Here is a 71,658-nt window from a genome sequence, read left to right on the forward strand (position 1 = left end):
TTTTCCTTTTGTTTCTTGGAGAAACAGCAGGAGGAGGAGATTGTGCCGACGTAGTACCCTCGGAGGCAGCCTCCTTTTCAGAGGAACCCGCAGATTTTCGAGAATCCACGGGTTCATTTACAAAAGAGGGGGCGTCTTGGTTGTCATCGGTGAGGATAGTCCTTTCCTCGACTTCTCCACCTTCGGGAAGGGGAGGGAGCGAGACGAGGTTTGGATGGTTCTGTAAAGAAAAATAGAGGAGGATGTAAAAAGTCGGCAAGGAAAAAATAAAGATAGTAAACCAGTAGCAAATCAAGCGAAGAAGCTAACCTTGGGAAGTGGATTGGTGGCGCTGAATGGTTTTACGCGGCAAGAAGAAGGGACAGGATCTTTTTTGCTGAGAGACGAGATTTTCCGGACAGGTTTTTCCAAATCCTTGACCTCTAAATCCGTCGACAACCGATCAACGTCCGTGGCGCCAGAATATTTCCAGAGAGGGTGTTTGCGAGCCTGAAGAGGCTGCACTCTGGTCCTTAGAAAATAAGCTGTGATTTGGATGCCTGATAATTCTTTGCCGCGGGTATTTTGCAACTCGTGGATACGAGCTATCAGGGCTTCAGTCGCCGATCTTTCTTCTTCGGTGGCCTCTGCGTCCCAGGAGCGGCGGCGAAGAATTCTCTCGGCACCATCAAAAGGAGGGATGTTGTCTTCAGCACATCCGTCGTTTTCTTCCTGAATGTACAGCCACTTCTTGCGCCATCCTTGAACTGAGTCAGGAAGCTTGACATCGAAGTAGTCGATAGTGGGGCAAACAGAAATTACAACGCCGCCTATATTATAGGCGACGTTTGTAGAGCCATTACGTCGACAAAAGAAAATGCGCTTCCATAGCGCCCAGTTAGGCTGGACGCCAAGGAAGGCTTCGCAGAGGGTGATGAAGATGGAAATATGGAGGATAGAATTGGGGGTCAAGTGGTGAAGCTGCAAACCGTAAATGAAAAGGAGTCCACGGAGAAAAGGATGAATGGGGGCGGAAAGACCGCGGATGAGATGGTCGATGAAACTTACCCGGTACCCCATTGGAGGGGTTGGGTAGCTCTCCTCATGAGGAAAGCGCAGTGCATTGGGCTTCTTGTTGAGCCCTAGCTTCTTGAGGAGGTTGATGTCCTGAGCGGAAAGCTTGGATCTTTCCCACTCCGCGGTTCCCAGATCCGTGGCGGCCATGGAGGATTCCGGTGTGCTGTGTCTGGTCAAGCGGCGTGGAGGCATTCACAATGGCGCAGAAGTGCAGAGCTCAGAGAATGGGGGGAGCGCAGGAGGATTCGCAGAAGGGTGTACAGCAATGGCGCAAGCGGAAGTGTTTAACGAAGAAGAAGGGGATCTTATATAGAGGGGCGGCGAAACGGCGGACCGTTCGATGGAAAAATTGTGCAGCAGATGATAGCCACGTAGGAGCAAGGGTAAAACAGTATTTTACAGTGGAGGAGTTATGGTACGTGTGCCGGAAAAAGCGGAGAACGTGTGTCCCCCACTCTCACGACGTGTCAACGTGGTGAAAACAATGGACCCACAAGGCAGAAAAAAATGCGACTGATAACAGCGATGAAATAACTTTGACAAAGATAGAAATTACGACAAGAAAAATACAAGAGGATTGACGACAGGAGAAGTTATTGAATACTTCGGGAGCTTTTGATCAAATACAAGTTTTTGCCCAAATGCTCGGGGGCTACTTCGAAAAAATAAAATATTGAGTATGTCAATTGCGGGAGCCTATGATCAAACGCAAGCTTTTGTTCATAGCCTCGGGGGCTACTCCCATCGGGAGCGCTGTTCGCGCACCCGAGAGATAAAAAGAAGATAATATTGAGAAAAGAATGACAAAATAGCGACAAGGTGCACTAGAATGTTGAGCCTACAACCAAGCACAAGTCCTTGGCTGTAGCCTCGGGGGCTACTCCCATCGGGAACGCTGTTCGCGTGCCCGATGAAAATTATCAAGAAGAAAAAGAAGAAAGAAGGAGCATATTTCGAGTTATAAAGATAACTCTACATATACTCCCATCGGGAGAGCAACACAAGTCAGAAATTGACTCGATAAAATGTGCTATTCCAGCAGCCGAATAAGCACTCGACAATATATTCTCAGAACGCCAAAAGCTGCGATTAAATTCTGAATGCCGCAAAACATTGCGAAGGTAAGACCCCAGATCCGTTCTGTGCGGCGTGGCATCGCCGAAGACTGCGCTCTGCTACTTTTTTCCACATCAACAGATGTGCAGAAATATCCCAGCGGACGCGCTGTGGACTCGATAAAAATGACTGGGACTCGACAGAATGGTAAGACCTTAAGCGGCACCTGTCGAAGTTTACACCAGTATCACCGAGATCATGTCCAGGGACGTGATCTTGAAGTAGGTTTTTGCGGATTGCCACTAGAGCAGTTAACTAGTACCTGATCCGTCAGATGAACTAGCCCCAATTACCGTTATCCCTGTACAATATAGAAATTCATGTAAAGAAATATGGACAAGTTAAAGTTGTCGAGTAAAAATAAACAGGGGAGATTTTCCCTGACTCTACGATTCAAGCAAAATCTGGGGGGCTACTGACATAGGCATCCCCAATGGGCCTGCCAAAGATAGTACCCGGGGTTTACTGAAGGCCCAATACCCGAAGAATAAGAAGACTCGGAAGCCCAAAGATGTTGTTAAGGAAAGCTAGAGTTGTAATAAGAAGTGTTGTATGTAATCTTGCGGGACGAGTTAGAAACCTCCCCGGACTCTGTAACTTGTACAATACGAATCCCTCGGCTCCGCCTCATATGTAAGGGGGGGGGGGGTCGAGGGACGAGAAAGATCATCGAATCATTGTTGAGAAAACCCTAGTTTTATTTCGTCGAGTATTATTCGGCTGATAACCTTCGAGATCTACTTGCCCTCTACATTACACGAAACCCTAGTCTACTATTCGTAGGCATTGACAAGTTAATACCTTGTCAGCACCCCAGGGTGGCACCCCACAGGCTGGCACGGCCAGCAAGGGGGGCGCGCCACCCTGGCGTGTGGACCCCCTTTACCCCACCACTTCATCTCTTCCTCCCACTCTCTTCTCTCTCCCGAAAAAATCAATACCAGCTTTCTCTCACTCGTGTTTCTGCTCAAGAACTCGAGATTTCTCGATCTCTTTGCTCAGCCCAGATTTCTGTCTAAAATTTGGCACATTTGCTCCTTGGTATGTGACTCCTCCGATGATCCAAGTAGAATTTTGTTTGGTTGAGTATATCTTGAATATTTTGCTGCTGTAGGTAACATGTTTAGTGAGCTTGCATGCTTGTTCTATGATGAAAAAACTAGTTTTGATGCATGATTAGTACTCTAGAAAGTTCCTATAGTAGTTTCCCTCAATTATATGTCACCAAATCAAATTTTATATTGATTGTTGAAAAATTTCAGAAAATGGAGTGGACTAGACATCAACTAAACCAACAAGAATTGGAAGTGCAACAAGTCATGAGAGTTCACCGGGAAGAGGGAGTGTACCCCTCTTACTACCCATGCACTGACTTCATGAGAAGTGCAGGAATCTTGGGAGATGTTCAGAATCTAATTTCTCGTGCAGGGTTGGATGATTTTGTTGATGATGAACCATGCCAATATGCCAAATTGACTATGTCTGTAGTGCAGGACTTTGAATTCAATTGGTCTCAATCTAACCCCATGGTTCGGTACAAAATCTATAACAAAACTGTCAACTTGCCTTTCAGTGATTTTTGTGCAGCCATTAGAGTGCCGCAATGGGGATCGTGCGAGAAGATGAGGGGATCGCCGCAAGAGCTCTTGAATCTCTACAAGATGATTTGTCATGGAAGAAGCTTCTCAGAGGATAGTGGTAAAATTAGTAGCATTCAACTCCCAGCTATACGCTACTTTGCCTACTTCATTATTAAATGCGTTCTTGCTAGAAGGAATGGAAGTAAGCTATCTATTCAGGATTTAGCCTTTCTAGCTGCTGCATTACAAGGTGATAGGACTTATAATTTGGGAGCTTTGATAGCATATAGACTTGCTACTAACCGTGAGAAGGGAGGAATTTGTGGAGGTCTCATCGCCTCCCGTTTATTAGCTATGCATGGAGTAGAACCTCACCATCTTGATATTCCGCTCTCCATAGAGAAACTTGACATAGTCTCCATGATTAAACATGAATTTGTTTCTGATTCATCTAACTTGAGTAACCTGTCTTACAAGATAACATTTTATAAGAAAACTTGGAGAAAAACTAAGAAAACTGAAAAACTAGTAGGATTGCCTGCGCCTGTTCTATTTAACCTTGATTCCAGGGAGGAATGGTCAGTCACAGAAGATGAACTGAATGTATACTTGGAGGGAGATGGCCAGCATGCAAGAGACGGCACGGAGGAGGCCGAGGAACCCCTCGACTCATCCGATGCATCAAGTTCTTCGCATCAACATTTTGGGCATGTGGAGCCTTCATCCTTTCCTTCTGCACCGGGACCTTATTATGACTACGCCATGTACGATCCACCGGCGTGGAACCCTGACCCTCGCTGGGATTGATCTCCACTTAGGCCAAAAGCCTAAGCTTGGGGGGAGGTATATCGGCATCACTCATTCTTTGCATATTATGGTTGCTGGATACTTGTATATACTTGTTTAGTTTCTTTAAGTGGTTTTCTAATGAGAGGGAGATGATATTTGGGGAAGTGCTGCCTGAAAACAGATTCTGGACTGTCACCATAAAAATTCTCAAAAACAGCCAGAGCGTTATTTTGCGAAGCCAATTTTTGTGCATGTTCCCCAGGTTGTTATCTAACTTTCATTAGTTGAACATTTTTCGATTTGAGCAGCGGAAGAATTTTTTAAAAATCGATTACTGTACTGCTGTCAAGTTTGACGAATTCCTGCTGCTTTGTGTTTATGTGACTTTTCTAGTTTTCATTTTCTTGTTTTTGCTTTGTTTCTTTCCTAAAACACAAAAAGACCAAAAATATTTCTGTTGTTTCTCTTCACCATTTGCTTATTTTGGTTTCTTTCTTTTATTTTGCTTTATTTGCTATCGTTGGTTTGCTATAAGAAAATCCAAAAAGATTTCACTGTGTTTGCTTGTTTCCTTTTGTTCTTGTTTCCAATTCGAAAACACCAAAAATATTTGTTGTTCTTCTTTGGTTTTGTACAGTTCACTATGGAGTTCAATGGTATTCGGTGGCTGGAGCGTGGTTTTCATTCCATATTATTCAAGCTACACAAGTGAAAGGCAATAATGACGATCTACGACAATTCGACTGTGGTGAGAGGCTGGTATGAACTCTATTTGTTTTCATTTTTGTACATATACTCATCCATGTGAGCATGCTTAGTTGGTTCATGTGAGGTAGATGTCATTTAAAGAAAGTCTAGTAGTTCATGATCTCTCATGATTAGCACCAATTTATTAATATGAGTAGCATGTCATAGATATTTGCTTGCATTGTTTTATTCATAAATAGATATGACATTGTGGTATCCTCCTCTGAATAATTCACTTGAATCGACTTGGCACATGCTCACGCATGCATATGACTGAACAAAAGTCAACTAAGCCTCGATGATTTAATTTGCTTCAGAGTTCTTGTATCACTTTTATGCCTCAGTTAATTTATTTTGCCGCAAGCATGATTATGATAGTTACTGCTCTCTTGATTGTCGCTCCCCAGTCTATTGCTAGCCTTCACTTGTACTGAGCGGGAACGCTGCTCGTGCCTCCAAACCCCTGAAAACCAAGTTGTTCCAAAGTGTCCACCATAAATACCTATGCATGGCATTTCAAACCATTCCAAGTAAATTCTCATGCGCTACCTTTAAAACCTTCAAAATGCTTCTCAATTTGTGTAATGTTTTATAGCTCATGAGGAAGTATGTGGTGTTTATCTTTCAACCTTGTCATTTACTCTTGACGGAATTTCATAAGGACTAGTGGCACATCCGCTTATCCAATAATTTTGCAAAAAGAGCTGGGAACGGGGTTCCCAGCCCCGATTAATCAAACTTCATTAATAATTCTCTTGACATGTTTTGCTCTGATTCATCAGTAAGCAACTTAATTTTGCAAATAGACACTCCTCCATGGTATGAGATTGATGGAAGGCACCCGAGGATTCGGTTAGCCATGGCTTGTGTAAGCAAAGGTTGGGGGGAGTGTCACCCATAATAAAACTAAAATACGTGTGTAAACAAAAGAGAAGAGGGATGATCTACCTTGCTGGTAGAAATAACGTCCTTCATGGGAGCCGCTCTTGAAAGTCTGGTTGGCGAGGTAGTTGGTGTACCCATTACCATTCATTGACAACAACAAACACCTCTCAAAATAATTTTACTCCTGTTTTAAAAAATGAAAAGCTCTAGCGCATGTTAATCCCTGCTTCCCTCTGCGAAGGGTCAATCTTTTACTTTTATGTTGTGTCTCCATCCTTTCTTTGAGCACTTTCTTGAGAGCACAACTGTCATTCTTAGTATAACATGCTTGTCTCAAAATATGATTGATTGTGGTATAACTTTGATGTTTTTATCTTTGACAATCTCTATTTCTAGTCTTTCTATGAACTTTAGAGGTACCTGAGCATTTATGTTTTGCTATTCAAATACAGGCAAGCGAGATACCACTTTATCATACCCTTCTATGAACATTGCAATCTTGCTTATAGACATGATTCATGATGCTTATTATTAATTGTTGGTACTTTTCCATGATTGACATAGCTATTAGATGATCTTATTTGCATGTATCTTATTATGAACTGCCTAAGTGTTAGCCATATCATGAGAATATATACATCATATGAATAAATGTGTTCGTGAAAGTTCTTTTATCGCGTCAGTTGTTAACTGAATTGCTTGAGGACAAGCAATAAGCTAAGCTTGGGGGGAGTTGATACGTCCAAAACGTATCTACTTTCCCGAACACTTTTGCTATTGTTTTGCCTCTAATTTGTGTATTTTGGATGCAACTAACACGGATTAACGCTGTTTTCAGCAGAACTGTTCTGGTGTCTCGTTTTTGTGCAGAAATCCAACTTTCAGGAAAATCCTCGGAAATTATGCGAAAGGTCCTATTTTTCCAGAAGACTGACGGAGCCAGAAGGGCAAGCCAGGTGGAGGCCCGAGGGCCCCACACCCTAGGACGGCGCGGCCTAGGAGGGGGGCGCGCGGCCCTAGCGTGTGGCCCCCTCGGCCGGCCTCCGACGCCCTCCTTTGGACTACTTAACGCATTCGACCTAAAAACGCACGGGGAGAAGTCGAAGTCGCCAGAAACCCTCCAGAACGCCGCCACATCGCGAAACTCTATCTCGGGGACCAGAAGTCTCTGTTCTGGCACTCCGCCGGGACGGGGAATTGGAGGAGATCATCGCCGCCATCACCACCAACGCCTCTCCATCGACCAGCAATGTTTCCCCCATCCATGTGTGAGTAATTCCCCCGCTGTAGGTTGAAGGGGATGGTAGGGATTGGATGAGATTGGTCATGTAATAGCATAAGATTGTTAGGGCATAGTGCCTAGTGTCCGTAATTGGTACTTTGATGATATTGTTGCAACTTGTTATGCTTAATGCTTGTCACTAGGGCCCGAGTGCCATGATCTCAGATCTGAACATGTTATTATTTCATCATGATATGCATTGTTTTATGATCTTACCTGCAAGTTGTATACACATGTCGCTGTCCGGAACCAAAGGCCCCGAAGTGACGAAATCGGGACAACCGGAGGGGATGGCGGTGACGTGAGGATCACATGTGTTCACGGAGTGTTAATGCTTTGCTCCGGTACTCTATTAAAAGGAGTACCTTAATATCCAGTAGATTCCCTAGAGGCCCGGCTGCCACCGGCTGGTAGGACAAAAGATGTTGTGCAAGTTTCTCATTGCGAGCACGTACGACTAAATATGGAACACATGCCTATGGATTGCTTTGTACTTGGACACCGTTTTATTATTATCTGCAAATGCCCTGCTTTGATTGTTACATGAGTTTCTCTCATCCATGCAACGCCCGTCATCCATCCCTGTGCCTACATTATTTTAATCCTGCTGTTTACTATAATCACTACTGCTGTCTTTGTTACACTGCTGCTGATATTTCACCACTGCTACTGCTATAAAACTGTTACTACTGATAAACTCTTGCGAGCAAGTCTGTTTCCAGGTGTAGCTGAATTGACAACTCCGCTGTTAAGGCTTTCAAGTATTCTTTGTCTCCCCTTGTGTCGAATCAATAAATTGGGTTTTACTTCCCTCGAAGACTGTTGCGATCCCCTATACTTGTGGGTCATCAGGATGGTCTTCAGCTCCTGAGCTGGAGCGGTTGGTTGAGTAGCGTAGTACTGGCAACCTCGGCAGGTTTTGACTATCTTATCAACATCTTCTTTAGTTGTGAGCCAATAAAACCCTAATCGAAAGGCTTTTACGACGAGAGATTTGGAAGCGGCGTGATGCCCGCAATCACCTGCATGAATCTCTCTGAGGATCTCAATGCCATCTTGATTTGAGACGCATTTCAGAAATACCCCATTTGCGCTTCGCTTGTAGAGTTGTCCATCAACTATTGTGTAGGATCTTGCTCGTCTGATGATTTGCCGTCCGAGGGTTTCGTCTTCCGGCAATTTATTCCGGACCATAAGGTAGTCCAGGAAAGGCTGGGTCCAAGCCAGAGTGATTACCATCACCTCTCTGGCCGGAGAAACTGCCACTTTTGGGTTTTGCGGATTAGTGCCCTTCACCGAGGGTATTCGTAGATGCTCAAGGAAAATTCCGGGTGGAATGGGTTTCCTGCCGGATCCGAGCTTGGTTAGCATATCTGCCGCTGTGTTGTCATCTCTCCTGACATACTTGACTTCGTATCCGAGGAAGCACTTGGCGATCTCCTCGACTTCGTCTCTGTAAGCCGCCATGACGGAGTTTCTGGCGTTCCAGGTTCCGGCTACTTGTTGTGCCACCAGGTCGGAATCTCCGCAACATATGATGTGCTTGATCCCAATCTCCTTAGCGATGCGCAGACCATGTAGTAGAGCCTCGTATTCCGCCATGTTGTTTGTAGCTTCGAAGTGAATCTTCAGAATGTACTGCAGTTCTTCTCCGGTGGGGGACTTCAGGGTGACTCCAGCTCCTGAACCTTGATGTTGCTTGGATCCGTCAAAGTGCATGACCCATGTATCTGGTTCCGGCTCGAGCGTTGTCTCCGGAGCTTCTGTCCAATCTGCGACGAAATCTGCCAGAATTTGGGATTTAACCGCAGTTCTAGCTTTGTAGTCGATGTCGAAGGCGGAAAACTCAATGCCCCACTTTGCTATGCGTCCTGTTGCGTCAGCGTTGTGAAGAATCGTGGACAGTGGAGCTTTGCTCACGACCGTCATGGGGTGCTCTTGAAAGTACTGTCTAAGCATCCTGCTTCCCAAGAACACACCATAGGCTAACTTCTGGAAGTGAGGGTATCTTTCCTTGGAATCCATTAAAACTTTGCTAACGTAGTAGACTGGTCTTTGGACTCCGTATTCATGGCCTTCTTCCTTGCGTTCCACCACGATGATGAGGCTGACGACCTTGTTGGAAGCTGCCAGGTAGAGGAGCATAGGCTCTGACTCTGCTGGAGCTGCGAGAATAGGAGGGGAGGTAAGTATTTCCTTCAACCCTCGAAGTGCTACATCAGTTTGCGTCGTCCCAGACAAATTGGTCTGTTTTTCTTCAGTAGCTTATACAGAGGTAGTGCCTTCTCGCCAAGACGGCTTACGAACCTACTGATTATTGCAACACAACCAGTTAGCCATTGCACATCTTTGAGACAAGTTGGCCTTTTGATGCACAGGATTGCCTTGATTTTTTCTGGGTTAACTTCAATGCCTCTATGAGAGACAATGAAGCCAAGGAGTTTTCCGGCTGGCACGCCAAAGACGCACTTCAGCGGATTCAACATCATCTTGTATCGTCGAAGATTCTCAAAGGTTTATGTGAGGTCGCTGATCAAGTCAGGACCTTTCCGGGTCATGACCGCGATGTCATCGATGTAGGCGTGTACATTCCGGCCAATCTGGTCCTTCAAGCACCGCTGCATCGTACACTGGTAAGTTGCTCCTGCATTTTCAAACCAAAGGGCATGGTAACATAGCAGTAAGTACCGAAAGGTGTGATGAAAGAGGTCGCCTTTTGGTCGGACTTCTTCATCCGGATCTGATGGTACCCGGAATATGCGTCAAGAAAACACAGAAGTTCCGCCCCCGCCGTCGAATCAATGACTTGGTCAATGCTCGGCAAGGGGAACGGATCCTTTGGACAGTGCTTATTCAAGCCGAAGTAATCGATGCCCATTCTTAGTATTTCAGAATTCTTTTTGGGTACAAGGACGGGATTTGCGACCCAACCAGTATGGATAATTTTACTACAAAACCTGCCTCTAGTAACTTTGCTAGTTCCGTCCCAATGGCGCGGAGCTTCTTATCTCCAAAGCGTCTCATAGCTTGCTTCACCGGTTTGGCTCACGGATTTATGTTGAGGTAGTGCTCGGTGAGTTCCCTTGGTACTCCGGACATGTCAGAAGGTTGCCATGCGAAGATATCCATGTTAGCGCGAGCGCGCTTTCCTATTTGGGGTCCATGTTGGCTCTGACTGACACCTGCTTGGAGCTGTCGCCTTTCTTGAGGTCGACTTTCTTGGTGTCTATCGCGGCCCCGAACGAGTCATTCTGCTCTGAGATTTGCCTTTTGGTGGTTTGCATCTCTGAAGGATCCACCGCGGCTCTGTAACCTTGCAGCTCTATGGCAGAGATCACAGATTCTGCGAAAGCTGCTTCACCAAGCTCGCACTCATGAGCTTTGTTGTAGTTTCCGGACACAGTGATCATGCCGTTGGGACCCGGAATCTTGAGCTTGTTGTAGATGTAGCACGCCCTTGCGTGAAACTTGTGGTAGGTGGGCCTGCCGAAGATGACGTGGTAGGAGCTTTTGAAAGGCATGATCTCAAACGTGATCATCTCTTCGCGGAAATTCTTAACATCGCCGAAGGCCACGGGAAGTCTGATGCTGCCTAAGGAGTTTGCTTTTTTACCCGGAACCACGCCGTGGAACTCGACGTTGCTGTGCTTCAACTGTTCCTTGGTTAACTGCATTTTCTCCAGAATCTCCAAGTACATGATGTTCAAGCTGGCTCCGCCATCCATGAGGCACTTGGAGAAGTCATACCCGTCGATGCGGGGACTCACAACTAAAGCGTAGCACTCCTTCGGAATTATGGTGGGATGATCCGACCTATCAAACGTACACGAAGTTTCCGACCACCTGACATACTGCGGCACAGCCGGAACTGTGGCATTCAGGATCTTGAGAGTTGACTTGTTGGCGCGGACTGTTGGTGTTCCGAGGAAAGTGTGGTACGCACCAGCACTCTTTTTTCCAAAGGGGTTGGTCTTATTAGCTGCGGGGGCCTCTTTGGCATCCGGCGAAGCGTCATCCTCGTCCATCGCCTCGGAACTGTCCTCGTCCTTTTCCTTGTTCTTGCCCTTGCCTCCTTTGCCGCGAGGGCGGTGCTTCCGGGCTCGCTTGTATCCTGCTTCCGGGTCAGTCTTGAGATCGTTGAGCCACTTGCAGTTGCGATTGGTGTGGGAGGACTTCCCTGTAGCCGGATCTATGTGGGCTAGGCATGGCATATCTCTGTACTCCTCATAAGTTTGGGGAGCGTGGGTTCCGGCAGCCGTGACCTCGTCAGCGCGCTGCTGGCCCCTGCCGGCTCCGTCTCCGCGACCGCGGCCTCTTCCGCCTCCTTGACCTCCGCGTTGGAATGCCATGGCCACCATGTCGGATCCGGCGGGCTTCTGGTCGTCAGATGGAATTTTCCGCTTGTTGCTGCTATTGCCGCCGTTGTTGCGGTTTTTCTTCTGTTGGTGTAGGGGTATAGCTGTAGCGGCCAGTTCTCCTCCTGCGTCGTCATCAACGGCGGAGTGAGTACTTGCAATGCTGATCATGTAGTCCAAAGTTAGTTTGTTTTCGTTGATCAGGCAAGTGAGCTTGTGCCGAAGCAATCCTCCTCTCTGCAGTCCACCGATAAAAGCGTGCATAGCAGTGCGATCGTCGACGTTCTCGCACTCGTTTCTGGTTGACAGCCATCGGGTGAGGAAAGTGCACGATGTTTCTCCTTTCTTCTGGATGCATGCCTGCAGGTCGCTTGTTGTGGCAGGTCTCTTGTAGGTGCCTCTGAAGTGCTTTTTGAAAGCAATCTTCATGTCAAACCAACAAAAGATGGAGTTCGACGGGAGGTCGCTAAGCCAAATACGAGCTGGACCAATAAGGTACAACTGGAGCATGCGGCAGGCGATTCTCTGATTTCCTCCAGCGAAGCTTACTGCATTGAAGTAATCCTTGATCCAGGTGTCGGGTCTCTCAGTGCCATCATAATGCTTCAGATTTCCGGGTAACTTAAGATTCAGTCCCTTTGGGTAAGGCTCCTCCCGGATCATCCTACCAAAACACTTTGGACCGATGTACTCGGATATGTACTCGTTGAGGCGATCATTCGCGTCGCGCGGACCGTTCTGCGGAGATTTTGAGCGCGAGCGAGATCTCCGGCCTCCGCCTCCACCACTGGGTGTGGGGAAGGAGATCTGTGAGGGGGCCTGTGAGATTTCTTGCTTCCGCCTTCAGATTCTCCTCGCCCTTCCTTATGCTGACTCCGGCTGCGGTGGCTACCTTCTCCATGATGGCGATCGCTGCCGCTGTTCCGGCTTTTGCGGGGATCTTGTTCACGCTCCTCGTTCCGGCTCCGGCGAGATTCCGGCGTGCGCTCCCTGCTCCTCTGAGGTGCTGCGTTGTCGCGGATGTTGATTCCACCAGGACCATGGGGCCTAGTGTTTCCGACAAGACTACGACGGCGAGGCGGAGGAGGCCGCGGGTACCCCTTGGGCGGAGGCGATGGGTTTTGGTACTTGTCCTTTCCAGCATACATCGGATCTTTTCCCTTCTTTGGGACCGTCGGAGGTGTTTTCGAGGGAATCGGGATCGGATTTAGATGTTCTCTGGATGTCCTCCTTCTGCGCTCCGAGGATCCGGTGCGTGATTCATCGTCACGGTCAGGCCTTCCGGAGGCGTCCTTCTGCGCTGTGGATACACAGTGTTTCGGGTTAGATTCTAACCGACGCGAAGTGTCTGCCTTGCTTTGTTGCTTCATTGCTGAGGCTACAAGCGTACGGAGGTGTGCGATGTCGATTTCTTCATCTTTCTTTGCCAAAATCTCTGCGGCCTTCTTCATGTTGTCTTTGGGAGTGGCAAGAGGCGGCTGGCCAGAAGGTGTTGCAAAATTAATCTTCCGGGGAGCAATGGCTTCCTGGCGGATTCTATCTTCTTCCTCATTAGAGCTTTTCATCATGGTTTCCCATTGATTCTGGAGCCTCTTTGCCTCTGTCAGACTTTCAACGGCCTCGCGTTCTCTTTTGAGGAAACTTTCCATCAAGGCTTCAGCTTCCTTCCTTTCGTCCAGCATTGCTGCTGCGGTGGTAGCAAACAACTTGGCGGCGGCCAGAATTTCCTTCCTCTTTTCTTCTAAAGCTTCAGGATTTGCGGCCTCTTCCGGAGTGATTTGCTTGTTGAGGATTTCCGAATGTGCAATGGCGCCTTGGCCTGCGTGTTCAACGAGCTCTTCAGGGGACAGATATTCCTGGCTTCCAGAGGCTCCGGAATCCAGTGTCGTGCGGTATCGAGGGCGCAAGGGCGGAGTTTCCGAAGTGGAAGGGCCTAGGGGTTCGACGCCAGTCGGAGTTTCATCTTCCTCAGCGTCCTGCTCCATCCCTGTTATGGTCGCGAAGACCTCCTTGGGCGGAGCGGATTCGCATCGGATTTTGCTTCGGCTCCATCCTCAATCCCTAATTCCTTCAGAGCTTTGTTGTACTCCTCCGTGTTCATGGTTGAAACATCGCCGGAGGTTGGGCTGAGGTTGCCTAGAATTGACTCCTCTTTCTCTCCGGCATCCTCTTGCTGACCCGGTGCTTCGCTGTCTCCGGCAGCCTCTTGCTGATCCGGGGCGTTGCTGTCTCCAGCAGCTTCAACTTGCATGGGTCCTGCTCCTTCTTCAGGAAGGGCGGATCCGTCAGTATGTCCGAGGAAGTGCACGAAGTGACACCTTTGCTTTTCTAACACCTGGGAGACCCAGGCGGATCTGCATTGTTCTTCCACCGCACTTTCTTGCTCAGGGGCGGATTGGGTGGGCTTTGACTTTTCCAGATCTAAGGCGGAATCTTCCTTAGGGAGCTCCAACATCTCAAATCGGATCTTTGCGACAGTGTCCTGCTCAGCGGCGGTCGCGTCAGCATGACTTACCAGGGCGTTCCCGTCGGAATCGACGGTTTCGCCGATGAAGATGTGGATGCCGCCGATTGGGACGATGGAGAGCTTGACGGGGTCGGTTTTAGCCGGAATCCAGCACTCATCTGGAGGGACGAACGGGAGATTTCCGGCGTAAAGAACACGCCCCACGGCGATGGAGTCGTCGTAGCTTCCCATGGCGGAACCCTCCCGGTTCCGGCCTCCAGACGCCGCAGGCCCCACGGTGGGCGCCAACTATCGTTGCTTATTTGACGGTACCTCGGAGGAGGGATCCTCACGAGGGGGAGAAGAAGTGGGGGCCATAGGGCGGAGAGTCCTCGGGACGGTGGTACGCGATTTACCCAGCTTCGGAACACCTGCTCGAAGACAGGGCCTACTGCTGCTTGTCTGGGATTATCTGGGCGCTTTCGCGATGTTACAATGAGTTGTGGTCGTGCCCCTTAGGGCTCCCGGGATCCAGCTTATAAAGACACACGGATCTAGGGTTTACACTGGAGAGTCCTAGCCGGATTACAGGTTGCCTAACTACGGTACAAAGTATTGCCGTGTACGTCAAGGATCCGCCTTCCATCTACGTCGTACTGGATCCGGGTTCCTCATGAGCCTCCGTGGATTTGGCCTCCTTCGTAAGTCGGTGGGATCCGGCTCCATGATCCTGGGCTGGACTTCATCCTTCATGATCAACAGCAACTGGGCCGCCCGATGGGCCTCATGCCACCATCACCGTCTATGGGCCACCCGGACTTGCCGGATCTAGGCACTGTCGATGATACACCCATGAAGTATACCCACAACACTTCGGGGTCTATCCCTTGTCCAAAAAAATAGACATATGAGATTAATCTAAATTTAAATGTATCTAGACGCCATTTATTATCTAGATACATCTAGATTTAGATATATACCATCAACTAGATAATAGCCTTTGGTATATTGGTGACCATTAATCTCATAGTTGCATGGTAGAGCATGCCCTTCCACTAGTTTGCTGAACACCGGAGACTGCTGCAACACGTTGATGTCATTGTGTGATCCCGTCATGCTAAAGAAAGAATGCCAAATCCATGTTCATAATCTGCCATAGCTTCAAACACCACACTGCAATATCCATGACGCCTTTTGTATATACCCTGTCAAGCAAACGGGCAGTTCTTCCATGACCAGTGCATGCAATCGATGCTTCCAAGCATTTCAGGGAATTCTCTGGCAGCATTTTGTGACATGATCCTTGCAGTCTCTTCCTCAGTTGGCCCTCTCAAGTAGTATTTGCCAAACTTTCCCACCACAGCTCGGCAAAATTTGTACATGCACTCAATGGCAGTAGACTTACTCATGCGAAGGTAGTCGTCCTGTGTATCGGCAGGTGCTCCGTATGCAAGCATCCACATGGCGGCGGTGCACTTCTGAATCGACGAGAACCCGATAACGCCTACAGCGTCGTGCTTGAGCTTGAACTAGGGGTCGAACTCTCGAACGCCGTGGAGGATATTCATGAACGGACCCTTGCTCATCCTATACCGGCGCCGAAAATTGTCGGCATGTGTTGCGTCATCTGCGAAGTAGTCGTTGTGCAGCATGGTATGCCCCTCCATCCTCTGCCGGGGCTTCGACTTCTTTCTCCCCGGCCTTGATCCTCCGAGGCGCGGCCTCTTCCTCTTCTCCGCCTCGGCGTCAAGCATGTCCTGGAGGGACGCGGTGATCAGCAAATGCTTTCGGAGGTCGTCGTCGAAGGCTTGCTTGTCCTCCAACAGTAGGGAAAGCATCTCGTCGTCGCTATCCATGTCTGAAGCAAAATCAATGGTTAAAATTGTGTCGCGGCAGACGAGGCAACGAACAGCTGCCAATCGCGCCTACCTGGCAAGTCGTTGAGCACCTTGTGTGTGCGGAGGTGGGCGGATTTGACGCCGCGTTCTGGGACGCGCTGGCGAAGCGGCAGCGGCGGAACGTCCGGCGAGAGTGCCAGCCGCGACGACGGTGCCGACTCTCAGAAGAGATCAGCCGTCGAAACGGCCGGCAAATCCAGCGGCGGCGAAGGGGTAGGAGGTGCGGGAGGGAAGGAGCGACGAGAAAAAAAGACGCGAACCAACGGTTTATGGAAATAGTCGCTGATAGGTGGGAGCCCGCCTCGCTTTTCGTTGCGTTCGGTGTGCCCGGAGCGTCCCCTGTGAGGCGGGGACGGGCTCGGGGCGCCGGACAGCGCATCGGGCCGCGCCGGAAAAAGAGGCTTGGAGGACGCGGCTGGGAACGTTTTTCTATCTAGCACGCCAAATTCCTTTGAAGGTTGGTTTTGGGGACGCGATTGGAGATGCTCTGAGATTAACGAATTCGCCACAAACAATTCACTACGACGGAAACACCATCGCTCATAAAAAAAATTCTACCTTTATAAAATACAATATTCTGTCTTTATAAAATACAAAAAAGTTAAACTGGATTTGATCCCCGGTTAGCAGGAGGTGCTGCTGCCCTCCAAACTTCCAACCATGCCTTGGTTACGTCCGCACGTACTCTACAGCTAGCATGTTCTCTTAAATACCGTGGTTTTGCCACGGATCACGTCCAAGTGCACGCGATTTTTTTATGACAACAACCACATATTTCATTAGTACAAAATTAAGTTGCACGAGTAAACAAATGAGAAACTAACCTTGATATTATGGTGAATCATGCATGTAGTAAAAAAAACATACAAACGAACCAGAAAATAGGTGATCCGGAAACTTTAAAGAAAATTATCCCTAGGGTTTCCTGCACTCGCCGAAACCAGGGGCTACCACGAAACTCCAACGCCGCCTAGACACACGCGGGTTGGAAGAGACGCCGACCTCCACCATTACCAGATCCAAAAGAGCACAATCGCCAACGAGGCTTTGAGAGTCGATGAACGAGCCCGCTTAAAGCATCGACACCGATGACGGTGTGGCACGTCGACTAGGGGACGTCCTGTGCTAACTTGGACCAAGATCTACCGCATCCTATCCACGAAGTCGAGGAATAACGACAAATCCACCGCCTAAATCCTCGCACCAGAGCATCCACTTCGCTCCGAGCCCTAGCGCCGCCGTGCATAACGACGAACGCCAGCAACACGCCGAGAAACGAATCTCGCCATATCTGAAGAAAGGCAATGCCAAGTAGCCGATCTGAAGAATCGACAAGCACACGATGCCATCAACTCCAAGATCGACGTCGTCGTGAAGGTCGACGTCAGTGTGGGAATAGAGTTAAGGCAGACTTATTTGCCCGGCCCCTCTCCCACCAAACCAGTGGTGCACCACACTAGACAAACCCTAAACATTAAAAACCAGACCATAACAGAGGAGCGAGGTCCCCCTCCCTCATGCCGCCAAAGCGGTAATCGAAAGGAGAGTAGACCATCCCTCACGCCAGCGGAGATCTGGGGGCGGGAGAGGTTGTCGCCTCCGCCCCTATTGCGGGAGACGAAGATGTTACATTGCATGGGAATTCAGTTCCTCTCGAGAAGCCCTCAGATGATGATTCTTCCATTTGTGTGAGTGTAAGGCGGAACAAGAAGGGAAAACATATCTCAGTGCACTCTATTTTCATCGAGTCCGGGTTACCTCGTGCTTCCTGTTACTATTATGTTCGATATAGATTTGTGTAGATTCACATGTATGTAGACGCGTTTTAGTATGTAGATACTGCTGGAATTTGGCCTTGGGCCGTAGCCCATGTCCCAATACAAATTCTGAAATTCTCTTGGCCCATGTGGGAATGGCAAGGGGTGGGACTAAAGTTTAGTCCCACATTGCTAGTTGGGAGAGTGTTAGAGTGGTATATAAGGTGGGTTGTTCTAGTCCTTATAAGCGAGTGAGAAGAGAGAGAGCCCTTCCGCGCTCCTCCTCCTCCGCCACCCGCCGCGGGTTACGGGAATCTCGCCGAGCCGAGCTTATCTTTTTGTTGTTCAGGAAATTAATTATGTAATCAATTACGAGTCATTAACGGACGTATTGCCGTTTTGTTCCGGTTTTTCTGGATCGTGGACTCGGACGTGAGCTGCACCCCACGACTACGACACGCCATATGCGACCGCCTCTTTCCAGTACATTGCGCCGCCGCCTTCGTCTTCCTCATCCCGTCCTTCGGCGTGCACCGAGCGACGGGACAATAGGCCTCCGAAACCCTGCCTCTCGTAGACCTGTATGGGTGAGGGGCAATCAGGTTTTTAGGGAGCGCTTACGCGCGACTACTGGCAACACAACGTCGTCCAACGAGGAGTTCCCGAACGACGAATTCTTTCCGGACATCGACAACCTCTTTGGCAACCTCAAGATGAGCGACAACCAGGATCCTGCTGCGGCCGCCAACATCGCCGCTGCTGCTGCTGCGGCCAACGCTGGACGGTATGTGTTTCTGTCCTCCTCGTTTCAGATCTTGCTAGAGCTTCTAATACTGCTATTTGGAGTAGATGCGATAGGTTTATCTTATCTAGATGCTATTTGTTCATCTACTCTGTTGATCTGGATGATTAGTTCATCTAATTCTTATGATAACTTGCTTATATTCAACAGATACGCGCGAATCTAGACAATTTTAAGACATTTATTTCCGCGCGTCATGATTTCATACTGGTAAATAGATGCCATGAAACTTATGAGGCTGCGTGCATAGCGTATGTACCCCTGAGATTAGAAAAGGATGCAACAAGAAGATACAATAATACTCACAGGAAATGTATTGCAGTGCATTTGCTCAGGGCTTCGTTACCAATTCCTAACAGAGCCCTCGGATACTTAGGGCGGTAGAGAATTGCACAATTGTGCAATTCGTTGTTCTGATGCTTTGCTCAGTTATCCACTCCACAGGGAGCCTTCAGCTAGAGAGCCTAGATGGAATATCCAGGCAAGCCCATCCATCGTAACAGGGCAGCCTGGAGATATAACCAACTTTTTTCTTCTGAAAACTGATATGGTCTACTACAGTAGTTAGCATCTCAGGCATGGCCTACTGGCGTACTACTCCTGCTATCTCCTGTTGAGCTGAGACCCCATAAAATATCTCTCAGGTACAATTATTGAGGCCCCACGGGAAATATCTGAGAGCCTAATCCAGCCTGTGTCTCCCTTTTCAAGATGCAACTCGGTTCTGCAACTGATCAATATAATAAGCCCATCCATATATACCAACACAGACAAGATCTTGGATATTTGGATATTGTCCATGCTTTCTACTCTTTTGCTGACGCAAACCTGAGTCTTTTGTGTTATACACGTCCAGAGGAAAACTAAACACTTATTGATCAGGGGCGATTTACACAGAAATAACCCTTTTGCGTAAGAATAGCACAAAATGACCCTCCAGCCAAACTATTTCACGTTTCTAACCATTTTGTGTGGCTCCCTTCGCAAGGACGCCACACCCTTCTATGTGGCTCCCTTCGCAAGGGCGCCACACCCTTCTGTGTGGCTCCCTTCGCAAGGGCGCCACACATTCTGTCATACGTGGTGGCTCCAGCTTGTCTACCGACAATGTGTGGCGCCGCTTCCACGGGCGCCACATAGACAGGTGTGGCGCCCTTGCGAAGGGCGCCACACAAAAGGGTTAGATGCGTGAAATAGTTTGCCCGGAAGGTCATTTTGTGCGTTTTTTTCAACAAAGGATTATTTTTGTGTAAATCGCCTTGATCAGGCTCCCAGCTGCAAAGAAATGTAATACTCTCTCCATCCAAAAAAATGTCTTAGATTTTTCTAAATTTGAGTATATCTAAAATTTCTTTTATCACCTTCACCCTGTGGAAACATCTAAGAGCAAGAATTGGTCCAAGTGAAAGAGTTTTTTTTTCTTGAAGCAAGGTAAAAGATTTTCCATTTTCATTAACATAAAAGAAACTTTTAGATCAGGTTTAGCCTCAGACAAATCCTAGGCATTACACGATAGACTACTCTCTTGGGATTACATTACTCAAATATTTGGCCCCGGCCAAGCACCACACTCTGGTCCCATATTTTACCTTATTGATTAATTACAATGTTTGCCTTAGATGCATGGTTCCTGAAAGAGTATGAAATTGACGTTACTCTTTGGACATTGTTGTATCGGTGTCTCTCGGTCTCGGGTGAGTATATATCGGGATACAAAACTTGACTTGAAAGGAAGAAGCCTCCTAGAGATAATACCCACTCTATTTCAGCATACACCGCAATACCAAATGCATATACTATGAAAATATATTCCATGGTGGTTCTAATAACAGTGATATGATATTTTGGTCGTTGATTTTTTTTCCATATAATTAGTCAAACTTTATAGAATGCATTACATTTGCATCTTAAACGAAACAATATTATCTACTACTTCAAGTAGTGAGTGAGGGCGTCTGACAGGATACAAACAGGCTCCGAACAGATTTTGAGGCAGCAAACAGGCTCTTTGAGTAATTCGGTGTGTTGCTTTTCATCTCAATGCTTGCAACACACTATATGCTAATTAATCATGCGAGCTCACTTGATCATTCAGTAAGTGGAAGTACTGCTTAACCTCCTTTTCTTGCACGATTTACTTGATTCCGCATCGACATTCGCCTCGTAGTCAGAAAAATTCTTATCAGAGACCTCTGCAGGGAGAAAAAAAATGGCATCAGATATTTAGTTCATCGTAGCAGACTGCTTCAGAGCATGGTTAGCAGTCTAACTTTTACGAGCTTATTGCTAACATAGGTACGTTCAGACAGACAGCATCTTGGAGCTTACACACAATTGATTTTTGAATTGTTCATGCATCTTCCATAAAATCAGCTAGTGTTGAAAACATATGATACACCGGAAGTTGAATGAGGTAACTGAGATAGCTACCTGTATTATCATGGAGAAGTTTTTCTCCATTGCAAGCTCCCAATTCCCTTTCATGCGACAACGGACTCCTCCCATGGATAGTCCATATACCAGACTCGTGATCACCCACTGCGGTTTTTGCTAGGAGTACATCACTTCTTGCATTGCTGCTGCTGCTGCAGTCACGCATCCACGGGTTTGCAGGCAGGAGGCATTCGGCCGTTACTGGAGCACGAACATTGGTCCTCTGCGATTTGAGTTTCCCCAACACTCCACTGCGGATGATTTTCAAGTCATGGGCACTTGAATCTTTCTGTTTTACTTTGTAGCCGTAGAGTTGATCGATGAAAGAGGCTTCCATGGAGCTTATATAAAGTGTGTGCCTCCTATCTGTCCAGCCCGCCCGCATCACGTTCACAATCAAGTTACCCTTTAAAAGAACAGCAAGATAATAATCTTTTTATTTCAAGGGTGTAGGCATTTGCTAACAACATGAAACAAAGCAGGGATCCAAATGCATGTCTAAAGGCTAACTAGTATCGTTTCCAATGAACTTATAACTTTGTATATGCACATAATCAGCAGAAGCAGTGAAGCACGATGTTTTGAAAATACATCTTCTTCCTTTTTAAGAACGGCATGACGGTTTCAGAGAAACACTTTGGTGTTTCTCTCTTTATTTTTTTGTTCTGAACTTTTGGACTCAAAAAAAAGAAGGGTTACGTACCCTGCCAAAGAACAAGACACTAATCGGTTTAGTATGTCAAGGCCTCAAGGGTACAGGAATATGATAGCAGCATGAAGTAGAGCAGGGGCCCAAAATTCATGCTGGGAGGCACACAAGTTTAATTTCCATAAGACCATACCGGCTTGTGCTTCCATAGACACCCAAATTTCAAAACAGTGTAAACCCCCGAAGAGGTATCTTCGTGAGTGAAACAGCAATCGGTTTTGAGATTTGGGGGTCTACGGAAGCATAAGCCTATAGTTATATATATGCACATAAGGAGCAGGAGCAGCATATTCTGAAGATACGTCTTTTTGAGCAATGGCATGAGGACGTCGCCATGGGAGGCTATGGGATTCGGCCGGGGCCGAACAGGGGAGAGAGAGAGAGAGAAAGAGAGGCAATTGGACGGAAGGAAGCAGGGCAGGTGCCGCCTTTTTGATCTTGAAAAGAAGAAATCTGGCCCTGTTATCTCTTGCTTTCTGGCATGTAAAGACCAATAGGTTTGCTCTTAGATTGTTTTTTGTCCTCGGGCTACGTGTATCCATACGAGCCCCGCAGACCAAGATGGCACGCATGTGTAACCAGGAATAGAGAAACAACCCAAGATGAAATGCGAGCATGTTGTAGAATGCACTGAAATGAAATGCATTCCCTATTATTCTTTATCAACCAATATACTAGCACTCTACCAATTCAAGCCTCTCATAATATCTTCTATTCTGATGCTCCGTTCAGCTATGCGAAGGAAACCCTCAAGCTCAAGTATCTTCCAGAAATCCATCATGCAGGACAGCCATTACCTTCCCAAAACTGATGTAACCTACTAGCATCTCGGGCATAACCTACTATACCAGCCTACTACTACCAATACCTCCTGTAGGGAGCGCAGCAAATATCTCACTTACTGAGGCCCCGTCATCTATCTCGGGAGAAGGTTATCTCAGGGCTTGTCTCTGTGCCTCCTTTTTGTAACTGCAGCTTGGTGTTGCAACTGCCAAATATCATAAATCCCATTTGCTTACAAGATTTAGATGCTAGGATATTATCCATGATTTCATCTCCTTTTGCTGACACGAACCTTTTTTTTAATGTTATACAATTCCAGAAAAAGTAAGCGGTTACTGATCCAGTTCCAATTGTTGCAAACGAAGATAATATCTAAGATCCTTTTTTTATCACTTTTGCCTTCCGGAAAGGTCCAACGTAAGAATTGCTATATGGATCAGAGCTGCTTTTATGCAGCTTCTCGTTTTACAGATTTCCTTTTTCACAATATATGGATATCAGCTCAATCACCTGTTCAACTCTACAACAGTGTGAAAATACCACAGAATGTGCTAAGAATGAATTGTGTGCTAACTAAATACACCTAGGAAGCGACGGGAACTTCGGATTTTGTCTTCAGGCTTTCCTGGCTCCTACGGGACAACAATTTTGAATCCTGCAAGCAGAGAGGTGATTAGACCACAATAATGCCATACCATAACGCACCAACACAACAATAGAAGTTTGACTCATCTATGTGCAACCAGAACCGTGGAGAGCATTTACCTGAACTATGGACTGGGCACAGAGCTTCCCGGATAAAACTGCACCCTCCATGGAAGCCAAATATTTCTGCTTCGTGTAATCGCCAGCCAGATAGAACCCTTCGATCGGTGATCGTTGCAGAGGTCGGCAAGGCTCACAATCTGGGATGGTCTTGTAAACAGATCTGTAACAGCGAGCCAGAAAAATATAAACAGTGTAAGAGAACAAGACCACATCAGGTGTCCTTTTGATTAATCAACAGGATGGGTGTTAGCAAAATGTCCTCACCTCGGCGTCTTCACAACATGGTATTTACGAATTTTTGCTTTACTCTGATCAGCAGCTATTTCATCAGGAAATAACTTGGCTAGCTCTTGCATGGTTGCTTCGATGATTTCAGCGTCGCTACGTCCAATCCATTCCTCTGCTGGAGCAAACACCAACTCCAGCATTGAACGGTCTGGATCATAATACTCCTGCATAGAGTTAAAGAACAAGGGAAAATTAAAATTACGAGTATGCATCCATGTCCTTCGTTCTTTCAGTTAAGCTAGCACGGTTATTCAGTTATTCAAACTAAAATGATTCACGAAATCAACAGCCGACTGACATGTTAGCAATGACAAAAATGCTATACTTCAGTAATTGATAACTACAATTTGCAATGCCAAAGGTATCTATAATTTTAAGTTCAATAATGAATTCCTTCTTAGCAAAAGCATTTGGGCCTTTGGTCAATAATCCTCAAAGTACAATTCTGGTTAACCCGCAATCAATACTTAATATGGTGGATTCCAAGAAGAATGCAGGATCACATGCCTCATATTAGTATCTATGCAATATTAATAACTCCTTGAGTTAGTACCTTGCACGCTACTGACATGTCTGCATAGACGCTTAAAAGTGGACTCCTGAAACAGAAGTGAACAAGATCAACATAAGGGACATCTGGTATTTGGTATCAAACAAAAACACATTCAAAGCATGTAGGGGTAAGATTGAAGACGCTCAATTTGAATACAAGACAACAAAATGCACTATGTGCCAACAGGAAGATGAGTATGAAGAAAGGAATACCTGCTGAAAAGAAGGTGGTCGTATGTGTTTTTCAGTTTTCTGTCAAACCTGAAATAACACATGAGGCAGGACCATATAAGTCGAACCGAAAAACACAAAGTTGTCAGGACTTAGAACCAATAGTTTCAATCAATTCACCATATATGAACATTGATGACAGGAACTCCCACCAACTTATCCAGCCTCTTGAAATAAGAGATCTCTCTCCACTGTTCCGGTACAAGAAGCTTGAAGATATCAACTGAATAACAGGCTAGTCAGTTAAACTGAACAGGTGTAAAGAAAACATGATTCTTGAAAATAAATCACACCTGGTGCAGCACAAACATAAGCATCTCCAGTTATTTGAGTCCCATCACTCAATGCAAAGTGCTTCACGGTCCCGTCAGGGTTCAGTTCAATTTTCTTAATACGAGAGTTCAGGCGGACCTCACCACCCAAAGACTGAATGTGGTTGACAATAGGCATACATAGCCTTTCAGGTGGATTACCATCCAAGAATGCCATTTTTGAGCCATGCTTCTCCTACAAATTTACGCAGTTCTTTTACTAAATGATAACGAATGACCGAAATAACAAATACTAGATATTTTACAAATATGTAGCTATCTCTCCAGGAGGAATAGAGTAATTGGGTTGTACCTGGAGAAATCGGTTTAGAGCAATAAGAATGCACTGCATGGATAACTCGTCAGGGTTTATGAAATTGAGTGCCTTGGACATTGCAATAAAAACCTCATCGTTGACTCGATCAGGAACACCCTGTGCTGATTAAATAACTGTATCAGACACCATATGACTCCATTATTGAGAAGAACAAAAGAGAGAAACATCTGTATTACAAATAAGAAAAATGAAATTAAGGATGTCTTGTATATTTAGCCTTCTTCATTATGTTCATTTTCATATTTTCAGCTCTAATAGTTTAACATGTTCTTTTACCTCGAGGGGAGGAGGTAGCACATCGTTGTGCACTTGGGATTTTCTTACAAGATTAATAGAACTATAAGCATTACTTAAGCCTACATTGCATACAGAAGGGCTGGGTGGAAAAAAAGTATGGAAACTTGAGCATATAGTTTCATTTATGGACCTAGCCACGCTTCTTCCTAAAAATATAACAATAGAAGGAAGGCAGCAATTTATCGTGTTACAACATATCCTCATATATCAAGTGTGAATTGAGACGGCTATGTGTTCAGTACAAAGATGAGTCTAACTGACTTGGTGGGCTCATACCTGCTTTTCCATCCACTCTGAAACAGTTAAGCCATCTTGAGCTTCAACATAAGCTTGCCCACCAAGCATTGCTGGAAGAAGTCCAATAGCAAACTTCACCTTCTCCGGCCAAGTAAGCATTTCATTGTTCTTCAGTATGGCCCATATTCCTGTTAAATACATGCATAATCAATGATAAACCGACATTGATGGGAAGAGAACAGCTGGATGGCCATGACAATGTTGTTTGCACTAACATACCCCACTAGTTGCATTCAAATATTAGCAAAATGAAAGAACTAACACTAGGATGTATTCCTAAGTTTTCTTGACATTCTTTCATCTATTAAGCAACACCAGGGCTATGTATGATCTTACCGTTTAAAGGCGCTGGCAAAACCTCTGGGAAATCAAAACGGCTGTATTCTCCTGGCTTGTTTGGCATGGCAAATATCATAGAGTGTTCCTTCCATTGCAAGCGATCATTAATACCAAGCTCACCAAACAAATTCTGTACGTTGGGATAAGCTCCAACTTAAAACCCAAAAAAAAACATATGGTTACATACATGCACAGAATGAATACCGTACACAAGCTAGTGGCAGGGAGGAAAGGCTGGTAGAAGAGAATTTATAGACAAAAGAAATATTCAACCATGCCAACAACGATGTATGGAACATTGAAATTTAAGCTATATGTTTTCATACGGTCACGCAAAAAAAACCCCACTAAAAATATTATTAAGAGAATAAGGCCCATTAATAAAATGCAAGCAACCTAAAAAATTGACGGTATGAAACTCTTCACTAATTTGCAATTTCAGAACCTCAATGTGGCTCCTCAAAGATTTTTTTTTGAAGCTGGACAGTGAGTTTCCTCACTGCATATTTTTATATTTTATTAAATTTTGGGAACTGTACAGGCAGTGCTAGAGAAAAGCACTTAAACAAAACAAAAAAAGAAACTACAAGAAAGGATCATACAAAATTATCTACCCAAACCTTCAGTCCCGCATAAGATTTCCTCTTGGCCTTGTGAATAAGATCATTTTGTACTTTACTCAAGGTGTTCTATCTTATTATTATGTAGATATTTGTCTGACGCATCAAATACTATCTATACACTGCCAGTGGAAACAAGCTATACACAGGGCACAAAGGAACAAGGAAGTACCATAACTTACAGAAAATATGAAGACCAGTTTCATACCAATCACCATCTTCATCCTTCCAAGCAGCTAACTGTTCAAGGCATACAACGATAGAAGCAATCAAGCAACAATAATGGTGAAGGTGAGCTACTCAGAATGACGACAGCAACTGAAAAGTCAGATTAAATAACCAGCACAATTTTAGAGATGAGATAAGCAACAGATGTAAGAAACTATCAGACCTTTCCGCCCAAAACATCTCTTGCTTCTAGCAATATGGGTTTATGGCCAGCATCTGCTAGATATTTTGCAGTTGATAGTCCAGCCAATCCTGCACAATTCACACCAGAGACGAGTAACGCTAAGAGGCAGTTGTGCTTCACTCAGGGGGGTATCTAATTTGTTAAATTCATATATGTTCTAGTCCAGCAGTTACATCAGACCTGCACCAGCAATCACGATCTGTAATGGTTTACTGGGTCGTTCACTGCTTCTAAAAGATGAAGAAAGCTGCCCAGCTTCCAGATAGTTAATAGTGTTTTCCAGTGGAGGTCTTGGTAAATCCTGGGAAACAACCTGCAGAAAATGCAAACAATTATTTCACAAGAAAATGGTATGGTGAGATAAAATAGAGAAACCACTTTATTTTCCGAACAGGGACGAAATCTTAACCTGCAGAGCAGCAAGCCCACGGCGTGATTTTTTCCCTCTATTCCTTGAGCCAAGAGACGCCAAGCCAGCGCTCGTTGGGGAACTACTTTTCAGCGGCTGGACACCGCTGCTTGTGAAGCACCTCTGTGTATGAAGTTGCCCCACAAAGGACCGCACTTGCGCAGCTCCAGTTATGTTCATAGATGATAAACAGCCGGTATCCATAATGAAGCAGCTGCTGGTAGATTGTTGTCAGCCCTGATTTAGTCAACGATAAGCGCGAGAAGAGAACTGCATAGTCAAGTAGAGCAATTAATGCCATAGCTGACGAGGCCCTCCGGTATGAATGCCAGCCAGGTGTCACAGGTCGACCGATCGAGACTAACATAACTTGGTAAACAAAAGTCACAGTTCGCTGAGAAGCCAGAATTCGATCGACTGAACTTGGTGTGGTCTTTGAATTCGTGGAAATGCGGCATAGAAATATAGACAGAAGGAGCAGGGCAGTTGTGCAGTTCCAAGTTCAACCAGGCTTAAGGGATCCATTTATTTTTGCAGTACAAATATATGAGTTCGTTAACTCTAATCCCCTGGGTTGTTTCCATGCGGCTGTGGTTCATTCAAGTAATTTGCTGAACAAATAATAATGCATGAAATGGGCAACTGGGATCTGGCTGTACAGTAAGCAAACGAACTACTAGAATAATCAAGCATATGCAGCCTTAGTGTAATTCTACCGTCGGTTTTTCCAGTCAATCGGGAATTTCCAACGCCTCTAAAAGTACTCCTCCTATAAACCCTGAGAAAATCCCCAATTCCAGAACTAATCCCCACCCCACCCCAACGCTTTGCGGATTCCTCCTAGTCCTAGTAGCGCACCAATCCGCAAAACCGAGGAACTGGAACCGCGCCGGCGCGAAGGATTATGATAGGAGAAACCCCCCACAGCCAGCGGGTTGGTGCAGGAAGGGACGCGCGCGGAGGAGGCTTACCGGAGGGCGGAGAGGGAGCGGCGAGGCTTGGGTCAACGGGAGGGGAATGGGAGCCTCGGGAGTCCGGTATATTTATGGTGCCGGATAAGGCTCGTCGTCGTCGCCGGCTGGAGTTGGAGGTTTTGGGGGGGGCGGTGGGAAAGCGACAAAGCGGAGGGGATCACTGAGGCGAAGAAGATGTGGTGGTGGAGGATGCCGTTTGGCGCCTGGTGCGCTCTACGTTTTCCATGGAATATACCGCCGCCGCGACACCTCAACACCAATTTCGCCGGCTTAAAATACTTGAGCCTCTTTTGTTGTATACTCCTTCAGCTCTAAATATTTTTCGTAGATTTAGTTAAATTTTAAGCTAAAATATATGTCTAGATCCACTAAACCTGCGGTACATATTTAGGGCCGAAGAAATTAAGATTTTTAAAGTATATATATATATATATATACGAAAAACACACAAACTACAAGATTGCATGGACAAAGTGGAGGATTCTTCCCGAAATGCTGAATTGGATTTATATTTTCATACCCGAGTTGAATTTAGTGCAGATGAATCAATGAAATAAATTCTATAAATTACTATCAAGAAGTCGAGTCTTGCGGTTGGAGCCGCTAGGGTTTCCCCCAAAACCATCGGGCCTAGAATTGGATTTTGGGCCCAAATATATAAGCCAACCTTCTACCTCAAGAAGGTGAGACTACTCCATTAGTCTCGATCTCTCTCAAAAGAAAACTCCATTAGTCTCTCATCTATTGTTGCAAAGTACGAAACTTTCAGATCTCGCTCCCAACACTCGGACCATGTTTCTTTTAGGAAAAGATAGAGCATACCTACATCTACCACTTCATCAAAGGATATATGATTTCCTTGTTTTTCTTTATGGATCTGGTTACTCTTGGTGTTTGGGCTCCGTAGAAGGAAGGAGATTGTCCAGGCGCCATTCCTTTGTAGATTGCGTTGGGCAAGCTTCGGGAGACTCAAGGGTGTGGAATGGTTCCGAACAAGTTTGTAAAGGTTTGGTGATTACCTTTCTTGAAATAGGCTTTCGTCCCGCTATATTAAATAGCAACCACACGGTACAACTGCTGGGCATAAGCATAATCACACCTAAGAGAAAACATGAAAGAAAGAAAAGAGAAAGAAAGCTGAAAAGGTCGGATCGACGAAAACGAAGGTGTTTCGTAGCCGTTGCGCCCACCAGAGAATTCCCACCACGATCCTAGCACTCTGAAACACCGCGTACAAAGTAGCACCTTCAAGAAGACATGCGACGACGACGAGGCTGCTACCCGGACTGGTCCTAGGGTTTCCCCCGGTATGCACAAGGGCAAGGAAGGAGGGCTTCACCCAACACCCTTCAGGAAGGAAAGGTGGCACCCGCGAGCATCACCGCGTCAGTGTCGGCCAACTCGACTGAGATTTCTCCCGACCCTCGCACCCTCGCCCCAGACGCTTCAATGTGCTCCACCAAACTCAACTGCCCACCAACATGCGCCACCACGACTGTAGAACCACCATCGCCGTCTTACCACGGCCAACGAATCGAGGCCAGTGAGCCAAAGGAGCATCTCGAAGCCGAGGAGCAATGAAGTAGTGGCGACGCGGGAGGGAACCGCCTCCACCGCCAATGTCGGTACTCGTCCGTACATGCCGGCAAGGGGCATACCAGGCCTCCTGGCCTGGCCGAGCACAAACCCACCTAGTCCATGCTCGTGAAGCCCCCGTCGGGATGCTGCTGGATGCGCGCCTCCACCCCACTCACCTCAGCTCCGGCCACCTCTCCTCCAGAAGTAGTCCGACGACGCCCGAGCCAGGCCCGCCTAGCCCCAGATGCCAGATGGGCCCCGAGGGCCCGGCTCTAGGCCGAGAGAGCCCCGCCGCGCGCCATCTCGCCGCGCCGCCACCAAGCAGTCGCGCCATCGCCAGCCTGCCGCCCGTCGCCGCGCTGCCCGAAGACCCGCGCCACCGCGGAACCTTCCGAGCCGAGGAGCACCATCGCCGGAGGAGAAGGCCCCGCGCCCACCTCCAAACGCCCGGGGAGAAGCAGCTCCGCCGCCGCTGGCACCGCACGGGACTTTGCCCGGATGGCCTGCGCCGACGGCAGTGGATGGGGAGGCCGGAAGAGGGGTTCGAGGAAGGCTAGGGTCTGGGCGCCCTCCTGTCGCCCGCGGGGAGCGACAACGAGGGCCGGGGGAGAGAGGGGGTCGGGGACCGAGGCGGGGAAGGCCTCTTGGTGACTACCTTCAAGGGTACTATTAGTAGATTGAAGCATTTTCCTTGTGTGAAAGTCTCAAGGAGAAGAAGATGGGGCATTTGCGGCGTTGAGGGGGCACTTTGCCTCCGCACATCCTCCAACAGAGACTAGCATGCACCTCCATGGGTGTGAACTTCGGGATACATATCTGTCTCCATGTGTGGTTATTTCACATCCTTGCCTTTACTTATTTGTTCACTGGCTTATTATCTTGTTGATTTTGTTGAGCTAATTGTATCTTGCATATAGATTGTTGTCACCTAGTTACATATCTAGAAAACCTATATTATTGTTATCCGTAAATTTTAAGAAAAACATTACAAATATACAATTGCCTATTCACCCTCTCTAGTCGAACTTTTCGATCATTTCACCTTTAAGACAAAGCGACGTGGAAGGGTATGTTTTTAGACGCTGGTATAGAAGATGATGGTGGCGTGACTGCTAGGATTGGCCGCCTGAAATAAGATCAGCGAAGCAGCACGCCGCCAGTGGTGGAGGGAGGGGAATCATCAGGAGTTAAAGAGGGAATATGTATTAGGAGGAAGATATAGTTGAAGTATGGGTCGTGGGCCCATATGTTTTTTAACGGCTCCGTTAAAATGTGTGAATATTTGTTGCCTGTTATTACACACAGCCGCTGGTGGTTTTTTCTGGAAAAAAAACTGGTGGTTTTAGCCACAGTTGTGTTCTTGCAATTAACTCAAAGTTCTGAGATGCACGCACAATGGCAGAGGTATTTCGGAGCTGTGAGGCCGCTACGGTGCTGTTCCACACTTCCACTCGACCGGTTGGTTTGAAGCGACCGTCTGCTCACTGCCGTGGAAAGTTAGAATGGTGGTTGGGCTTAGACGAGCCATGCTCCCAAACGCTGGAAAAGGGGTAGCAGCCGACCTCCCCTTCCTCTTCACTCCTCATCGAGAGTAAACCACCAAAATACATTGCCAACAGTACACTAGCGACTCCATTCCACCAGACTTCGTCAGACTTGAACGGTGAGTTCTTCCATCCGGTGTCAGACTTCGTCTCCCCAAATATCTATCTTGAAACGAATGTGCAGGCAATGCAGTACTCTTCATAAGTGATCCCATTCTGTTCCGATCGATGCACCTTGCAGACCTTCTTGCAGGCCAGAAGCTGCAAGCATGGATGATGACGGGCTGGGAAAGCCGTTGCTTGGACCTGAGAGTTTCAGCACCGAAGACATTGATCTGGTAAGTTAGTTTCATCAGTTAGGATAGATACTGCAATGTTTCCCAGCATTGTGTGCAATGTCGTTCATGAAAAACGGTGTGTGAGCAGGGGAACCTCCCCCTGGAAGACGTCTTTGAGCAGCTGAGCACGTCCCGCAGTGGACTCTCCTCAGCGGATGTCGCGGAACGGCTGCAGCTGTTCGGCGCAAACCGACTGGAGGGGAAGCGTGTAAATTCACCATCTCTACTACCACTACTAAGTACTAACTCTCTGTTTACCTTTCCTGAATTCCTAATTTTAAAAAACTTATTTCTGACAGGAGAACAAGGTTCTCAAGTTCATCAGTTTCATGTGGAACCCACTGTCATGGGTAATGGAGGCAGCAGCAATCATGGCACTGGTCTTGGCAAATGGGGGTGTAAGTACACTCATACTATGCTATGTTCTGCTGCCGGTTCAGTCAAGGAAGCCTCTGAATTTTCAGGGGAAATGCACTCTTGTTTAACAGAAGAGGAGTGATTGAATTATTTGGTGTTGCTTTCTTATTTCTTCAGAGTCAGGGTCCGGACTGGGAGGACTTCGTGGGAATCGTCTGCCTTCTTTTCATCAACTCAACGATCAGCTTCGTGGAGGAGAACAATGCAGGCAATGCCGCGGCTTGTCTCATGGCCCGCTTGGCGCCTAAAACAAAGGTTTGTAGGAGCATGCAAGTGATGATGCATTGATTTAGGCTGACCATGCCTTGGTGTGGCTGCAGGTTCTTAGAGATGGGAAATGGCAAGAGCTGGATGCTTCTGTATTGGTACCCGGGGACATCATCAGCATCAGGCTTGGTGACATTGTCCCTGCAGATGCGCGACTACTCGAGGGGGATTCTCTCAAAATTGATCAGGCAATCACAATTACCGTGTAGGCCTGATTGTTCTGTCAAGTGATCTGGTCTCTTACTGTTTATTTTCAATATTTCAGTCAGCTCTCACTGGAGAATCCCTACCTGTCACCAAAAGGACTGGCGACCTAGTATTCACTGGTTCAACATGCAAGCATGGTGAGATCGAAGCTGTCGTCATTGCAACCGGGGTCCGCTCTTTCTTCGGGAAGGCAGCTCATTTGGTGGACTCTACAGAGGTTGTTGGCCATTTCCAGAAGGCAAGTCACCACACTAGAATGTCATTTGATATGTTGAGCATTAGTTGCACGGAAGTGTCTATGGGGTGAGCTGAATTTTCCTACTGAAAATTTCAGGTTCTTACCTGCATAGGCAACTTTTGTATCTGCTCCATCGTGGTTGGGGTGATCGTCGAGGTTATCGTCATGTTCGCGGTCCAGCACCGGTCATACCGGGTCGGAATTAACAATGTGCTTGTGCTTCTGATCGGAGGGATACCGATTGCGATGCCGACTGTTTTGTCGGTCACACTTGCAATAGGTTCTCATCACCTATCTCAACAGGTGGTGTCTGGATATATTGCTGCCACCTCTGTTCAGTTAACAGAGTATATGTATTGTGGATCACAGAATTTTTTCTGAACTTTGCAGGGTGCCATCACCAAAAGGATGACAGCCATTGAGGAGATGGCAGGAATGGATGTTCTCTGCTGTGACAAAACCGGAACGCTCACTGTCAACCATCTTACTGTCGACAAAAACCTAATCGAGGTGCTTCCCTTTGCACCTAAAAAAGGAGTATAGTCACCTTTCAAATTTTAAAAATTATGCAGTGTAACGGTTTTCATGCAAAGCTTATCCATCCATCATTTTGGTAAGTTCAGGTTTTCAGCGGAGGAATGGACAGGGACATGATTATCCTGTTGGCTGCAAGAGCATCAAGAGTGGAGAACCAAGATGCTATCGACATGGCCATCATAAACATGCTGGCTGATCCCAAAGAGGTTCTGCATCTCTTTCACTTGATTTGAGCCTGCACATTAATAATGGTTCACAGATGTTACCTGTTCATCGTCAGGCACGCGCTAACATCACTGAAGTTCACTTTCTCCCGTTCAATCCCGTCGACAAAAGGACGGCGATAACATACATTGATTATGGTGGCAATTGGTTCCGGGTCAGCAAAGGTTCTCCTGAGCAGGTACTCTTCTCCACCTGTTGAAGAAATTCATCAGTGTATCTCAGTGCTCCTAAATGCTAAGTGTCAGCAAAATGGAACTTTATTTTAACGGTGTTTAGCCATAGCCTAGAACGTCTCTGATCTGATTTTGATCATCTTGCAGATCCTCAACCTGTGCTACAACAAGGATGACATCGCCGAGAAGGTGGAGCGTGTCGTCAACAGATTTGCGGAGAGGGGCCTCCGATCACTAGCAGTTGCTTACCAGGTACTTGTAATTAAGTAATATCAGACTCATAGTAGTTCAAGTAGTAGTCTAGTAGCACCAAGTGAAACACTGCAGTCTAAATTCTGAAGCACTGCCATTTGATGACTGAGATCAGGAGGTCCCGGAGAAATCAAGGCACGGCCAAGGCGGGCCGTGGGTCTTCTGCGGCTTGCTGCCGCTGTTCGACCCGCCGCGGCACGACAGCGCCGACACCATCCGCAAGGCCCTGGATCTCGGCGTATGTGTGAAGATGATCACCGGCGACCACCTGGCCATCGCCAAGGAGACGGGCCGGCGCCTCGGGACGGGGACCAACATGCACCCGTCGGCGGCGCTGTTCGGCCGCGGTGGTGATCGGGCGGCGGCTCCGGTGGAGGAGCTCGTGGAGAGCGCGGACGGGTTCGCGGGCGTGTTCCCGGAGCACAAGCATGAGATCGTGCGGCTTCTGCAGGCGCAGGGCCACGTGTGCGGGATGACCGGAGACGGCGTGAACGACGCGCCGGCGCTGAAGAAGGCCGACATCGGCATCGCAGTGTCCGACGCGACGGACGCCGCCAGGGCCGCCGCCGACATCGTGCTCACGGAGCCCGGCCTCAGCGTCATCGTCTCCGCCGTCCTCACCAGCCGCACCATCTTCCAGCGCATGAAGAACTACACGGTAGATTTGAGTTCAGTTTCTGTCGCTTCGTGTTCTTGTACCAGTACAATTTTGCTTCTGACGATTTATGCCTTACCGACGCAGATTTATGCAGTGTCCATCACTATACGGATAGTGGTAAGAATGCAGGAATCTGATAATGATCTGGTGATCAATAGGCACTGCACTAATCTGTGTCTTGTACGGTTGCAGCTTGGGTTTGTTCTTCTGGCGTCAATATGGGAATACGATTTTCCTCCATTTATGGTCCTGATCATAGCCATACTGAACGATGGTAATGCACTAGTAACTCTGAACTTATCATGTGAGAATGAGGCTTGCTGCATCTGGAACCGATACTAGCTCGCAACGTTATCGATGTGTCACCGTGATCAGGGACTATCATGGCGATATCGAAGGATCGAGTGAAGCCATCGCGGAGACCGGATAGCTGGAGGTTGAACGAGATCTTCGCAACCGGGGTTGTCATAGGGACGTACCTCGCACTGGTGACGGTGCTGTTCTACTGGGCAGTCACAAGAACCACATTCTTCGAGGTAGAAACATTCGGTTCAAACAAGTACACCTCCAAGACTGAATGTATTTCGACCCATAATGATTCCATGTTTCTGAATCACAGTCTCACTTCAGTGTGGGATCTCTGAAGAGTGACACCGAGAAGATCTCGTCGGCGATGTACCTGCAGGTCAGCATCATCAGCCAGGCCCTGATATTCGTCACGCGCAGCAGGGGCCTCTCCTTCCTCGACAGGCCAGGGACTCTGCTCGTCTGGGCTTTCGTCCTAGCTCAGCTGGTAAAGCTTTTGAAATTTCCCATCACGCGCGCAACGATGCGTGGTTTGTAGACTTGTAGTACGTAGTAGTAACTGACAAAAAATGCAACGCGGATTCTTGATCGGCGTCTCTATCTGCAAGGTGGCTACCCTCGTAGCAGTATACGCCACAGTCAGCTTCGCGTCGATCAGCGGCATCGGGTGGCGCTGGGCCGGCGTCATATGGCTGTACAGCTTGGTGTTCTACGTCCCGCTCGATCTGATCAAGATCGCCGTCCGCTACACCCTCAGCGGCGAGGCGTGGAACCTGCTCTTCGACAGGAAGGTACATCACACTTGCTCAGACTGTTAGAGCAACCACTCTGGTTCATGCCTACACATGTTCATTTTTCAGACTGCATTTGCAATGAGAAGAGACCACGGTAAGGAGGCGAGGTGGGCGCTGTCGAAGAGAGGCGGCGTGCAGCGGAGGGCGCTCTCTGATCATCTCATCAGCAGCAGGACGCCGCCGTATCGGCATTCTCTCGCCGCAGAGCACGCGAAGAGGCGCGCCGAAATCTCCAGGTACAACAATATTCTACTACCTCCGTTCCATAATATAGGATGTTTTGGCAAACTAAACGTCTTACATTAAGGAACAGAGCTAATAGCATTCTTCCCAACACCGCAAAATTACAAGGTAATTTCATGGAAGGGACGCTCAGAAAGTGTAGTAACGTTTTGTTCCTTTAGCAGGCTGGGAGAAACACACGCTCTGAGGGCGCACGTCGAGTCTATGATGAAGCTCAAGCGTGCGGGTTCGCACGCCATCGGGTCAGCGCACTCCCTTTGATGATCTGCTCCGGATGCCTTGAAATGGTATTCCCTCTATTCATAAAAGAATGTCGAAAATTTGTCCAAATTCGACTGTATCTATTCACTAAAACGTGTCTAGATACATTTGAATTTGGGCAAACTTCCAACATGCTTTTATGGACAGAGGTAGTATGAATGTTCAGAGGAAAATGCAGCAGCTACTTCTCCTGAAACAGTGCCACGCAATGATCACACCCAATGATCCGATGATCTTGCTTTTGTAAGCTGATACGGACATCAGCAATTTTAGTTATCAGGAGTTTTGATATGGCTATGTTTATTCGGGGCACTCGTAGATGATTTTTTTTTTTTTTGAGCGGTACTCGTAGATGATGTAAGTTAGATAACCTGCCAGCAATAAAATGTGATGTCAGGGTACACAAGGACAACATTGACTCTGCCACCTACCATCTCAGTCTTAGTAAAAATCCTGCGTTTTTTTCAAGGCATTGCAAGCGTTTGCTTCCATGCTACGCTTCAAATGAGATTTGTTACATACATATAATTGTTTGTTGCATTTCCATATGTGAATGCTGCAATGTTTTTTGCTTGTTTTTTATATTACATAAGCGGAAAAATGCTAGGCGCTACGTCGCAACGAACGAATGTATCTAAAACAACTAGTAGTGAGTTGAGTTCCATTCACAAATTTCAACCAAAAAAGTTCTATTAGCAAAAAACAAATGAAAGGAAAGGCGGTTGGTCGCAGGCTATCATTGCTCGGCCAGGGCCGTGTTAGAGCATCTCTAGCAAACCAGGTCTATCGGCCTGGCATTTAAACTTCTGGCCAATATATAGATTTGGATGATTTTTTCCAGAATAGAACCCGTACACACATGTGGCCCTCTATTTTGTATAGCCCACCAAAAACTTCCTCGTGTGGCCACTATATGTACCGGCCGTAGTATACAAGCGCAAACCTGAGCTCTTCCCCACCGCATCCTCTACCCCTCTGCCACATTCCCCTCCGCAATTATGCCATCAAGGACCGCACCCGCGCCCGAAACCTACAGATCTTGCACCCCCATCACACTATATCGTCGAGGAGGTCTTCAATAGGAGTCGGGACGCGGCCGAGAAGTTCACGGGGCATCCTCGCACGGAACCGCCTGCGACAACGACGAGGCGCATAAGCGACGCTCGGACGCGGCTCTCATTCGCAGCGCTCGGTGCCACAACAACTTTGGCCTCACGTAGGTGCCCACGTTCTTCCTTCACGAGGCCAACAACACGGAGTCGGGGCGAGCTTCCTCTCCTCTTCCGGCAAAGATGGAGGAGCGCGCACACGAGAAGATCAACCATGAAGACTTCTGCGATGATGCCGACCTCGACCAGGGTCACCATGTTGATCGGAAAATGGTCCCGCATATTGCTTGCGTGGACTGCCAAGCGCCGGCTACAAGGACAAGAATTTGAATGACCTCCTCTTCTGCATGGGCATCATCATCGAGCGAGAGAACCTAGTGAGGGAGGAGGAGGGTAAGTTCAATTTCAAACTTAAAAAATGTTTTGCAAAAAAAGCATAAACTCTTCCATTGAAGGGTGGTTTTTATTTTAGGTTAGACTAGTTGAGCAGTTTCGATTAAGGTTTTATTAGTTTATTACTGGAAACTAAATCAAAGATTTTCGGGATACATCGAAGAGATTATATATTAAAAATTAAAGTCGTGTTATAAGAGTAAGAATTCCGCATATCCTTTCCGCGCTAATTACATAAAGGGGGTAAGGACCCGCTAAGCTCCTACTTTTTCATGTTTACAATCTGATCCCTTTGATTACTATAGAGATGAACCCAATCCAGAATATGAACGGTAAAAGAAAACACCTACTAAACCAATCACACGAACAATACCATAAGCTAAAGAGAAATTCTTGCGGTAGTATCGGCTATTTCCCCTACTTTCCTCCACATTTTATCAAGTGGTCATGCTAGGACAAAAACAGTCATGGATAGTTATAAGGAGGAGAAGAAGTGGCACCGGAACATTTATAACCGTATGATGCATTTTTTCTGAATATTTGATAAGGAAGTACACATAACAATCAATGAAAACATGGTAGCACAACAATCTAGTTGATAAACAACAACTATCAATAATTATATCACAAGAATAATATTGGCAGATTATAAGATATGGTTGGATTAGCTTGTTTGACTAGATTGTGCATTTTTACCCAACTAAACGAGCTACTCACGAGCTAGGTGAACTCAACTCATTTAGCTTGAACTTATTAACGGAAAATTGAAACGCAGCTCAACTCGTTATGCGTCGAGTTTGAGTGGAGGCGAGTCCGGTCGCGAGCTATCTCGCAACTTTCGTGTTTTAATTCCATGCTTAATATAATTGGCTCCGGTGAGGCATCTGAAGCTACATTTTGGAAGAATTAGGGTTAGCGGCGACCAAATTAGGTTAGATGTTGCCATGACCTGAATGCCGACTAACAAAATGTGTTTCACTCACATGTATCCGTGTTTTAAAATTTGAAGGGTGAGCATCTCTAGCAGACTTTTTAAAAGTGGTCAAACCCTTAAAATAAAGATTTTTCACAACTTTAGTAGAAAACATGAAAACATAGACCCGAAAAGATCCTTTAAAATCGTAGGACTCTTAAGTTTTTTTGAAGGGCACACAGAGAGTTTGCACCGAGAAAATTACAAAAAACCACCACATATCAGGCAGATGTTTTAGAAAACCACCACTATTCGAAAAAGTTTTAAAAAACAACCACTCTACGGTTAACACGTTGCAAGATGCACTGATTCATGTCCGAACCGTTTTTAATGAGGAAACTGACGTTCTGGGCCCACTGTCAGGCTTACGTGGAACAACTTAGATAGCGGGCGTTAACGTCCATTAACGGCACGGCCGGTGCCCTAACATCCCCCGTTCCGACGGGGTTGGAGGCAGTCCACCTCACTTCTCCCTCTCCCGCTCACGCACGGTAGCCATGCCTGCGGCAAATTCGTCCGGCCTGACCTCACCAGTCGGCGGCGCCGGAGCTGGAAGATACGGTGGCATTGAGGGAGAGGGTGGAGACGGCGAGTTTGCCGATTTGGGGGGCCTACTTGCGGTGGCATATTCGTCCAATCTCACCTCACCGGTCGGCGGCGCCGGAGCTGGAAGAGATGGTGGCATTTATGGTGAGGATGGCGATGGAGACTTTGCCGATCTGTGGGGGCCAGGTCGCGGCGGACGTGGATTGCTGCGGGAGCTTGACTCCGGTGACCCTCAAGTTTTATTCACCGGAGAAGGCAGCCGCCGCCGCCGTGGCCAAGGTTTGGAAGGAGCACCCTGCCAACAACACCCGTTGGACATCCGGATTCCTCGGCGGCATCGACTAAGTAATTCTTTTCTCACATCTTTTCCACTGTGTTACCGATTTGGTCTAGGTTGAGGAATGCAAAATAGAGAACTAGATGTTCTGCATCTCAATATTTGTAGTCTGGATGACGAAACATGGGATGTAAGGTTCAATTTAGATGGACATGCCAATTTAAAACGTTGTTTATGCCGATCAGATATCACATACCTGAATTTGCTAGCTCTAATTGAGGGAGAGGGGTATGGAATCAATGACTGCATGTATTTTGTGAAAGAAAAGGACAGAGGGATTGCTGGAATGGAATGGGAGTACTGGATGGAATGAGCAAGGTGGAGCATATGATTGAGCTATATGAGGAGAATAAGTGCATAAATGTCACTGTTATTAAGAGAGGTAGCACACTGCCAGGAAACATCAACAAAGCAAACATCAACAAAGCAGCAGTAGAAGAGCAAATTCCTATGTCAGAAATAGGTAATCCTACTGTTTACACAGTGGATGGTGATGGTGTGGTTTTACCCAGCCAGGAGGAGTTTGTTCAGTACAGTGAAGATTCAGCTATGCTCTACATGTGCACCCAGCAGAGCAATAATGAGAACAAGAGCAAGCAGATTGTTGATGAGCAAGAATAAATTGCAGAAGAAAGAGAAGGCTCTTCAGATGATGGGCAAGAAGAAATTGCAGAAGACAAAGAAGGATCTTCAGATGATGAGCAAGATGGATATTTCATGGAATAGGATGAAGTTGAGGCTGAATCTGATGAAGAAAGTGAGCTGAATGAGAGAATTGTTGACTTGAAGAAGAGAAAGAGAGGTGGAAGCATGCAATTATGTGAGAATGAGGAGGCTGGAGACATATTTTGTGATTCAGAAGTTTCTGGTGATGACAGTGAGTGTGAGGTTTTGCAAGAGACAGTTATAGTGATGAAAAAGAAATTGCCAGTGAGGAAATGGCCTACCACCAGATCACATTGTAGCCAGCAGAGCACAACACCAGCAGATTATGTGCCATCTGATGATGAATGGCAAGATGGTGATTTAGACCCAGAGGATGATGATGGTTTTGAGACAATGTCATGGGCGCTATCAAAGGGAAGAAAGAGCAGAGCCAAGAGATTGAACATAGGGTCTGATGAGCGCAGATTGCACACCGTTGGGGAATCCCAAGAGGAAGGTATGATGAGCACAGTAGCAAGTTTTCCCTCGGTAATAAACCAAGGTTTAATCGATCAGTAAAAGAAAGGCGTGACTTCTGAAGGTGTTGCTACCTGATTTGTGGCAGGGGGCACTACCGGTGTCAACGACAACGTGGAACCTGCACACAACACAACCAAAGTACTTTGCCCCAACTTACAGTGAGGTTTGTCAATCTCACCGGTTTTGCTGCACACAAAGAACAGTGTGTGAATGCTAGAAAAAGAGTTGTTGCCAGGGAGCTGGCAATAAAATATACTCCCTTCGTTCCTTTATATAGTGCCTATAGATTTTCGGCATTTGTTTCGGAATATAAGGTTGTAGCTTAGCTTTTTTTCAATTACCCCTTTCCGTTCAGCTCCCAAATCGTTCAGCTCCCAAAAATTGTTATGGTAAGTTAGAAAGATATGGATTTACCAAATTTTACGTTGATCTCAAATCGTTCAACAAGGGATCTTGTGTAAAAAATACTCTTGCGCTAATTTCCGTGCCAAAAAACAATAGGCACTATAGAATGGAACAGAGAGAGTAACAGTTATTTGCAGTGTAAAAGAAAGGACCGAGGTCCACAGTTCACTAGAGGTGTCTCTCCATAAAAATAAATAACATGATGAGTGAAAAAATTACAGCTGGGCAATTGACGGAATAAAGACCATACATGACAAGATGATTACTATGCGATTCGTTTGGGAATTACAACATAATACATAGACCGTAATCCAACTGCGTCTATGACAAATAATCCACCTTCCGTTTATCGTCCGAACCCCTTCCAGTATTAAGTTGCAAGCAACAGATTATCGCATTAAGCAATGTGTGTAAAGTAAACAATAGAATTACCCTTGTATAAAACATTTTTCTCCCTAGTAGCAACAACACATCTATAATCTTAGAAGTTATTGTCACTCTTCCAGAAAACTAGAGGCATGAACCTACTATCAAGCATAAATACTTCCTCTTGGAGTCACAAGCATTTACTTGGCTAGAGTATCTACTAGCAACAGAGAGCATGCAATATCGCAAATAACATATGACAAGTATATAATCGATCTCAACATAGTATTCAATATTCATCGGATCCCAACAAACACAACTTGTAGCATTACATAAAGATGATCTTGATCATGATAGGCAGCTCACAACATCTAAACATGAGGCACAAATTGGAGAAGACAACCATCTAGCTACTGCTATGGACCCATAGTCCAGGGATGAACTACTCACACATCACTTCGGAGGTGGGCACGACGATGTAGAGGCCCCCGGTGATGATCTCCCTCTTCGGCAGGGTGCCGGGAAGTGCTTCAGAACCCTCCCAAGCTAGGGTCTGCGATGGCGGCTACGACGGAACTTTTCGTGGATGGAGGCTCGGGTATTTAGGTTTTCTCGAGATCATGAATAAATAGGCGGAAGGGTAAGGTCGGTGGCTGCCTGGGGGGCACACCACCCCTTGGCACGGGCCCACCCTTGGCCGCGCCATGGGGTGGTCTGGCCGCCCTATGGCGCCTCCTCATCCCCCCTCTGGACTCTGTCTTTATTACGGTAAAATATTGACTCCGCTTTGTTTCGTCCAATTCCGAGAATATTTCCTGTACAACTTTTCTGAAATACAACACAACAGAAAACAGGGAACTGGCACTGTGTCATCTTGTTAATAGGTTAGTGTCGGAAAATGTATAAAAGCGCAACGAAATGTAAGCAAATCATATATAAATTGATGTAAAACAAGCATGGAGCATCAAAAATTATAGATACGTTTGCAACGTATCAGGGTTTGGTATGATGAGAATATATGGCTAAAAATCACACTTCCCAGATTGCATCCTCAGACTTGGTCGCGGGATATTTTATGCGACCCTCAGTTCACGGAGTCTGATCGCGCCAAGCTCATTACGGTAATGTGGGCGATCTGGACATCGAGAAATAGTTGGACGCATGATCGCAGGCCGTGGGATCCAGGTCAAGCGTTGAAGATGGCGAAGGAAGCTCTTGCGGTGTTGGAAATACTGAAGAAAATCACAGCAGCTCTCCCAGGCCATGGGTGGCGGCCTCCAGAAGAAGATTTGATCAAGATTAATACGGACAGTGGCTTGTCTCTTGAGGCCCATAAGGGTGGAGCGGGTGGTGTTGCTCGTACGACAACTGCTTTTCTGGGAGCATGGAGTAAGCCCTATGAGGGTGTTACAGATCCTCTTATTGCTGAAGCGTTAGCTATGCGAGATGGAGTTATATTCGCTCGTCTTCGAGGCTTCACAGGAGTGATCTTGGAGGTTGATTGCCTGGAGATTGTAAATCTCTGGAACACTCGTCATGGTGCTCGTTCGGCCGTGACACCGATCCTTTCAGAAATTGGAGAGCTATCTAGTGTTTTTATTTCTTTTGCTGTTAAACATGTCCCTAGAACTGCCAATGTATCGACTTATCTTTGTGCGAAGCATGCTTGCACTCTGATGCTGACGAGTACTTGGTTTGATGTACCTCCAGACTTTCTTGTCGTCAGTCTTATGGCTGATCAGGCAGGTTCGTGTATTAATGAATAAAAGCTCTCTGTTTTCCCCGCAAAAAAAAGATTGCTCCCTGAATAAGGCTTATGCATGAAGATGTGTTTCCTTGATGTGTACCAGTTTAGAAGAGCAGTGCAAACCCTGCATATTGCACAACTCAGAAACTTCAGGTACCACATGAACTGCAAAGATAGAGTGATGGCAGTATGCTGCAAAGATAGAGTGATGGCAGTGTGCTCTACAGATGGTTGTCCCTTTTACATGATTGGGCCAGTGATTAAAAATGAAAAAAAACCTTCTGTCTAAGAAAGTGTCACCTTGACCACATGATATGTCTCCAACGTATCGATAATTTCTTATGTTCCATGCTTATTTTATGACAATACCTACATGTTTTGTTCACACTTTATATCGTTTTGATGCATTTTCCGGAACTAACCTATTGACAAGATGCCGAAGTGCCAGTTCCTGTTTTCTGCTGTTTTTGGTTTCAGAGATCCTAGTAAGGAAATATTCTTGGAATTGGACGAAATCAACGCCCGGAACCTTATTTTTCCCGGAAGCTTCCAGAGCACCGAAGAGGGGCCAGAGGAGAGGCCCAGGGCCACCACACATGGTGGCGGCGCGGCCCAAGGGGGGGCGTGATGACCCACAAGTATAGGGGTGTATCGTAGTATTTTCGATAAGTAAGAATGTCGATCCCAACGATGAGCGGAAGGTGTTGACAAGTAGTTTCGATGAAGGATTCACTGTAAATGCTCACAAACAAGTATTCAGGGGGTTTTGATGTAGCAGTTGAATAAAGTACGAGTAAGTAAAATGCGAGAGTAACAATTGCAGCGAGTGGCCCAATCCTTTTTAGCACAAAGGACAAGCCGGTTTGTTTACTTATAATGACCAAACGTTCTTGAGGACACACAGGAATTTAGTCTAGTGCTTTCGCTACATATAGCCAATTAATCTTCATTGTTTTGATAAGTGTTGTGTGGGTGAACCTATGCTAATGCACCGCCCTTCCTAGGACTAATACATACTTGTGATTATACCCCTTGCAAGCATCCGCAACTACAAGAAAGTAATTAAGATAAATCTAACCACAACCTTAAACTTTGAGATCCTGCTATCCCTCCTGCATCGATATACCAAAGGGGGTTTAGGTTTCTGTCACTCCGGCAACCCCGCAATTAGCAAACGAGTACAAGATGTATTCCCCTAGGCCCATAAAGGTGAAGTATCATGTAGTCGGTGTTCACATGACACCACTAGAAGAATAACACCAGAACTTAAATATCATAACATTGAATATTACTCAACCATAATTCACTACTAACATTTAGACTTCACCCATGTCCTCAAGAACTAAACGAACTACTCACGAGACATCATATGGAACAAGATCAGAGGTGATATGATGATGAATAACAATCTGAACATAAACCTTGGTTCAATGGTCTCACTCAATAGCATCAATAACAAGTAGAAATCAATACCAGGAGAGTTTCCCCTATCAAACAATCAAGATCCAACCCAAATCGTTACAGCGGTGACGATGTGCAGGGGTGGAGACGGCGGTGATGATGATGAAGATGATGGTGATGGTGATGGAGATGATGTCCAGCTCGATGACGGTGACGATGGCGTCGATTTCCCCCTCCGGGAGGGAATTTCCCCGGCAGATTTCAGCCTGCCGGAGAGCTCTTTTCTCTCTGGTCTTTTCCACCCCGCAGAGGCGGCTGTGACTCTTCGCGACCCTCCTCTGGAACTTAGGTTTTCGGGGCGAAGATGTACGCGAAGGAGAGGAGGCCAGAGGGAGCTGTGGGCCCCCTCCTCACAGGGCGGCGCGGCCAGGGCAGGGCCCGCGCCGGCCTATGAGGTGGGCCCATGGCGGCCCTCCTCGGCTCCCCCTTTTGGCTCCCTTCGTCTTCTGCAAAAATAGGATTTTTCTGTAGGATAACGTTGCATAGAAAACAAAAAATTTCCTACCGCGAACACGCAATCCAAGCCAAGATGCAATCTAGAAGACGGTAGCAACGAGGGGATTATCGAGTCTCACCCTTGAAGAGATTCCAAAGCCTACAAGATGAGGCTCTTGTTTCTGCGGTAGACGTTCACTTGCCGCTTGCAAAAGCGCGTAGAAGATCTTGATCACGGCGCCACGAACGGACAGCACCTCCGTACTCGGTCACACGTTCGGTTGTTGATGAAGACGACGTCCACCTCCCGTTCCAGCGGGCAGCGGAAGTAGTAGCTCCTCTTGAATCCGACAGCACGACGGCGTGGTGTCGGTGGTGGTGGAGAAATCCGGTGGAGCTTCGCTAAGCGTGCGGGATGTGGTGGAGGAGAGAGGCCGCTAGGGTTTGGGAGAGGGGGGCGCCGGCCATCTAGGTGGTGCGGCCACCTTGGTGTTGTTTGGGGTGGCCGGCCCCTCCCCTTGGCCCTCATTATATAGGTGGAACACCAAAGAGTTGGTCTACAAGTCTTCGAATAAGACCCCAAACCAAAACCTTCCATAACTCATGAAACCTACCCAAGCTAGGACTCCCACTAGAGGTGGGATTCCCACCTTCCTTGGGAGGGGGTGGCCGGCCATGGGAGGTGGAGTCCCACCGGGACTCCGCCTTCCTTAGTGGTTTCTTCCGGACTTTTCTAGAACCTTCTAGAACCTTCCATAGAACCTTCCGGATCATTTTAAATCTTATAAAATGACTTCCTATATATGAATCTTACTCTCCGGACCATTCCGGGACTCCTCGTGATGTCCGGGATCTCATCCGGGACTCCGAACTAATATTCGAACTCCATTCCATATTCAAGTTCTACCATTTCAACATCCAACTTTAAGTGTGTCACCCTACGGTTCGTGAACTATGCGGACATGATTGAGTACTCACTCCGACCAATAACCAATAGCGGGATCTGGAGATCCATAATGGCTCCCACATATTCAACGATGACTTTAGTGATCGAATGAACCATTCACATACGATACCAATTCCCTTTGTCACGCGATATTTTACTTGTCTGAGGTTTGATCATCGGTATCACTCTATACCTTGTTCAACCTCGTCTCCTGACAAGTACTCTTTACTCGTACTGTGGTATGTGGTCTCTTATGAACTCATTCATATGCTTGCAAGACATTAGACGACATTCCACCGAGAGGGCCCAGAGTATATCTATCCGTCATCGGGATGGACAAATCCAACTATTGATCCATATGCCTCAACTCATACTTTCCGGATACTTAATCCCACCTTTATAACCACCCATTTACGCAGTGGCGTTTGGTGTAATCAAAGTACCTTTCCGGTATAAGTGATTTACATGATCTCATGGTCATAAGGACTAGGTAACTATGTATCGAAAGCTTATAGCAAATAACTTAATGACGTGATCTTATGCTACGCTTAATTGGGTGTGTCCATTACATCATTCATACAATGATATAACCTTGTTATTAATAACATCCAATGTTCATGATTATGAAACTAATCATCCATTAATCAACAAGCTAGTTAAGAGGCATACTAGGGACTCTTTGTTGTTTACATATCACACATGTACTAATGTTTCGGTTAATACAATTATAGCATGGTATATAAACATTTATCATAAACATAAAGATATATAATAATAACCACTTTATTATTGCCTCTAGGGCATATCTCCTTGCCTCCCACTTGCACTAGAGTCAATAATCTAGATTACATTGTAATATACCTAACACCCATGGCATTCTGGTGTTGGTCATGCTTTGCCCTAGGGAGAGCTTTAGTCAACGGATCTGCTACATTCAGATCAGTGTGTACTTTGCAAATCTTTACTTCTCCATCTTCGATGTACTCGCGACTCGAGTGGTAACGCAGCTTGATATGATTCAGCCTCTTGTGTGACCTTGGCTCTTGTGCATTGGCAATGGCACCCATGTTATCACGGTAAATGATTAATGGGTCCAATGCACTAGGAACCACACCGAGCTCTACAATGAACCTCTTCATCCATACCGCTTCACGATGAAGCCTCTGAAGCCGCTATGTACTCGATTCTCGTTGAAGACTTCGCCACCGTGCACCGCTTCGAGCTTGCCCAGCTTACTGCAGCACCATTCAATATAAACACGTACCCGTGACCGTGACTTAGAGTCATCGGATCGGTGTTCCAACTTGCATCGGTGTAACCGTTTACAACGAGCTCTTGGTCACCTCCATAACAAAGAAACATATCATTAGTTCTTTTCAAGTACTTTAGGATATTCTTGACCGCTGTCCAGTGTTCCATTCCTGGATCACTTTGATATCTGCTAGTCAAACTAACAGCATGTGCTATATCCGTTCTAGTACATAGCATGGCATACATGATAGATCCTACTGCCGAGGCATAGGGGATATTACTCATCCTTTCTCTTTCTTCTGCCGTAGCCGGTCCTTGAGTCTTACTCAAGACCTTGCCTGGTAACATAGGTAAGAACCCTTTCTTACTTTCGTCCATTCTAAACTTCTTTAGAATCTTGTCCAGATATGTACTCTGTGATAGCCCTATTAGGCGTCTTGATCTATCTCTATAAATCTTGATGCCTAATATATACGATGCTTCACCAAGGTCTTTCATTGAAAAACTATTATTCAAATAACCTTTTACACTGCTTAATAGTTCTATATCATTCCCAATTAATAATATGTCATCTACATATAATATCAGGAATGCTACAGAGCTCCCACTCACTTTCTTGTAAATACAGGCCTCTCCATGACACTGTATAAACCCGAAGTCTTTGATCACCTTATCAAAGCGTCGGTTCCAACTTCTTGATGCTTGCTTCAGTCCATAGATTGAACGCTGAAGTTTGCATACTTTGTCAGCATTTTTAGGATCGACAAAACCTTTGGGTTGTACCATATACAACTCTTCCGCAATGTCTCCAGTAAGGAACGCCATTTTGACATCCATCTGCCAAATCTCATAATCGAAAAATGCAGCTATTGCTAACAAAATCCTCACAGATTTTAGCTTCGCTACAGGTGAGAAAGTCTCATCATAGTCAACTCCTTGAATTTGTCGAAAACCCTTTGCGACAAGTCGAGCTTTATAGACAGTAATATTACCATCAGCATCTGTTTTTCTCTTGAAGATCCATTTATTTTCGACAGCCTTTCGGCTATCAGGTAAGTCTACCAAAGTCCATACTTTGTTATCATACATGGATCCCATTTCGGATTTCATGGCTTCTTGCCATTTGTTGGAATACGGGCTCATCATCGCTTCTTCATACGTCGCAGGTCCTCATCATTGTTATCCACAATCATGACATTTAGACAAGGATCATACCAATCAGAGTGGCACGTTCCCTTGTCGATCTGCGAGGTTCGATAGTTTCCTCGTTCAAGTTTCATGATCATTATCATTAGCTTCCTCTGTTGCCGGTGTAGGCGGTAATGTGTACAACTTCCGCATGTTGCGCTACTCTGATCAACGAGTATAGATTCATCAATCTCATCGAGTTCTACTTTTCTTCCAGTCACTTCTTTAGTGAGAAATTCTTTCTCAAGAAAGGTTCTGTTCTTAGCAACAAAGATTTTGCCTTCGGATCTGTGATAGAAAGTGTACCCTATAGTTTCCTTAGGGTATCCTATGAAGATGCATTTCTCCGCTTTGGGTTCTAGCTTGTCCGGTTGTAACTTCTTTACATAGGCTTCGCAACCCCCAAACTTTCAGGAACGACAGCTTAGGTTTCTTATTAAACCATAATTCATACGGTGTTGTTTCTACGGATTTTGATGGTGCTCTATTTAAAGTGAATGCGGCTGTCTCTAATGCATAGCTCCAAAATGATAACGGCAAATCAGTAAGAGACATCATAGAACGAACCATATCTAAGAGAGTTCGATTACGACGTTCGGACACACCGTTTCGTTGTGGTGTTCCCGGCGGTGTCAATTGTGAAAGTATTCCGCATTTCTTTAAATGCATGCCAAACTCATAACTAAGATATTCACCTCCACGATCAGATCGTAGAAATTTAATCTTCTTGTTACGTTGATTTTCTACTTCACTTTGAAATTCCTTAAACTTCTCGAAAGTTTCGGATTTATGTTTCATAAAATAGATATACCCATATCTACTCAGATCATCTGTGAAGGTTAGAACATAACGATAACCACCGCGCGATGCTACACTCATTGCTCCGCATACATCGGTATGTATGATTTCCAATAAGTCAGTAGCTCGCTCCATCATACCAGAAAATGGAGTCTTAGTCATTTTTCCCATTAGACATGCTTCGCATCTATCAAGTGACTCAAAGTCAAGTGATTCAAGTAATCCATCAGTATGGAGTTTCTTCATGCGTTTCACTCCAATATGACCAAGACGACAGTGCCACATATAAGTAGAATTATCATTCAATTTAATTCGCTTAGCATCAATGTTATGTATATGTGTATCACTACTATCGAGATCCAACAGAAATAAGCCATTCTTTTCAGGTGCTCTACCATAAAAGATATTATTCATAAAAATAGAACAACCATTATTCTCAGACTTGAATGAATAACCGTCTTGCATTAAACAAGATCCAGATATAATGTTCATGCTCAACGCGGGTACAAAATAACAATTATTTAGGCTTAAAACTAATCCCGAAGGTAGATGTAGAGGAAGTGTGCCGACAGCGATCACATCGACTTTGGATCCGTTTCCAACACGCATCGTCACTTCATCTTTCAGTAGTCTTCGTTTATTCTTTAGTTCCTGTTTCGAGTTACAAATATGAGCAACCGAACCAGTATCAAATACCCAGGTACTAGAACGAGAACCAGTGAGATAAACATCTATAACATGTATATCATATATACCTTCTTTCTTCTTCTTGACAAGGCCACTCTTCAGATCAGCCAGATACTTGGAGCAATTACGCTTCCAGTGTCCCTTCTCCTTGCAGTAATAGCACTCAGCATCAGGCTTAGGGCCGTTCTTAGGTTTCATAGGAGGCGTGGCAGCTTTCTTGCCACCCTTCTTGAATTTTCCCTTAGACTTGCCCTGTTTCTTGAAACTGGTGGTCTTGTTGACCATCAACACTTGGTGCTCTTTCTTGATCTCAATCTCAGCAGCTTTTAGCATGCCAAAGAGTTCAGGTAACTCCTTGTTCATGTTCTGCATATTGTAGTTCATCACAAAGTTCTTGTAACTTGGTGGCAGTGATTGAATGACACGATTAATCCCGTCTGTTAGGAATCACTATTCCCAAGTCATCGAGTTTCTTCGCATGCCCGGTCATGGCGAGCATGTGCTCACTAACGGAGCTGCCTTCTTCCATCATGCAGCTGAAGAAATGTTTCGATGCTTCATAGCATTCCACGGCCGCATGAGTCTCAAAAATAGCTTTCAGCTCTTTCATCAACTCATGAGGATCGTGGTGCTCAAAACGTTTTTGAAGATCGGATTCCAGACTGCACGGGATGGCACACTGAACTTGAGAGTACCGAGTTTTCCGAGTCTCGTAAACAGCTTTTACTTCATCGGTTTCAGTTTCTGCAGGAGGGTCACCTAGCGGTGCATCAAGCACATATTGCAGATTTCCGCCAGAGAGGAAGATCCTCACATGACGGAACCAATCGGTGAAGTTGCTACCGTTGCTCTTAAGTTTTTCTTTCTCTAGGAACTGGTTAAAATTGATTGGGGACGCCATCTCTACAACATATATTTGCAAAAGTTTAGACTAAGTTTATGACAAATTGAGTTCAAATTTTAATTCAACATAATTAAAAATCTAGGTGAACTCCCACTCAAAACAATATCCCTCGCATTGTCTTAGTGATCACACGAACCAAATCCACCGCACCTAAGTCCGATCATCACGAGACAAGGTGTGATTTCAATGGCGAACACTCAAAGTGTTCATCATATCAACCATATGATTCATGCTCTACCTTTCGGTATCACGTGTTCCGAGACCATGTACGTACATGCTAGGCTCGTCAAGGCCACCTTAGTATCCGCATGTCCAAATCATCTTGCACCCGTTGTATGCACTTGTTGATTCTATCACACCCGATCATCACGAGATGCTTCGAAACGACAAGTCTTGGCAACGGTGCTACTAAGGATGAACACTTTATTATCTTGAGATTTTAGTGAGGGATCATCTTATAATGCTACCGTCGCGATCTAAGCAAAATAAGATGCATAAAAGGATTAACATCACATGCAGTTCATATGTGATATGATATGGCCCTTTTGTCTTTGCGCCTTTGATCTTCATCTCCAAAGCACGGACATGATCTCCATCATCTTCGGGCATGATCTCCATCATCGTCGGCGTAGCGTCAAGGTCAATGGCGCCGTCTTCATGATTGTCCTCCATGTAGCAACTATTACAACTACTTTGAAATACTACTCAACATGAAATTTAAAGACAACCATAAGGCTCCTGCCGGTTGCCACAATACAATAGTGGTCATCTCATACATATTCATCATCACATTATGGCCATATCACATCACCAAACCCTGCAAAAACAAGTTAGACGTCTCTAATTTGGTTTGCATATTTTACGTGGTTTAGGTTTTTCGATAGAGATCTAATCTACCTACGAACATGAACCACAACGTTGATACTAATGTTGTCAATAGAAGAGTAAATTGAATCTTCACTATAGTAGGAGAGACAGACACCCGCAAAGCCTCTTATGCAATACAAGTTGCATGTCGAACGAGGAACAAGTATCATGAACGCGGTCATGTAAAGTTAGTCCGAGCCGCTTCATCCCACTATGCCGCAAAGATGCAAAGTACTCAAACTAAAGATAACAAGAGCATCAACGCCCACAAAACCATTGTGTTCTACTCGTGCAACCATCTATGCATAGACACGGCTCTGATACCACTGTAGGATAACGTTGCATAGAAAACAAAAAATTTCCTACCGCGAACACGCAATCCAAGCCAAGATGCAATCTAGAAGACGGTAGCAACGAGGGGATTATCGAGTCTCACCCTTGAAGAGATTCCAAAGCCTACAAGATGAGGCTCTTGTTGCTGCGGTAGACGTTCACTTGCCGCTTGCAAAAGCGCGTAGAAGATCTTGATCACGGCGCCACGAAAGGGCAGCACCTCCGTACTCGGTCACACGTTCGGTTGTTGATGAAGACGACGTCCACCTCCCATTCCAGCGGGCAGCAGAAGTAGTAGCTCCTCTTGAATCCGACAGCACGACGGCGTGGTGTCGGTGGTGGTGGAGAAATCCGGCGGAGCTTCGCTAAGCGTGCGGGATGTGGTGGAGGAGAGAGGCCGCTAGGGTTTGGGAGAGGGGGGCGCCGGCCATCTAGGTGGTGCGGCCACCTTGGTGTTGTTTGGGGCGGCCGGCCCCCTCCCCTTGGCCCTCATTATATAGGTGGAACACCCAAGAGTTGGTCTACAAGTCTTCGAATAAGACCCCAAACCAAAACCTTCCATAACTCATGAAACCTACCCAAGCTAGGACTCCCACTAGAGGTGGTATTCCCACCTTCCTTGGGAGGGGGTGGCCGGCCATGGGAGGTGGAGTCCCACCGGGACTCCGCCTTCCTTAGTGGTTTCTTCCGGACTTTTCTAGAACCTTCTAGAACCTTCCATAGAACCTTCCGGATCATTTTAAATCTTATAAAATGACTTCCTATATATGAATCTTATTCTCCGGACCATTCCGGGACTCCTCGTGATGTCCGGGATCTCATCCGGGACTCCGAACAAATATTCGAACTCCATTCCATATTCAAGTTCTACCATTTCAACATCCAATTTTAAGTGTGTCACCCTACGGTTCGCGAACTATGCGGACATGGTTGAGTACTCACTCCGACCAATAACCAATAGCGGGATCTGGAGATCCATAATGGCTCCCACATATTCAACGATGACTTTAGTGATCGAATGAACCATTCACATATGATACCAATTCCCTTTGTCACGCGATATTTTACTTGTCCGAGGTTTGATCATCGGTATCACTCTATACCTTGTTCAACCTCGTCTCCTGACAAGTACTCTTTACTCGTACTGTGGTATGTGGTCTCTTATGAACTCATTCATATGCTTGCAAGACATTAGACGACATTCCACCGAGAGGGCCCAGAGTATATCTATCCGTCATCGGGATGGACAAATCCCACTGTTGATCCATATGCCTCAACTCATACTTTACGGATACTTAATCCCACCTTTATAACCACCCATTTACGCAGTGGCGTTTGGTGTAATCAAAGTACCTTTCCGGTATAAGTGATTTACATGATCTCATGGTCATAAGGACTAGGTAACTATGTATCGAAAGCTTATAGCAAATAACTTAATGACGTGATCTTATGCTACGCTTAATTGGGTGTGTCCATTACATCATTCATACAATATATAACCTTGTTATTAATAACATCCAATGTTCATGATTATGAAACTAATCATCCATTAATCAACAAGCTAGTTAAGAGGCATACTAGGGACTCTTTGTTGTTTACATATCACACATGTACTAATGTTTCGGTTAATACAATTATAGCATGGTATATAAACATTTATCATAAACATAAAGATATATAATAATAACCACTTTATTATTGCCTCTAGGGCATATCTCCTTCATTTTCATATAATTTCTGTCAATTGTTGATCTTCCGAAATATTGCCTTCTGACGACGCTTTTTCCAGCAGAATCCTGGCTCCGGTGCGTGATCCTCCAATAATCATGAAACATGCAAAATAGATGAAATAACATAACTATCATCTCCAACTATGAAATATATCAATGAATAACAGCAAATTATGATATAAAATAGTGATGCAAAATGGACGTATCAACTCCCCCCAAGCTTAGACTTCGCTTGTCCCCAAGCGAAACTGAACTCGGTAAACAGGACCACATGTTTATGGAGTGAAGAGTCGATAAATAAAATACGGACAAGAAGCATCGTATCAATTCACACAAGACATTCTAGTAAAAAACTTCCTCATATAATTCAACTTGAGACAAGTAGAAGATAATCACAAATAAGGGTGCATAAGGAATCATAATTGGTGATGGCAAACTTCATTCTTGGTCAGAGAACAATTAGCATATTATGTTAAAGCTTATATGGCACAACTTGCATACTCAATCATAATAATCTCCTCATGATCATTGATAACCTTCAAAGCTATATTCATTTAGATAAAACTTGTACTAAACAAGGAAGAGTAGAAAACATGATGAAGTAAATCACAATATATATGGTTGATCACAACAACTCAAATGCTTGCTTAAGATGGAAGGAAATAGGTTTACTGACTCAACATAAAGTAAAAGACAGGCCCTTCGCAGAGGGAAGCAGGGATTAAATCATGTGCTAGAGCTTTTTCAGTTTTGAAATCATATAAAGAGAATAAAAGTAACATTTTGAGAGGTGTTTGTTGTTGTCAACGAATGGTAGCGGGTACTCTTACCCCCTTGCCAGACAAACTCTCGAAGAGCGGCTCCCATAAGATTTTATTTTTAGTTGACACTCCTTCCAACCTTTGCTTTCACAAACCATGGCTAACCGAATCCTCGGGTGCCTGCCAACAATCTCATACTATGAAGGGGTGCCTTTTTATTTTAGTTTTATTTAGATGACACTCCTCCCCACCTGTGCTTTCTCAAACCATGGCTAACTGAATCCTCGGGTGCCTTCCAACAATCACATATCATGGAGGAGTGTCTATTTGTAAAATTATGAAGGTTAATTAATCGGGGCTAGGAACCCCATTGCCAGCTCTTTTTGCAAAATTATTGGATAAGTGGATGAAGCCACTAGTCCATTGGTGAAAGTTGCCCAACAAGATTGAAAGATAAACACCACATACTTCCTCATGAGCTATAAAACATTGACACAAATAGGAGATAATAACTTTTGAATTGTTTAAAGGTAGCACACAAAGTATTTACTTGGAATGGCAGGAAATACCATGTAGTAGGTAGTTATGGTGGACACAAATGGCATAGGTTTGGGTTAAAGTTTGGATGCACGAGAAGCATTCCCTCTCAGTACAAGTCTTTGGCTAGCAAGGTTAATTAGCAAGAATAAGAGTTGAGGGAAGCAAACAAATATACATGTGATAGAAACAATCATGCATCTTCCTTGTAAGCACAAACAATTTTAACTTCAGAATAATAAGCTATGAGCTAACAATAAAGGAAGACAATGGAACAACTACATGTATTTCTCTTTTCTACTTAAACCTCAAAGTGTTATTGCTATTGACCAATGCTAAGTTTGCCAAAACCAAATAGATTAACTCAATGCTCCCAAAGTGATACCAACACTAATAACAAGATCAATCATATAATAGAGATTGCAAACTAAAATAAGATGTGCAATGTGTAAATGATAAGACTTCTCATTAATATTTCATAACGATAACTCACACCAAGGGATACATAGACAACCAACTAAAGGAGAGATACTTCCACATTGCAACCCATCTAATATGATAACTTCCCTACTCATGATATGACACTACTTGATAGTAAAAAATAAAAGATAGTGATGATGTGATACCGCGGCACTCCCCCAAGCTTGGAACAAACCAAGGGGGTGCCAATACCGATGATGAATTACTCCTTCGGTGGTGGTGGTGATGATGGGACGACCCCGATGGGAGTGAGGTATCGCTCTAGCATTCTTCGAAATCGATAGTTCTCCTCCTGAAGTATCTCCACTTCCCTTCTCAGAGCACGGTACTGATCACAAAACTCATCGGTAACCCGTAGAGCTTCTTCCAACACAGGGAAAGAATCAAGGCTAGGATCAGGTGGTAAGGGTCCCTTCTTCACTTCTTCCTCCGAAAGCCCCTTGCCCTTATTGTTGGAGGCCATGGTGCTTCTAGATCAAAGACAGATCCTGGCAGAAAACAGCTCGAAACAAAACACGTCGAGAAAACGATATACGGACCTCCAGGGGTCCGGGGGATTATATAGCAGGAATTTTTACGATATAAGGAAAGTACCAGGTCGAACCAGAGTCGGAGAGGGGCGACGAGGGGCTCACCTCATAGGGCGGCACAGCCAGGCTGGGGCCGCGCCGGCCTATGGGGGCACGCCCTCGTGCGTCTCCTCCACTCCGTTTCGATCTCGTAATTTTTCATATTTTCCAAAAACAGCAAAAACATTGTTCGGAAAGTAAAACGCGAACTTTTTATTACCAGTACTGTTACCTATTCAAAGTTGAACTTTGCCGGACTGTCAATTTGACCTTTGATGAAAGCCTCCGGTGTTTCCACTCGAATAACATCAACATCTTCATTATAAGAATCACCTAAGATATAATGCTTGAGTCTTTGTCCATTCACAACTTGTGTGGCATCGCCTTGGAGAGAACTAATTTTAATTGCTCCTGAACGATACACCTCCTCAATGACATATGGTCCTTCCCATTTCGAGAGTAATTTCCATGCAAAGAATCTGAGACGAGACCGATACAATAGGACTTTATCCCCAATATTAAATTCTCTTTTGATAATTCTTCTATCATGCCATTTCTTAACTTTCTCTTTAAAGAGTTTAGCATTTTCATAAGCTTCATTTCTCCATTCATCTAGAGAACTCAATTGCAGCAATCTCTTCTTACCGGCTAGTTTAGGATCTTTATTTAGTTCTCTCACAGCCCAGTAAGCTTTGTGCTCTAGTTCTAAAGGTAAATGACAAGCTTTTCCATAAACCATTTTATACGGTGACATACCCATGGGATTTTTATAAGCAGTTCTATAAGCCCATAGTGCTTCCTTCAATTTACTAGCCCAATTCTTTCTAGATTTATTAACAGTCTTTTGTAAGATAGATTTAATCTCTCTATTTGATAATTCTACTTGCCCACTAGTTTGAGGATGATAAGCAGAAGCAATTCTATGATTAATACCATATTTAGCAAGAGTTTTTCTAAAACCACCATGAATAAAATGAGACTCTCCATCAGTCATAAGATATCTAGGAACTCCAAATCTAGGAAAAATAATATCTAAAAGCATTCTTAAAGATGTCTCACCATCAGCACTTTTTGTAGGTATGGCTTCCACCCATTTAGTAACATAATCAACAGCAACAAGTATATGAGTGTTACCTTCTGAAGAGGGAAAAGGTCCCATGAAGTCAAATCCCCAACAATCGAACGGTTCAATAACAAGAGTATAATTCATAGGCATTTCATTGCGTATGGAGATATTACCAACCCTTTGACATTCATCACAAGATAAAATAAACTTCCTTGCATCTTTGAAGAGAGTTGGCCAATAAAAACCTGATTGTAGAACCTTTTGCGTGGTTCTATCTCCGGCGTGATGTCCTCCATAAGCACTACCATGACATTTACTCAATATCTCTTGTTGTTCATATTCGGGAACACATCTTCGCAGAATACCATCCACTCCTTCTTTATATAAGTGTGGGCCATCCCAAAAATAATGCCTCAAGTCATAAAATAATTTCCTTCTTTGCTGAGCTGAAAAGGTTGGGGGCAAGTACTTGGAAACAATAAAGTTAGCATAATCAGCATACCAAGGACTGTCTCGCGAGCTCACCTTAATTACAGCCAATTGTTCATTTGGAAAACTATCATTAACAGGAACAGGATCATAAGCAATATTTTCCAATCTAGACAAATTAGCAGCAACAGGATTATCAACACCTTTCCTATCTATAATATGCAAATCAAATTCTTGCAACAGAAGCACCCATCTAATAAGCCTTGGCTTAGCATCTTTCTTTTGCATTAGGTATCTAATTGCAGCATGATCAGTATGAATTGTAACTTTTGAATCAACAATATAGGATCTAAACTTATCACAAGCAAAGACTATAGCTAACAATTCTTTTTCAGTTGTAGCATAATTTCTTTGAGCAGCATCAAGAGTTTTACTAGCATAATGAATAACATTCAATTTTTTATCTACTCGCTGTCCAAGAACAGCGCCTACAGCAAAATCACTAGCATCACACATAATTTCAAAAGGTAAGTTCCAATCAGGAGGTTCAACTATAGGAGCAGTTGTTAAGGCTTTCTTTAGAGTTTCAAAAGCTTCCTTACAATCATCATCAAAAACAAAAGGTACATCTTTTTGAAGAAGATTAGTAAGAGGTTTTGAAATCTTGGAGAAGTCTTTAATAAATCTCCTATAAAACTCAGCATGACCAAGAACACTACGAATACCTTTAACATCCCTGGGATAGGGCATCTTCTCAATTGCTTCAACTTTAGCTCTATCAACTTCAATACCTCTCTCAGAAATTTTATGTCCCACTACAATTCCTTCATTAACCATAAAGTGGCATTTCTCCCAATTAAGGACAAGGTTAGTTTCTTCACATCTCTGCAAAACTTTATCAAGGTTCCGCAAGCAATTATCAAAAGAATTTCCATAGACAGAAAAATCATCCATAAATACCTCCACAATATTCTCGCAAAAGCCATGAAAAATAGCAGACATGCATCTTTGAAAAGTAGCAGGAGCATTACATAAACCAAAAGGCATACGTCTATAAGTATAAGTTTCGTAGGGACAAGTGAAAGTGGTTTTCTCTTGATCCTTAGTTTTAACAGCAATTTGTGAAAACCCAGAATAACCATCAAGAAAGCAAAAATGAGTGTTCTTAGATAACCTTTCTAACATTTGATCGATAAAAATGTTGCGCATACAACGGGATTAGCAAAACCCGCAACACGAGCTGATCACTCAAAATATTTTCCGACCAACGAATACATATACGACTAAACGAGCAATTAAGATTTGCTCCTTCAAAATTTGCTAACGGCATCAATACGGTAAAAATACATATACATGTATCTACCAAATAACAAACCCCGGTTAAACAATCCTAACACTTGGATCAAGTAGCCAAAATATCTATTTACCAAATGTCAACACCCGGATTTTTAAGTCCGAATGCCTATTATGTCATATATCGCAATCCCAGGAATATTGTTGTTGCGAGGCATAATAGTTAAGTATCACAGTCATCATTCATTACAAACCATAAGTCTTACAGATTGGAATCACATGATCCATATTACACGAATAGTTGATCTATTGATCAAGAACAAACACAAGTTCATAGTTCAACATAGCGGAAGCGTAAGATACAAGGACTCTCTAGTCCACAGGCCAACGCTTGACGTCGGAAGGCGCTTAGTTGTCGTAGGCGTCCTGCTGGTCATCTCCTTGGTCATCTTCATACTCTGGCCATTTGAATAGCCAGGGACAAAGCCGTGAGTACATTGAGTACTCGCAAACTAATACTAATGTAAGTGCTAGACATTCTAGTATGGTTTGCTAAGCTCTAGTTTATTTGCATAAAGCTAATTTTAGTTCTCAAAGTTTGAGAAAAGCTTATTCAAGTGCTAACTAACTCAAGTGGGAACATTAGTGTCATTCCCACCATTCAAGTGGTGATTTCAATTCAATCCACCACAAGTCATTTCACCATCATCCTTTTCAACATCATTTTCAAAGATATGACATCGGAAACTGTATGGCCTTTCCAACCGTCCGTAACCGTGGACGCGGCTATTCGAATAGGTTTACACTCTGCAGAGGTTGCACACTTGTGCCACAACATTTGATTTCATCCGTCGGGATTTCCCCGAATCATCGTAACACAGTACGCGGATCATCAACCATAACCTTTCACTTACGAATCCTAGTATGAGCACCTCTCCCCATGAGCTTGGCCTCCCAGTGAAGACAGACAGTCAGCCTGAATCGCACAGGCTTGGGCCGGACATTCACCTCATTTCGCATCATATCATATCGTTTCTTTTGTTGTAGAGGCAGCTTTCGGCATAACCCCGATGACGCTTGTTTAGAGGGAACCCATACTAAGACGCATAAACTTCCAGTTAAGCCCTACCCATAATCAGGTATTGTGGGGGTACTTAAGAATTGGAAAGGTATCGCATTCAAACCAACATCCTTGTTTATCAAAAATCACCATCTTCTCTTGTTCATATTTACCTTCGAAAATCATTCAATGGAATGCATCTTCATTCCAAGGTTTAAAAAATCCTTCAAATTCACATGGTTCCCATCTAGAGTAGTCAAGTTTTAATTCATTAGCACTAGCTCTAATTCATGAGGGGTGCTAACTTGCTTTGCTTGGGGAAGACTAACTCACTACTCTAGTAATCAACTTGTACTTGGACCAAAGTTAACTATCAAAGTAACTCATTTAGAAAACAAGTAAAAACTTGTAAAGTAAAAACTTGGGATGGGTTCATATAAGAAAAGATAAGAAACATGGTGCCTTGCCCCAAGGGGCTTTGCACTTTGCAAGAATATTAGCTTGCCTTGGTAGTTCTCAAACTGTTCCTCCTCCTCCTCTTGGTAGCAACCTTCTTCTTCGGCGTACTATTCGGTGCTACCGTCTAAATTTGAATACGAGTATAATTACTCACTAATTCAATGGCTATTCCATACATCACATATAACACACAAACTACTCTATGCACAAAAGTAAATAAACTAGGGTGCATGGGTTGTGGGGTTTAAATAGAATTCACTTCTTTGTATTCCATATGTAAATGATAGTTTCCATAGGGTTCTTGAGAAATAATTTCCTCTCATTGAAATCTTCTTAAGATTTAATTTCTCCAACAATCATGCATGAACTCATATTGACCTAAGTCAAATGTTCATCATCATCATTTGGGAAAATGATTTAAAGGAGGTGGGTCACCTCATACCATTTAAATAACACTACCTTTGATTTAAATCTCAAGTAATTCATATAAGAGAGTTTGGGACCAGGGGTCCAAACATCCCATGAATCCATGTGAGACAAGTTTAAATGAAGTGTAAGACTTCCCACAATTTAACTTTAATAGTTTTGGACAATATCAACTAGCTAAACTAGTCAAAATATACATTCATTAAACCATGGCATGATCATGCAAAGTGACCACACCATTTTATTGCATAAACAATTAGTGTAAGTCAAATGTGAGCTATTAGAGTTGGAATTAACTTAATATCTATTTTGGTTGATTTTTAAGAATTATTTGAATAGGGAAAAGTCCCTGTCTTGTTATTTTTATCATATTTATTCTACAAAGAATCTGACCATGAGGCCAGTGGCATGTTGTAGAGAATTTCAGTGGCTTTCTAACAACATAAAATTCACTAAATTTGGTTTAGCCAATTTGAAATTATTGAATTTCAAAGTTTGGGCAGTATTGAAATTCATTTGAATTAATTAAACCTAATTTGAATGAAAAGGGCCGGCGGGAAACTAACTGGGCCGAAACGGTTTGAAAAAGGAAGAAACGGCCCAGCAACGCATCCAGTGCGCGCGGGCCTGCTGACAGGGTGGGGGCCACCCGTCAGTCTCTCTTAAAACCCGAATCGGTAAGTTTCAACGTGGGACGTAGGATTAGAATGAGATCGGACGGCGCTGGTGCGTCATCTTCTCCGGCGAGAGGCAGAGAGGTTGGCGGCGAGGGTAGGGGGTCGGAGAGCTCACCGCGGCTCCAGCTAGGGTTGGCAGTGTGCGCGGTGAAGGTGTGGACGACGGCGAGTCGATTGGTACCGGCGGCAACTCCTGGATCGGCTTCAATCGGCGGCAAGCTTCCGCGGCGTCCGTCGGCAGTGAGGTGGCGATTGGGTGGCTACGGCGGCGAATGTTGATGGTGGAGTGGCTCAGGCGGTCGAGTGAGAAGAGGGGAGTGTGCTGGTGTGCTCAATTCGACGAACGGAGCTTTCCTTTTATAGGCGAGCGAGTGACCGTGAGGGCTGCGGCGAGGTCGACATGCTCGCGGCGATTCCGGCGAGCGGTTGGGCTAGGCGAGGGCGCTGTCGGGTTCTCCTCTTCCAGGCGAAGCTAGGGGTGGTGTTGGCTTGGTCGGGCGGCTCCTGGATTGGTCGCATTTCTTCCACGACGGCCGCGGCGCGTACGGGAACAAGTCGTCGTCTCCGGCGCCGGCGGTCACGGGTTGGGGCTGGGCGCGTGTCTGGCACGGCTGAGGTGTCACGGCGGTGTGCTTGGTGAAGAAAGGGGGTCCAGGGCGTGCGCGAGGTGGCTGCGCAGCGCGTGGCCAGTGCGCGTCCATGGCGCGCAGGGTCGCGACGCGAGCGGCATCCAGGGCAGGTTTGGGCGCGCGTCGTCCGGGCGTTGTCGAGCTCCTCCTCGACCAGGGCGGTGCTAGGCGGCACTAGGGAGGTGCGGTGGCGATCAATGGCACGGTGGCCAGGGCAGAGAGAGAAGGGAGAGAGGTGGAGGTGGTCGGGCTCGGGACATGGCCGGCATGGCCATGCCCTAGTTGCTCTCCTCCTCTCCTTAGCCTTACTATACTCCAATTAGGGTTTAAGGGGACCAGGGAACCAAATGGGGTAGGTTAGGGTAGATGGGGTTGAGTAGATTCACTATTTGCAAATAGTGCAAATAGTGCCATATTTGGAAAATTGCAACTTTGTCCAAATTTGAATTAATTCAAAAGGTGAAAGTTTTTGAAATGTGAGTGTTGGTATTAGTTGTAAATGACCAGAGGTGATTTGAGGTGGTGGGGGAAAAAGTAGAATTCAAGAATTGCAAAAATTGACAAGTGTGAGATTGTTCCACTTGTTAAAATGTTGCAATTTTGGATGAGCATAGCTATTGATCAAAGATGAATTTGGCAGGGTGATCTTCATCAAAGTTGTTCACCTTGATGCTGACTTTGACATGGTGCAAAGAGTTAGCAAGAATTGGTTTGGGAAAATTGAATTGCAGGGGCTCAAAGTGGTGATCAGACTATAAATTTCAGTTTTGACCATTATCATATGTGAGTGGGAATTGTGTTTGAATTTCATTTGAATTGTGAAACTTTGGTTCCAAAAGTTGTAATAAGTGTTTAATAACATCATTCAACTAATGGTTAAGACCAAATAGGTCTAGGGTCAAAATTTATAAAAATGCCATAGAGCATATGTTAGGGTTTTTAGGGTTTTTCAATTTATGGAATTTCTTCCTCTTTGTTTTATTTGGTTGGTGATCTTCATATGATCACACTAGGGTTTTAGGGCATAGCAAATACAAGTAAAAGCAATCATCATGGCATATCACTCAAATGCACAAGTCCTATGCATGGTACTATATGCAAATAGAAAAGTTTTTGTTGGTTTGAAAATTTGCTTTCTGGAATTCTCTAACTTTCTTTTTATTGAAAATTGGGGTGTTACACCAAAGCAATCTTAAGCTCCTGAAATCACCCTTGCGGAGTGTCTTTTTCTTCAGGTACCCTTGAATCCTTCTCAAGCTTGTCGATAATCATATTGACGGGCAGCAATACCTTCGGATACAGCGTCTCCAAATCACCAGTTGCATTGGTGATGACCCACAAGTATAGGGGGTGTATCATAGTATCTTCGATAAGTAAGAATGTCGATCCCAACGAGGAGCAGAAGGTGTTGACAAGCAGTTTCGATGAAGGATTCACTGCAAATGCTCACAGACAAGTATTCAGGGGGTTTTGATGTAACAGGTGAATAAAGTACGAGTAAGTAAAGTGCGAGAGTAACAATTGCAGCGAGTGGCCCAATCCTTTTTAGCACAAAGGACAAGCCGGTTTGTTTACTTATAATGACCAAACGTTCTCGAGGACACACGGGATTTTAGTCTAGTGCTTTCGCTACATATGGCTAATTAATCTTCATTGTTTTGATAAGTGTTGTGTGGGTGAACCTGTGCTAATGTACCGCCCTTCCTAGGACTAATACATACTTGTGATTATACCCCTTGCAAGCATCCGCAACTACAAGAAAGTAATTAAGAATAAATCTAACCACAGCCTTAAACTCTGAGATCCTGCTATCCCTCCTGCATCGGTATACCAACGGGGGTTTAGGTTTCTGTCACTCCGGCAACCCCGCAATTGGCAAACGAGTACAAGATGCATTCCCCTAGGCCCATAAAGGTGAAGTGTCGTGTAGTCGACGTTCACACGACACCACTAGAAGAATAACACCACAACTTAAATATCATAACATTGAATATTACTCAACCATAATTCACTACTAACATTTAGACTTCACCCATGTCCTCAAGAACTAAATGAACTACTCACGAGACATCATATGGAACATAATCAGAGGTGATATGATGATGAATAACAATCTGAACATAAACCTTGGTCCAACGGTTTCACTCAATATCATCAACAACAAGTAGAAATCGATACCGAGAGAGTTTCCCCTATCAAACAATCAAGATCAAACCCAAATTGCTACGGCGGTGACGATGTCCAGCGGTGGAGACGGCGGTGATGATGGTGGAGATGATGATGATGGTGATGGAGATGATGTCCGGCTCGATGACGGTGACGATGGCGTCGATTTCCCCCTCCCGGAGGGAATTTCCCCGGCGGATCTCAGCCCGCCGGAGAGCTCTTTTCTCTCTGGTGTTCTCCGCCCCGCAGAGGCGGTTGTAACTCTTCACGAGGTACCCTCTATGGCTTAGGTCTTCGGGACGAAGGATTTCGCGAAGAAAAGGAGGCGAGAGGGGATGTGGGGCCCTCTCCTCACCAGGTGGCGCGGCCAGGCCATGGGCCGCGCCGGCCTGTGGTCTGGGCCCACCTTGGGTCCAGTTGGCTCCCCCTTCTGGCTTCCTTCATCATCTGGAAAAATAGGATTTTTGGTATAATTTCCTTCCAAAGTTGATCTTCCGAAATATTGCGTTCTGACGATGCTTTTTCCAGCAGAATCCTGGCTCCGGTGCTTGATCCTCCAATAATCATGAAATATACAAAATAGATGAAATAACATAAGTATTATGTCCAAATATGAAATATATCAATGAATAACAGCAAATTATGATACAAAATAGTGATGCAAATTGGACGTATCAACTCCCCCCAAGCTTAGACTTCGCTTGTCCCCAAGCGAAACTGAACTCAAGAACAGGACCACATGTTTATGGAGTGAAGAGTCGATCAATAAAATACGGACAAGAAGCATCATATTCATTCACACAAGACATTCTAGTAAACAACTTCCTCATATAACTCAACTTGAAACAAGTATAAGGTAATCACAAATAAAGGTGCATAAGAAATCATAGTTGGTGATGGCAAACTTCGTTCTTGGTCAGAGAACAATTAACATGTTATATTTATCTATTGAGCAGCGCTCTCATGTTAAAGTTTATATGGCACAACTTGCATACTCAATCATAATAGTCTCCTCATGATCATTGATAACTTGCAAAGCTATATTCATTCAGATAAAACTTGTACTAAACAAGGAAAAGTAAAAGACATGATGAAGCAAATCACAATATAATGGTTTGATCACAACTACTCAATTTCTTGCTTGAGATGGAGGGAAATAGGTTTACTGACTCAACATAAAGTAAAAGACAGGCCCTTCGCAGAGGGAAGCAGGGATTAAATCATGTGCTAGAGCTTTTTAGTTTTGAAATCATATAAAGAGAATAAAAGTAATATTTTGAGAGGTGTTTGTTGTTGTCAACGACTAGTAGCGGGTACTCTAACCCCCTTGCCAGACAACCTTCAAAGTTTCCCATTTTATTTTTATTTTGTGTGGAACTCCTTCCAACCTTTCTTTCACAAACCATGGCTAACCGAATCCTCGGGTGCCTGCCAACAATCTCATACCATGAAGGAGTGCCTTTTTATTTTAGTTTTATTATGATGACACTCCCCCCAACCTTTGCTTACACAAGCCATGGCTAACCGAATCCTTCGGGTGCCGTCCATCAATCACATACCATGGAGGAGTGTCTATTTAGATTAATTAATTTGGGACTGGGAATCCCATTGCCAGCTCTTTTTGCAAAATCATTGGATAAGCGGATGAAGCCACTAGTCCGTTGGTGAAAGTTGCCCAACAAGATTGAAAGATAAAACACCACATACTTCCTCATGAGCTATAAAACATTGACACAAATAAGAGATAGTAAATTTTGAATTGTTTAAAGGTAGCACACGAAGTATTTACTTGGAATGTCAGGAAATACCATGTAGTAGGTAGGTATGGTGGACACATATGGCATAGGTTTGGGTTAAGGTTTGGATGCACGAGAAGTATTCCCTCTCAGTACAGGTCTTTGGCTAGCAAGGTTAATTAGCAAGCATAAGAGTTGAATGAAACAAACAAATATACATGTGATAGAAATAATCATGCATCTTCCTTGTAAGCACAAACAGTTTTAACTTCAGAATAATAAGCTATGAGCTAACAAGAAAGAAAGACAATGAAACGACTACATGTATTTCTCTTTTCTATTTAAACCTCAAAGTGTTGTTGCTATTGACCAATGCTAAGTTTGCCAAAACCAAACAGATTTATTTAATGCTCCCAAAGTGATACCAATACTAACAACAAGGTAAATCATATAGCAGAGATTGCAAACTAAAATAAGATGTGCAATATGTAAATGATAAGACTTCTCATTAATATTCCATAACGATAACTCACACCAAGGGATACATAGATAACCAACTAAAGGAGAGATATTTCCAAATTGCAACCCATCTTATATGATAACTTCCCTACTCATGATATGACACTACTTGATAATAAAAAGTAAAAGATAGTGATGATGTGATACCGCGGCACTCCCCCAAGCTTGGAACAAACCAAGGGGATGCCAATACCAATGATGAATTACTCCTTCGGCGATGGTGGTGATGAACTCCTCCCGCGCTTCTTACAGATCTCCTTCAGCTTCAGTTTCTCAGCTTGGCAATTCTGCACTAAGACTCGAAGAGATTCATTGTTATCTGAAGTTGGAGATGATGACCTTGTGATGGGAATCGAGTATAATTCCAGCATTCTACGGAGACGGCAATTCTCCTCCTGGAGTATCTCCACTTCTCTTCTTAGAGCCCGGTATTGATCACAAAACTCATCGGTAGTCCGTAGAGCTTCTTCCAACACGGGGAAAGAGTTGAGGCTAAGAGCGGGTGGTAAGGATCCCTGTAAATTATGAGAGAAAGAACGTCGGGTGTCAACAGATCCCACCAAGATTTGCTTACTCCCAACGGCTTGCTGCTCTTGTTTTGATGGCACCCTCTTCACTTCTTCTTCCGAAAACCCCTTGCCCTTGTTGTTGGAGGCCATGGTGTTTCTAGACCGAAAACAGATCCTCGCAGAAACAGCTCGAAACAAAACACGTCGAGAAAACGATATACGGACCTCCAGGGGTCCGGGGGATTATATAGCAAAAAATTTCACGACAAAAGGAAAGTACCAGGTCGAACCAGAGTCGGAAAGGGGCGACGAGGCGGCCAGCACATAGGGCGGCGCGGCCTAGCTGGGGCCCGCGCCGGCCTATGGCGGCACGCCCTCGTGCGTCTCCTCCACTCCGTTTCGATCTCGTAATTTTTCATATTTTCCAAAAACAGCAAAAATATAGTTCGGAAAGTAAATTGCGAACTTTTCATTACCAGTACTGTTACCTATTCAAAGTCGAGTTCTGGCGGACTGTCAATTTGTCCTTTGATGAAAGCCTCCGGTGTTTCCACTCGAATAATATCAACATCAACATTATAAGAATCACCTGAGATATAATGCTTGAGTCTTTGTCCATTTACCACTTGTGTGGCATTGCCTTGGAGAGAGCTAATTTTAATTGCTCCTGAACGATACACCTCCTCAACAACATATGGTCCTTCCCATTTCGAGAGTAATTTCCCTGCAAAGAATCTGAGACGAGACCGATACAATAGGACTTTATCCCCAATATTAAACTCTCTTTTGATAATCCTTCTATCATGCCATTTTTTAACTTTCTGTTTAAAGAGTTTAGCATTTTCATAAGCTTCACTTCTCCATTCATCTAGAGAACTCAATTGCAACAACCTCTTATTGCCGGCAAGTTTAGGATCTTTATTTAATTCTCTAACAGCCCAATAAGCTTTGTGTTCTAGTTCTAAAGGTAAATGAAAAGCTTTCCCATAAACCATTTTATAAGGTGACATTCCCATGGGATTTTTATAAGCAGTTCTATAAGCCCATAGTGCATCCTTCAATTTACTAGCCCAATTCTTTCTAGTTTTATTAACAGTCTTTTGCAAGATAGATTTAATCTCTCTATTTGATAATTCTACTTGCCCACTAGTTTGAGGATGATAAGCGGAAGCAATTCTATGATTAATACCATATTTAGCAAGAGTTTTTCTAAAACCACCATGAATAAAATGAGAACCTCCATCAGTCATAATATATCTAGGAACTCCAAATCTAGGAAAAATAATATCTAGAAGCATTCTTAAAGAGGTCTCACCATCAGCACTTTTTGTAGGTATGGCTTCCACCCATTTAGTAACATAATCAACAGCAACAAGTATATGAGTGTTACCTTCTGAAGAGGGAAAAGGTCCCATGAAGTCAAATCCCCAACAATCAAACGGTTCAATAACAAGAGTATAATCCATCGGCATTTCATTGCGTCTGGAGATATTACCAACCCTTTGGCATTCATCACAAGATAAAATAAACTTTCTTGCATCTTTGAAGAGAGTTGGCCAATAAAAACCTGATTGCAGAACCTTTTGTGCGGTTCTTTCTCCGGCGTGATGTCCTCCATAAGCACTACCATGACACTTACTCAATATCTCTTGTTGTTCATATTCGGGAACACATCTTCGCAGAATACCATCCACTCCTTCTTTATATAAGTGTGGGTCATCCCAGAAATAATGCCTCAAGTCATAAAAGAATTTCCTCCTTTGCTGAGCTGAAAAGGTTGGAGGCAAATACTTGGAAACAATAAAGTTAGCATAATCAGCATACCAAGGACTGTCTCGCGAACTTACCTTTATCGCAGCCAATTGTTCATTTGGAAAACTATCATTAACAGGAACAGGATCATAAGCAATATTTTCCAATCTAGACAAATTATCAGCAACAGGATTATCAACACCTTTCCTATCTACAATATGTAAATCAAATTCTTGCAACAGAAGTACCCATCTAATAATCCTTGGCTTAGCATCTTTCTTTTGCATAAGGTATCTGATTGCAGCATGATCAGTATGTATAGTAACTTTTGAATCAACAATATAAGATCTAAACTTATCACAAGCAAAGACTACAGCTAACAATTCCTTTTCAGTAGTAGCATAATTTCTTTGAGTAGCATCAAGAGTTTTACTAGCATAATGAATAACATTCAACTTTTTATCTACTCGCTGTCCAAGAACAGCGCCTACAGCAAAATCACTAGCATCACACATAATTTCAAATGGTAAGTTCCAATCAGGAGCTTCAACTATAGGAGCGGTTGTTAAGGCTTTCTTTAGAGTTTCAAAAGCTTCCTTACAATCATCATCAAAAACAAAAGGTACATCTTTTTGAAGAAGATTAGTAAGAGGCTTTGAAATCTTGGAGAAATCTTTAATAAACCTCCTATAAAACCCAGCATGACCAAGAACACTACGAATACTTTTAACATCCCTAGGATAGGGCATCTTCTCAATTGCTTCAACTTTAGCTCTATCAACTTCAATACCTCTCTCGGAAATTTTATGTCCCAATACAATTCCTTCATTAACCATAAAGTGGCATTTCTCCCAATTAAGAACAAGGTTAGTTTCTTCACATCTCTGCAAAACTTTATCAAGGTTCCGCAAGCAATTATCAAAAGAATTCCCATAGACAGAAAAATCATACATGAATACCTCTACAATACTCTCGCAAAAGCCATGAAAAATAGCAGACATGCATCTTTGAAAAGTAGCAGGAGCATTACATAAACCAAAAGGCATACGTCTATAAGCATAAGTTCCATAGGGACAAGTGAAAGTGGTTTTCTCTTGATCCTTAGTTTTAACAGCAATTTGTGAAAATCCAGAATAACCATCAAGAAAACAAAAATGAGTATTTTTAGATAATCTTTCTAACATTTGATCGATAAAAGGCAAAGGGTAATGATCTTTTTTAGTTACCTTATTAACTTTTCGATAATCAATGCACATTCTATACCCTACAACTACTCTTTGAGGGATGAGCGCATCATTATCATTAGGCACAACAGTCATTCCTCCTTTCTTAGGAACACAATGCACAGGACTAACCCATCTACTATCAGCAATAGGATATATAATACCAGCTTCAAGAAGTTTTAATACCTCATTTCTTACCACATCCTTCATCTTAGGAATTAGGCAATGACTGATGTTCAACAACAGGCTTTGCATCATCTTCCATATTAATGGCATGTTGGCAAATAGAGGGAGAAATCCCCTTCAAGTCATCAAGAGTGTAGCCAATAGCTCCTCGGTGTTTCTTCAATATTTCCAATAACCTTTCTTCTTCAATCTCTGAAAGCTTAGAACTAATAATAACATGATATATTTTCTTATCATCAATATGAGCATATTTAAGATTATCAGGCAATGGTTTTAAATCAAAAACGGGATCTTCTTTTGGTGGTTGTGTTGTACTTAGATCTTCTACCGGTAAATCATGCTTAAGAATAGGTTGACGAAAGAAAATTTTATCAAGCTCATTTCTTTCTTCCCTAAAAACTTCACTCTCACTATTCTCCAAATGTTGTTGCAAAGGATTATTAGGAGCAAAGAGCGATAGATGCACATTGTTCAGCTCTAAAATCATTATTAGGCGAATCAGCTTTATAAGGAGTTTTGGCAAATTTAGAGAAATTAAACTCATAAGATTCACCAGCAAATTTAGTCAAAATTTTCTCTTTCTTGCAATCTATAACAGCTCCACAAGTATTTAGAAAAGGTCTACCAAAAATGATAGGACAATACTTGGTAGCAGCAGAACCAAGTACCAAAAAGTCAGCAGGATATTTAATCTTACCACATAGAACTTCCACATCTCGAACAATACCAATTGGAGAGATAGTTTCTGTATTAGCTAGCCGAATAACCACATCAATATCTTCAAGTTCACAAGAACCAATTTCGTGCATAATCTCCGTGTAAAGCTCATAAGGAATAGCACTAATACTTGCACCAATATCGCATAAACCATAATAGCAATGATCACCAATTCTAACAGATAGCATAGGAACACTAGCTTTCCTAGACTTATTAGGATGTGAAACAATATTAGAAGCATCTTCACAGAAAATAATATGACCATCTTCCACATTTTCAGTCACAAGATCTT

General features: G+C 44.6%; 3 protein-coding genes across 5 annotated transcripts; 1 reads left to right on the forward strand and 2 right to left on the reverse strand.

The window, feature by feature from the left end:
• Positions 1–20,681: 20,681 nt before the first annotated feature.
• Positions 20,682–22,198, reverse strand: LOC127296997 (uncharacterized). The gene is made up of 3 exons (XM_051327245.2): positions 21,738–22,198; positions 21,144–21,552; positions 20,682–20,905 (listed from the first exon to the last, which is right to left on the reverse strand). The coding sequence occupies exons 2-3, from the start codon at positions 21,529–21,531 to the stop codon at positions 20,805–20,807; spliced, it is 489 nt and encodes a 162-aa protein (XP_051183205.1). The 5' UTR covers positions 21,532–21,552; positions 21,738–22,198; the 3' UTR covers positions 20,682–20,804.
• Positions 22,199–23,004: 806 nt separating this feature from the next.
• LOC127296996 (15-cis-phytoene desaturase, chloroplastic/chromoplastic) lies at positions 23,005–28,667 on the reverse strand. Of its 3 annotated transcripts, none has more exons than XM_051327243.2 (15): positions 28,471–28,667; positions 27,500–27,713; positions 27,271–27,403; positions 27,070–27,158; positions 26,861–26,918; positions 26,056–26,211; positions 25,699–25,847; positions 25,102–25,221; positions 24,771–24,984; positions 24,598–24,700; positions 24,460–24,507; positions 24,248–24,293; positions 23,671–23,858; positions 23,404–23,566; positions 23,005–23,293 (listed from the first exon to the last, which is right to left on the reverse strand). In XM_051327243.2, the coding sequence occupies exons 2-15, from the start codon at positions 27,701–27,703 to the stop codon at positions 23,222–23,224; spliced, it is 1,743 nt and encodes a 580-aa protein (XP_051183203.1). In that variant the 5' UTR covers positions 27,704–27,713; positions 28,471–28,667; the 3' UTR covers positions 23,005–23,221. The 3 variants fall into 3 exon arrangements, with proteins under 3 accessions (XP_051183203.1, XP_051183202.1, XP_051183201.1); XM_051327242.2 differs by having other exon boundaries at positions 27,500–27,736; XM_051327241.2 differs by having other exon boundaries at positions 27,500–27,769; positions 28,471–28,666.
• Positions 28,668–31,654: 2,987 nt separating this feature from the next.
• Positions 31,655–36,870, forward strand: LOC127296995 (ATPase 10, plasma membrane-type-like). The gene is made up of 19 exons (XM_071819422.1): positions 31,655–31,933; positions 32,022–32,141; positions 32,233–32,331; positions 32,468–32,605; positions 32,671–32,805; positions 32,883–33,062; positions 33,159–33,365; positions 33,453–33,572; positions 33,686–33,805; positions 33,880–34,002; positions 34,145–34,249; positions 34,365–34,907; positions 34,992–35,024; positions 35,100–35,181; positions 35,283–35,443; positions 35,527–35,700; positions 35,822–36,004; positions 36,074–36,243; positions 36,415–36,870. Exons 1-19 carry the CDS (start codon positions 31,865–31,867, stop codon positions 36,509–36,511), a joined length of 2,859 nt encoding a protein of 952 aa, XP_071675523.1. The 5' UTR covers positions 31,655–31,864; the 3' UTR covers positions 36,512–36,870.
• The last annotated feature ends 34,788 nt before the right edge of the window (positions 36,871–71,658 follow it).

The sequence above is a fragment of the Lolium perenne genome, chromosome 4 (genome assembly GCF_019359855.2).
Source record: "Lolium perenne isolate Kyuss_39 chromosome 4, Kyuss_2.0, whole genome shotgun sequence".
Taxonomy (NCBI): Eukaryota; Viridiplantae; Streptophyta; class Magnoliopsida; order Poales; family Poaceae; genus Lolium; species Lolium perenne.

Excerpts from the sequence above, each read along its gene's own strand:
- LOC127296997 (XM_051327245.2), bottom strand. The coding sequence starts at position 21,531 with ATGCGGGCGGGCTGGACAGATAGGAGGCACACACTTTATATAAGCTCC. Across the intron at positions 20,906-21,143 it reads ACTTCTCCATGATAATACAG|AGGTCTCTGATAAGAATTTT; the intron begins GTAGCTATCTCA and ends TTCTCCCTGCAG.
- LOC127296996 (XM_051327243.2), bottom strand. The coding sequence starts at position 27,703 with ATGGATACCGGCTGTTTATCATCTATGAACATAACTGGAGCTGCGCAA. Across the intron at positions 24,701-24,770 it reads TTATGTTTGTGCTGCACCAG|TTGATATCTTCAAGCTTCTT; the intron begins GTGTGATTTATT and ends CCTGTTATTCAG. Across the intron at positions 23,294-23,403 it reads GTGCCCAGTCCATAGTTCAG|GATTCAAAATTGTTGTCCCG; the intron begins GTAAATGCTCTC and ends CTCTGCTTGCAG.
- LOC127296995 (XM_071819422.1), top strand. The coding sequence starts at position 31,865 with ATGGATGATGACGGGCTGGGAAAGCCGTTGCTTGGACCTGAGAGTTTC. Across the intron at positions 32,332-32,467 it reads TGGTCTTGGCAAATGGGGGT|AGTCAGGGTCCGGACTGGGA; the intron begins GTAAGTACACTC and ends TTATTTCTTCAG. Across the intron at positions 35,025-35,099 it reads CCATCACTATACGGATAGTG|CTTGGGTTTGTTCTTCTGGC; the intron begins GTAAGAATGCAG and ends GTACGGTTGCAG.